At 45.3% G+C, this 72,089-nt stretch overlaps 1 long non-coding RNA gene across 1 annotated transcript; it reads left to right on the top strand.

Annotated features, from left to right (window-relative positions):
- The first annotated feature begins 12,896 nt into the window (after positions 1 to 12,896).
- LOC118090286 (uncharacterized) lies at positions 12,897 to 22,583 on the top strand. Its single transcript, XR_015951695.1, has 3 exons — positions 12,897 to 13,155; positions 16,049 to 16,192; positions 16,912 to 22,583. It is a non-coding gene; the product is annotated as an uncharacterized LOC118090286 (long non-coding RNA).
- The last annotated feature ends 49,506 nt before the right edge of the window (positions 22,584 to 72,089 follow it).

Below are 72,089 nucleotides of genomic sequence, written 5' to 3' on the forward strand. Positions count from 1 at the left end.
AGCTCCCTAAGCCGTTCCTCATAAGGCATCGTTTCCAGGCCTTTGACCATTTTGGTTGCCCTCTTCTGGACACGTTCCAGCTTGTCAGTATCCTTCTTGAACTGTGGTACTATTACTTCCCTTGAAGTGTGAACTCATCCACACTTCCCAAAATAATAATAATAATAATAATAATAATAATAATAATAATAACAACAACAACAATAATAATAATAAATTATTATTTATACCCCACCCATCTGGCTGGGTTTCCCCAGCCACTCTGGGCAGCTTCCAACAGAAAATGAAATAAAATGATCTATTAAACATTAAAGGCCTCCCTAAACAGGGCTGCCTTCAGATGTCTTCTAAACATCTGGTAGCTGTTTTTCTCTTTGACATCTAATGGGAGGGCGTTCCACAGGGCGGGCGCCACCACCGAGAAGGCCCTCTGCCTGGACCCCTGCAACTTGGCTTCTCGCAACGAGGGAACCGCCAGAAGGCCCTCGGTACTGTACCACAAAAGTGTGAATACGTGAAGCGAAGCACAGCAGTCCTTCAAAATTTGCACTTCTCCTAATTTTGTTGTGCCAGGGGAAATGTGTGCATATATTGAGAGGAAATAGCATACCCCAAATGCATTGTGTTAGTTGGAATTGCTTTGTGAAATGTGTATGTTAGGCAAGATTGCATAGATTCATATGTATATTAGGAAAAATCCATAGATTTTGGTAGGGAGCATGGGGGGACAAGAAGAAGATTCATATAGCTACTTTGCATGCAACACACAGCCTGTGGCAAATCGTGTTGTGACTTGAGAGCACATGCTTCTAGCATCGGGGCACCAGTTTCCCGGTATTCTTTTCTCTTGGAAGGGAAGCAAGTCCCAACACTGTTTATGTTTTCCACCTTCCTGGAACACTCCCCCCCCTTTTCTCAAGCCATTCCAACTGTAATTTGTCTCTCCAGTTTTAAATCCTTGCTGGGGGTTTTAAAAATCTGTATTATGTTGCTTTATTTTATTTAAATGCACCACTCATATAAGATTTAAGACAGTTTATAAATCTGAAATGAAAATAATAAATATTTAAGGCTGGACCAAACTTATTCCTATTATTATATTAATTTGCCTCTTGCCTATTTATTTATATCTTGCCCTTCCCCCTGATTCGAGGTGGCTTACGTTACAGCTCTCACTTGCACATTCCTGTGCTCCTTGTGAGCAAAGCTGTTGGGAGTCTCGTACTCCCAGTAGGGTCTCCCAAGTAGGCCTTACTCCCAAGGCAGTAAGGTCAAAGGGGAGGAGCTAGACCAGGCACCCCCAAACTGCGGCCCTCCAGATGTTTTGGCCTACAACTCCCATGATCCCTAGCTAACAGGACCAGTGGTCGGGGAAGATGGGAATTGTAGTCCAAAACATCTGGAGGGCCGAAGTTTGGGGCTGCCTGAGCTAGACAAAGAATGATCCAAGAAGTCCTCAACAGCAGAACAGGCGGAAGATAGCAAGTATGTTACAACAGCTGTGAAGCTGGAAGAAGGCTGCAGCAGACAAGAATCTACCTGTCGTGCCATCAGAATAATCCAAGGTCCCCAAACTACGGCCCGCGGGCCAGATGTGGCCCAATTGGCCTCCCAATCCGCCCCGCGACGACCCCCGCCGCCCGCTGCCACCGCCTGCTCTTACGGCGCGCAGCGCGGCGGCGCACTCCCAGATAGGAAAAAAGCGCCGAAAATCGTTTGTGCGCATGCGTATGGGCCTCTCCCGACCCAGAAGAGGTCATTTCCGGTGCACTTCTGGGTCGGGGGGAGGCCCATACGCCTGCGCACAAACGATTTTTGGCGATTTTTCCGACCTGGAAACGCGCCACCGCTCCAGTAAGTGTTTGTGTGCATGCGTGCAGGCGCGCACTCCCCACCCTCCGCCCCGCTGTGCGCGCACTCCCCTGCCCTCCGGCTTGCCGCGCAATCGGCGCGGCGGGCACCGGCCCAAAGCAGGGTAAGTCTGGGGACCCCTGGAATAATCTATTGCAAAGACTGTGCATTGGTCAGCGTGCACTGATCTCAACACATAAACAAATTCACGCACAGGTGTCTTCCAAAAACCCATCCTGTGATCAACTCCCACCTGGAAACCTATGTCCCCACTGTGGAAGGATGTGTGGATCCAGAATTGGCCCCCACAGTCACTTATGGACTCACTGTTAAGACTGTGTTTATAGTCCCTGCCAAAGAAGAATGGAAAACTAAGGTGATGGACTACGCTGAAATGGAAAAGCTTGCCGGAAAGCTCAGGAACCAAGAAGACAAAAACTTCAAGAAAGAATGGGAAAAATTTATAATTTATATAGGAGACCACTGTAAGCAGATGAAAACATTAGCAGGATTATTATAACACTTGCAGTGCAACAAATACGAGGGATAATACGGATATGAAACATAGATTACGATACAATATGCAGTTGAAAATGTTGACATTAGGACCCACTGAGGGAATGGGGGGGGGGTCATGAGATTCAGAGAAATCTCTGTATATGGAAATGTATTTGGTTTTGTTATAAGTCTATATTTGAAAAATCATAGAATCATAGAGTTGGAAGAGACCACGAGGGCCATCCAGTCCAACCCCCTTCCAAGCAGAAAACACCATCAAAGCATTCTTGACAGATGGCTGTCAAGCCTCTGCTTAAAGACCTCCAAAGAAGGAGACTCCACCACACTCCTTGGCAGCAAATTCCACTGTCGAACAGCTCTTACTGTCAGGAAGTTCTTCTTAATGTTTAGGTGGAATCTTCTTTCTTGTAGTTTGAATCCATTGCTCCATGTCCGCTTCTCTGGAGCAGCAGAAAACAACCTTTCTCCCTCCTCTACATGGCATCCTTTAATACATTTGAACATGGCTATCATATCACAACTTAACCTTCTCTTCTCCAGGCTAAACATACCCAGCTCCCTAAGTCATTCCTCATAAGGCATCGTTTCCAGGCCTTTGACCATTTTGGTTGCCCTCCTCTGCACACGTTCCAGCTTGTCAGTATCCTTCTTGAAATAAGAATGATTACAAAAAGAAGACTGTGTTCATGGAAGACAATCTTACTCGGCTACAAGTGATCGCCGTAGAAGAAGAATAACATTGCAGCTAAAATAGAAACAGTCAGAAACCTAGGGAGAAAGCAATAATTGAAAAACAATTCAAACATTTTTTTGTCAAGAAATGCTACTGCTGTTGTGCATTCATCACCATCACCATGATGTTGTTGTTTAGTCGTTTAGTCGTGTCTGACTCTTCGTGACCCCATGGACCATAGCACACCAGGCACTCCTGTCTTGCACTGCCTCCCGCAGTTTGGTCAAACTCATGTTCGTAGCTTCGAAAACACTGTCCAACCATCTCATCCTTTGTCGTCCCCTTCTCCCAGTGCCCTCAATCTTTCCCAACATCAGGGTCTTTCCCAATGATCCTTCTCTCCTCATGAGGTGGCCAAAGTATTGGAGCCTCAGCTTCACGATCTATCCTTCCAGTGAGCACTCAGGGCTGATTTCCTTCAGTAGGGATAGGTTTGATCTTCTTGCAGTCCATGGGACTCTCAAGAGTCTTCTCCAGCACCATAATTCAAAAGCATCAATTCTTCGGTGATCAGCCTTCTTTATGGTCCAGCTCTCACTTCCATACATCACTACTGGGAAAACCATAGCTTTAACTATACGGACCTTTGTAGGCAAAGTGATCACCATGATACACAATCTCAAAACCAGAAGTAGTCGATGTGAAGCCCTCCAGATGTTGTTGGACTACAGTTTCCATCATCTCTAACTATTGGTCATGCTGGCAGGGGATAATGGGAGCTACAGCCTATCAACATCTGGAGAGAACCACATTATGATGCTTCCCCCACCCCAGCTTCTCTTCCACTCAAGCCATGATCGCCGAAAGGCAGGACTGCCTGACAGAACTGGAGGCCAAAGTTCAAAAATTCATGCATACAGAGGAATTCTCCATTTTTAACTTGCACCCATTGGACACTCAGCTCGAATTTGCATTTCCGCGCCATTCTCCTGGATACTGCGCTCTGTAGATATGTAGATTCCTGCTTCTAGACATCGATGGATATCTAGAAGCATTTCCCCTGTCTGTCAATTTGTGCATCTTCCTTAGCCTTTCCCACAAGGCTGACAACCTCTTTTCAACTCAAGTGAGGTAAGATGCACTTCAGCTCACCTGATAGTTCGGGAGCAATTTCCCCCCTCCTGTGCTTTTTCCATCAGGCTGGATTCATTCGCCCCTAAGCTATTAATGCCTGCAATGAACTTTCACCCAGTTATGGCTTTCTCCCTCTGCTGGGCTGTTCTGCCTAAAAGCCAGACGATGGCAGTGTTACCATTCCCAAGATGCCATCTCCAGCCCACTTTGTCTGAGAAGCTCCTCACAGCATCTCCCCACCCCCCACCATCCCTGCCAAACTCCAATCCTACCAAAGACCGATTCGCTCCTCAAAGCCATCTCTGAGGTTACCCTTCTGCAGATGCCCAAAGGGAAGATGCCAGCTAATAGTTGCAAATTCTGAATAGTTTTGAAGACTTGGCAAGCAGAAAGAATGCCGTGTTGCCACCTATTTTCTGGCAGGGCAACTGTGCCCAATCCTACCCCAGATGGACTTCCCGTTCTCAAATTTATGCAGAAGTAGGGGTAAGGACGAAGGGACCCAGGTGGCGCTGTGGTTAAACCACTGAGCCTAGGGCTTGCTGATCAGAAGGTCAGCGGTTTGAATCCCTGTGACGGGGTGAGCTCCCGTTGCTTGGTCCCAGCTCCTGTCAACCTAGCAGTTCGAAAGCACGTCAAAATGCAAGTAGATAAATAGGAACCGCTACAGCGGGAAGGTAAACGGCGTTTCCATGTGCTGCTCTGGTTCGCCAGAAGCAGCTTTGCCATGCTGGCCACATGACCTGGAAGCTATACGCCGGCTCCCTCGGCCAATAATGCGAGATGACCGCGCAACCCCAGAGTTGGTCACGACTGGACCTAATGGTCAGGGGTCCCTTTAACCTTTACCTTAGGGGTAAGGAACTACACATTGTGTAAAGGACTTCCTGCAGATATCATCTTATCAGAAGGTGCATCCCATGCAATCTAGAAATTGGGCCTTTAGTGAGGCAGCAGCTGCCTGTGGAACTCCCCGCCACCCCGCTGGTTATAAATCAGATAGATCCCATCTCTGTTGTCTTTTCTGTGTCTGTTGAAGTCCTTCTGGTGTTTTTTTTTTTATAAAAAAACACCAAATCTTCTAAGTGGAGTTTCACCAGGTGGTATCCGTATTGGATTTGAAAGTATTTTGTATATATGCAGTTATTCTTAATTATTTATATATGTGTGGTTGTTTTTATATATGTTTTATTGTACTGTGAAATTGCTTCATGATGCTTTATGGGAAGAAATTCATAAATGATGACGGTGACGATACAGTGGTACCTCTAGTTGCGTTCACCTCCGGTTACGTATCCTTCGGGATACGTTTGTGGCAAACCCGGAAGTATTTTTCCGGGTTTCGCCCCATGCGCACATGCGCAGAAGCGCTAAACCACGCTGCACCCATGCGCAGAAGCGGCATCTCCGGTTGCAAATTCCTTGGGATGCGACCGGAGCTCCGGAACGGATCTCGTTTGCAACCAGAGGTACCACTGTATTCAAATCCCACCCAGATCTTCATAAACCAGTCCCCTTCCATTAAATGTACTCCCCTGCTTTGGCGCGTCAGAACTTCCCTCCTGTACTCACCCCACGACCGAAAGAAAACCTCACTTTTTTTCCTGAATAACAATTGCATCCCAACTGGACAGCCTAGGCCAGCTCTGCCTCTCTTTCAGCCACATAATCTGACATGTGCGACGTTCTGTTATGTTGTTGTTATTTATTGTTTGTAAGCTGCTTTGAGATTCATTTGAAAGAAAAGCGGCAAAGAAATAGAAGAAATCAAATCAACCTCAATCGCTCAGTTGGTTAGAGCATGGTGCTGATGATGCCAAGGTTGCAGGTTTGATCCCTGTATGGGGCAATGGCATATTCCTGCATTGCAGGGGGTTGGACTAGATGACCCTCGGGGTCCCTTCCAACTCTACAATTCTATGATTCTACAGTGCTAAATCAAATCAAGCCTTTTTCAGACCAAAGGACTGCATTTCCCTCCAGGCAACTTTCCACATGCCATGGAGGTGGGTGTGGCCAGGAGCAGAAACGGGCGGAGCAACACATGCTAATTTACTCTCACACCCCTCTCTGTTCTCCATCTAGGCAAGCAAGGAGCATCATCTGAGTTAAAAAACAACAACCCACATTCTAACCAAGTAAGAAAAAATTAAGGAAGGTGCAAAGCAAGGTCTGCAAGGAGGTGTGGCCTGGGGAGAAGGGGTGTGGCTGGGGAGGGTGTGTGGCCAAGGAACGGATAGGGAGCCTGGAAAGAGAGCCGTATTCAACCCCTTGGGGTTGGGTTCCCCACCTGAAATCTTGAACATTCTTACCAGCAAGCTATGTATTTACAATTTCCTTCTGTGCACAGAAAGCAGCTGCGACACAAAATATATCTGTAGAAAAATCACAACTGCTTCTTGTGTCTGGGGTACACTCCGCCTTCCCAGTCAACGGAGTAAAAAATTATGTCCTACCAAATCTGATTCAGGGAAGCAGATTTAAGTGCCCATATAGTGTTTTCTTACTGAAAATCATGGGGAAAATATATTCTAATAAATATAAATATAAATCTGTCCTCTTTTCCCTTTTCCTTTCTCTCCTCATCCGTTCCTTTTTAGGTTTGATTTTTAGGAAAAAAAATTGTTTTATTTTGGTGCATTATAAAAAAGATGCTTTGTATCGAGTATGAACGTTTGTATATCTTTGAACAATTTTCAGTTACTACTACCAATACTACTACTAATAATAATAATAATAATTATTATTATTATTATTGCTATTTGTCACTGGGCTTCATTTTCATCCAGGCCAGTGGAAAGTACTGGATTATTCTTCTTTTTAAGTCCCATGGGGTTTTCAAACAAAAAATGATTTGAAAATGGACTTGTGTGTCTTTTTCCTGAATTCCTTTGGGACATTTGACTACCTCACAAAACATTGGGATTTGGGTTGAGGCATTCAGATGCCCCAAATACAATTTGTGTAAACTGTTTAAGGTTAAGGCAAGCATAATTTCAACAAGTTTCCCATATCACTGTCTCTTTAAAGGTGGGAGGAACTATGCCTGCCTGAGAAAGCTACACCTGTTGAATCTATGCCTGTCATGCAACTGTTAAAAGCAGAGAAGCCTTCCTAGGAGAAAAGGGGATATCACTCCAAGAGCATGTCACAGAAGCATTGGCCAAAACCTGCTTCCCAGCAAGGCCCCCTCTCTCACTAGAAGCTGGATACTGAATTTGGCTGTTTCAGTGGAACAAACAGCTGCTTGTAACTCTCTGGACCCGTCAAATCTGCTGGTGTGTACTGAGGTTTGGAATTCTGACTGAGGCTGCAAACCTTTAGAAACGTACCTTGGAAGGTTCCCCGCCGAATTAAACAGTATGCACTTCGCAATAGACCTACACAGGATTGCCCTGTAGTAAGAATAAGAGTGTTTAGAAGAGGTATGCGGTCAGGCAATCTGCTTATTTCTGGGGTGTGCATTGCAAAGCTCCTTTCCAGCCTGAAAAGAACTGTATGCTTGAAAATCAGCATGTCAACAGCTCCTCTATACGGAAAGCCCCCTGGCAGAATTGGCTCACTGCATTTCACCCTTCTCAATATGCTTCGGGCAGCAGGCACTGAGAGGCAGCAGTGCTACTATTCTCCATACCTGCCAGAAAAATAAGGGATTGGCAGACCGGAAGTCGCGCTGTGGCCATTTTGGAACTGGGCAGAGCAGCACCGGAGGTCACTTCTGAACATGCTCCGCCCAGTTCCAAAATGGCCACCAAGCCAGAAATCGCTTCTGCGCATGTCCAGAGACTCCAGACATGCTCAGAAGGAGCCTCCCCGGCCTGTAAGTAAACCGGGGGGGGGATCCATTTTTCCAGCTGGGAACGGCTGGAAAAACGGGGGTTTCCCGGGGAATACTTGAGACTTGGCAGCTATGCTATTCTCACGAGCTTCCCACCCAACTCTTCCCCTATGTTGGAGAAGGCAGTTGTATGCACCACGCACGCCCCCTAAACTTGCCAGCTGCCCTCAGGTGTGTTGGAGGACAGTGTCCTATTGCCCAGGGCTGACACATCCCGTTTTGCCGCCTGAAGCGAAATGGGAAGGTGCCCTCTCCCCCCACCCTTGTCTCCTTTAGCTGGGTCATGTAAACTGGTGGCAGTGGGTTCCAACAAGATCTCTTGCAATCTCATAGAGCTCCTGCAAGATCTCGCAGAGTGCATGAGATCTCAATGGAAGCGGCCACCTCTCCATCAGATGGAAGTGGTGTGGGCAGGCAGGGCACCTGCAGAGGTGCCTCCTCTTGCAGTTCTGCCGCCTGAGGCAGCTGCCTAAGCCCACCATAGGGTCAGGCCGGCCCTGCTATCACCTCTATTGAACTCAAATGCCCAGTCCAGTTGGATTTCAGGCCATCCCTGCCACTGAGAGGTTACCTCTTGGCTATCAGCTAGGCTCACTTCACCAGAGTTATAGCTCAGTGCCTTACATGAAGAAGGTCCCAGGCTGGGTGGCGCCCGCCTGCCCACCGCGCTGGGAAATGGGGCAGGGGGGGCGCCAGAGGGATCCGTCACACCACGGCGCCTGGGCGCCAGATATACTTAAGACGGCCCTGGTCCCAGGTTCAGTCCCCGGCATTTCCAGTTAGGAATGTCCCCTGCCTGAAACGCTGGACAGAACTTGCCAATCAGGGCAGGGAACATTGAGCTAGAGGGACCCAGTGGTCTGACTCTGTATAAGGTGGGTTCCTGTGCTCCTGTCCTCATTTCCCAAAGAGACATTCTGCTGGAGCAGAGTGGAAAAATCAGACCCCTCCCAGGGTTGCTAGGCAACTGCAGAAAGAGCACCCGAGATCCTCTGCCAAGTCAACTCAGCATTGCTTGCGAGGCTTCTTAGAAGCATTGCTTTCTCACCTTGTCGTGGCCACCTGAGAACAAGCCGTGTGTCCAGCAGTCAGATGGATTTGACAGGAGATTATCTTTGACCGAAAGAGAGAATAGAAATAGAAATGCTTTATTGTCACTGTGTGTTTACAGTGAGATTAAACGAGTCCTCCCCCCCCCCCACAATCTCTCAGTCCTTGTTACGCTCTGTGTGCTGTCGTACGACCACCAACCCCGAACGTCAGCTGCAATGTTGCTGTCTTCCATTCATGGGCCATGGGTAGGAACTGTTCTTTAACCTGTTGGTGCAGCTTATCATGCTTCTATATCTCCTGCCCGAGGGCAGGAGATTAAAAAGGTGCTGGCCAGGGTGTGAGTCATCCCTGAGAATGTCCCTCACTCTTCTGAGGCAACGGTCTCCCGCGATAACATCTAGCGGACTCAGGGTCCAGCCCACGATATCGTGTGCCTCCGTAGGGACTCTCTGTCCATGGCTGTCAAATCAGCGTACCCACCATAATGCAGTATGAGAGACCACTTTCTATCATGGACCGATAGAAGGAAATCATCAGTTGCTGTCCAACCTTGTTCTTCCACAATACCCTAAGGCAGTGGTTCCCAACAGGTGGTCCGCGGACTCCCAGGGGTCCGCGAGCTATGCCAGAGGGGTCCGCAAGATGCTATTAGAATAAAAAATATATTAAATATATTTCGTATGATAACAGATTTTTTGTTTTGGCCGCTTCCTGCATGAGCAGAGTCTAGCGCAAAACTAGAATTAGATAGAGGCAGTAGTTCTGCTGTATGCCGTTAGGTGGCGCTTTACAAACACTACTGTTTTGCAAAGAGGCAGCGCGCACATTCTACTAACGCTCACCTCCCCAAGATGCTTTGCACGCGTCGGCTTCATTTGTGCGCTACTGCGCAGGTACCCTGTCTTCTCCATTCCCCTCCCTCCTCCCTGGTGCGCACTGCCTCTTTGCGAAACAGTCGTGTTTCTAAACAAAGCGTTGTTTTTCGCGGAAGCTACAGTTCACGTAGTTGAAAATGGACCGTTGGTTAAAAAGTGGTTCATTAAAACGACAAAGGCCTACAGATGAAGAGGAAGATAATGCATTTGATGTTCAAGCAAGTAAGTCAGTGACTCTCGAACCGATCTTGTCAGTGTCCATTGAACCTAAATCGCCGGCGTCCCTTGAACCTAACCCTTCCAAGATCAGTGTTAAGCTTACTGGAAAAATTAGATTAGGAATTAGGAATTAGATTTAGGATTAGGAATTAATGGGGGTCCTTGTCACAATAGCGGCTCGATGAGGGGTCCTCGAGAAAATTTTGTTGGGAACCCCTGCCCTAAGGAAACTAGTCTCTGTTGGGCCTTCCTAACCACCTGGGCTGTATTGACCTTCCACATTAGGTCTTCACTAAGATGAACTCCCAGGTATTTAAAGGAAGAGACACTCTCCACACACACACACACACACACACCCTCTGATGTACAACGTGGCTGGCTCCCCTCTCTTCCTCCGAAAGTCCAACACCATCTCCTTTGTCTTGCCAATGTTTGGGTGCAGATTGTTCTCTGAGCACCACGTGGATACCTTTCGAACCTCCTCCCTGTACACAGATTCATCTTCGCCTGTAATTAAACCCATTATGGTGGTGTCATCAGCAAACTTAATAATTGCAGTAGATGCAGGAGTAGAATAAGGATTGAAATGATGAGAGATGCAGGTAGAAGTAAGAGGGCAAGGAGAGTTGCAGGGCAATGGCTCAAGGCTGGTGGGGTGCAGCTTAAGGTCCATGCGGAGCCCCCCCCCCTTAAAAAAAAACAAAGAGTGGTGCTGCAACTTTCTTCTTCTTATATCAAAGAATCTGGGGAGGAAATGACCCAGAGATCACATTGCCTCCCAATGGGGAAGGGGGAGAAGTTCAGTTCACTTCACATTTTAATGTGAAGCTACGCAGTTCCCACATCCTGAAACAATCTCAGAATGGAAACACACCTATCCTTTGAAATGCTCACTTCTCCAAATTTTTAGCATGCAGTTTTCCAACCCCACCATTAAAAAAATGTACGCAAAATTGCATAGGTGAAGAGAAATTGTGCATAAAAATGCACAGGATCGTTGAAAACGACATAGAATAAAATGCATTATATACAGGGTAGTGGTTTGCAAAAAAAAAAGTCATGTTGGGGAGGGGAGACTGCATGCAAAAATATGTTTTCAGCTTTTTGAGTAAAATATGTTTTCGGCTTTTTTTGTATTTTATCTGTGCTGTTTTTTATATATAAATAAAACAAAAAAAGCTGACAAGTGGGAACCAGTTTGCGTGTGTAGACCTTTTAAAGGTAAAGGGGCCCCTGACCATCAGGTGCAGTCATGTCCGACTCTGGGGTTGCGTCGCTCATCTCACTCTATAGGCTGAGGGAGCCGGCGTCTGTCCACAGACAACTTCCGGGTCATGTGGCCAGCATGACAAAGCTGCTTCTGGCGAACCAGAGCAGCGCACGGAAACGCCGTTTACCTTCCCGCCGGAGCGGTCCCTATTTATCTACTTGCACTTTGATGTGCTTTTGAACTGCTAGGTGTGCAGGAGCTGGGACCAAGCAACGGGAGCTCACCCGATTGCAGGGATTTGAACCGCCGACCTTCTGATCAGCAAAGCTGCGCGGAAACCATGCTGCGCCCTGTGAGGGCGGGGGCGCCGGAGCGATCTCCGCCCCTCAGCGCCAGGGCGGCCAACCTGCTCGAGACTGCCCTGATTGGAAGCTGCAGTACTACTACTGGCCATCCATCCTGGTGGCACTGTAGAACAAAAGAGATCAAGCCTGCCTCTCCCTCAGCATATCGGCTGCTTTTGTGGCAGAGAGAGCAAGGCGTCCCCTCCCAATACCTAAGTTTGAGACCCATAAGAGCAGTGGGGAATCTCAGCCTGTGGGCTAGTTTGGTCAGCCAAGCCTGTCCATCTGGCTCAAGAGGCCATTTCGGCCAGGTCACTGCCACATGCTCTCATATGACACCAGGTGTGTGGGGGAGGGGTGGGTGAAGATGTAGCTGGGCCAAAAGGATTGTCAGCCAATTGTCCATGCAAGCAAAACAACAACAAAACAGATCCCTTGACATCATTGGTGACACCAGGTGATTGACTGATGGCCCACCAGTCAAACGTGGCCTCTGATGGGTGGGTGAAATAGTGATCCAGTCTGTCAGATGATCTACTTCCCCACCCCTGCCTTATAATCTGGTATGCCTGGGGGTTTCAATCTGGTGTTGATTGGGGAATAGGGGTTCCTTGGCAGTGAATTACGAGAAGTTCATTCATGAAAGAGGTACTGTTTCAATCTTCCCCTGCAACACATAACCAGAGGGTCTACCCTCACTTCACAGGGGGTGGTGGTGGTGGAGCTGAGACACAGAAAACCTGGACAAGCAATTGTGTGAAGGGAGGGTGTGTTTTTGACCCTCCTCCACCCCCAGAATCTAGTCCAGTGTACAATAGTTCTCCAGCAGGTGAACCCAGACATTTCAATGTGGAGCTGGCCCTTTGAACTGAAAAGGTCTGCAAACCACGGTGCCGCTCTGAGAGGAGTCAGCTGGTGAAAATATGTGAACATTCACTAGCCCTGTACAGACATGCCTGGAGGAGGAGGGAAATGCGATTTGTCACACAACAGCCTGAACATAATAATAGTAATGAAATGAAAAGATAATTGCCCTCTCTCCCTCATCATGAATGTTAAATGTTACAAAACAAAAACGACACACGTATCAGATTTTAGATGTACGATAGCCATGGCAACACCGAGACCCACCCAGCCGTTCCGGGAACATTTCTCCTGCTGTTCCTCTTCCTGCCTTGATCTCCTCCTTCCTCTTATTGCCTACGAGGTGCTTTAAATCCCATTGCTCTTAAAGGCAGCATTGCCTTTGTTTCATGCTTCCTGTCCCACAGGCCCTGTCTCCTCTTCCAGGGCAGTGTCCTTTACGATGCACACAAAAAGGAGACAGGCGTTTATGTCTTGCTGATGCCGCTAAGAACAGGGCTAAAATGAGGCACCGCACACCTTTGAAATGCAATGCCCCTGCCGTTGAAATAGTTCGGCTCAAGAAACAGACATAGGTGCGTGACTTATTTCTTGTTTTAGTTACCACTTTCCTATCCTAGGGTGCAATGGAAGCACATGGCACTGTTTGGGAGGAGAGCTACCATGAGAGAGAAGCTGCATTCAGAAAGGCCATATTCACAAGTATATACATTTAAAGCACTATGATGCCACTTCGAACACTCATGGCTTTCCTCCAAATAATTCTGGGAGATGTAGTTTGTGAAAGGTGCTGTGAGTTGCGAGGAGACCTCTAGTCGCCTCACAGAGCTACAATTCCCAGAGCAGTTTAACAATCAGTTCTTCGTCCCAGGGAATTCTGGGAATTTCCTTACCTGACAATTTCCACATTTTATGTAGTGTTTCGCACAACGTAGAAGCTGCTTCTGGAAACCTAGCAAAACAGGGAACTTAAGAAAATGGCAAAAACCACATTTAAAAAGAAACCAGAAGTGTTCCTTCTGAACATAATTCCAGAGGATATCAAGAGTGCCAATAGAACGTTGATGATGTATGGAATAGTAGCGGCAAGAGTTTTAGTAGTGAGAAACTGGAAAAGTTGTAACACACCCAGCATATCCAAGTGGCAATTGTTAATGAAAGAATATGCACAGCTAGCAAAATTTACGGGAACAATCAGAGGGCAGACAAAACAAAAAATAAAAAAGGAATGGAAGATTTTTGATGATTATTTAGCAAATAATTAGACATCTAAAAGTCAACTGGCAGAATACATCTGAACCCAATATGAATTAAAGAAGAGATAATGATGCAAATAGATTAAGAATTGTGTGGTATAAAAAGGTTAAAAGTTTATGAATTACAGAGAGGTAAATTGGAAGTCAGCATTTAAAGATTTTCTTTGTTTTTGTTTAATACCTTATGTGTTGCTTTTTATGTGGCATTTGGTATTTGTTTTTTGTTTATTTTTCGTTGTCGTGTGTGTTTTTGTGTTCCCCCCTTTTTTTGTTTCATTTTGTAAAAATATGTAGATGAAGAATGTTTTGTGTTTGTGTTTGTAATTCTGTTGTTTACTAATGCTTTTAATGAGAAAACTAATAAAAAAATTATTTTAAAAAAAGGAAACCTAGCGAAACATGTGGACGTTAAGCACTATTAAAAGTGCTAGTTGTGGCGACCATGGCAGTAGAAGTGGGAGACAACTCACCAAACTCATGTGAACCTGGCCTGTAATCCTCAAATATTTCCTTTTGTGTTTTGTTTTGTTTTGAAGTGTAGGAAGTGATCCCTAAGGGATAATAAAAAATCGAAATTAAGAACCCACAGCAACTTTCTTTCAAAACGAAACAAAGCATAAACCAACAACTGCGGTTTCCAAAGGGAGCTTGAAATGGTTCCCACCTAAGCCCTGTGGTAGGAGGCATGTTGCGTGCAAGTTATGGGAAAAGGGATGTCAAGTCAACAACATCATGTGCGGGTTCCTCATCCAAGACTACATGCTTGGACACGTTTCTTGCAGAGGAATACAAAGAAAATGAGGAGTGTAGCATTGCTCATCCTCCTTGTGTTCAGCAGTAAATGAAAACAGAATGCATGTTTATATACATCCAGGCTATAGAACCCACGGGGCCCAGCAAGCCAAACACAGTCCACTGTCTATATTGGGTGACATGACAGATCCTTAACACAACACTCTGTTTTTACAGTCCTTGGTTGATAGCAAAACGAGGAAGTTTCCTAGAACTCTGGGCGGGCTGCCAAACAGGGCAGATGGGTCACCAGTTTTTGTTCCTTAATTTATTTTTAGATCCCACCTTACCTCCAAGGAGCTCTAGGTGGCCTTCATGGTTCTCTCCCTCTCCATTTTGTCTTCACAACAACCCTCCGAGGCAGGTCACACCTAGAGTCAGTGACTGGCCCAAGGCCACCCAGTCAGCTGCACCGTTGAGGGGGGACCTGAATGTGGATCTTCCCAATCCTGCTCTGACACTCTAACCACTACACCATACTGACTCAAGAGAAATGAAGTTCACAAAAGCACCAAGTAGTAGATAATGTTTGACGTAGGGATTTTAGGAGGAGATGAATAAAGCAAGAACACTGAGTTCAGCAGGTTGGTTGGCATCCATCTGTCTCGGGAGACCGTAATGCATAACATTATCCTCTTAACATTCATCAGTAAGAACTATGATCTGGATATGTTCTTAAAGGTGACCCTCAAAGGGGAATTTTGTTCAATTTACTTTACTTTCCTTTGATTCTACTACATCAAGGATAGCCAGATGTTGTTGGACTCCACATCTCATCAGCCCAGCCAGTATGACTTGTCTTGCTTTCTGACAATAAGAGCCGTTCGACAGTAGAACAGTCTCCCTCGGGAGGTTGTGGACTCTCCTTCCTTGGAGGTTTTTAAGCAGAGGTTGGGTGGACATCTGTCATGGATGCTTTAGCTGACATTCCTGCATTGCAGGGGGTTGGACTAGAGCAGGCATTCCCAAACTGCGGCCCTCCAGATGTTTTGGCCTACAACTCCCATGAGGACCAGTGATCAGGGGTGATGGGAATTGTAGTCCAAAACATCTGGAGGGCCGAAGTTTGGGGATGCCTGGACTAAAGCACCCTTAAGGTCTCTCCCAACTGCGATTCTGTGATTCTATGCCCAATGGCAAGGGATTATGGGAGCTGCAATCTAGCACCCTTTGGCGATCACCACGTGGGCTCCTCCCATACTACATAGTTTTGTCCGAAAACCGCACATGCTTTTTGTGTGGACCCATCAATTCCTTCAGCATTTCCTGCTACCTTTAGTTTATCCTGCTGAAGAGCCAATAACAAGAATCGCTTGGAAAAGCCAGCTCCATAAGCGATCAAATTCTCCAACGGGCGTGGAATGCGGTGCATGTATATTTCGATTTGGCCGCGTTTTGATTATTGCACATTTCATTTCAGATCTATTGAAGGAGGATTTGGGTGGAACGGAAAGTTCAAGCTGTTTGTCTAAGCAATCAAGCCACTGGAAGGCAAGACCAAGGCAGAGAAAATGAGGACACTCTTTTGACTAGCTCCACCACACTCTATTTAACCACTGACCCAGTTAAGTAATTGCAATACTGACAAGTCCCCTTTGGGTTTGACAATGGTTGTCATCTGCCGGAGAAGCGAGTAGCCCCAGCTGTTGTGTTTCGCGTTATTTATTCAACACAAACTCATGCGGATTCAGTTACTTCTAATCTACTGCGTGTTGAGTGAACCATGCAGAAGAGTTTGCAGAAATCCTGACTTCAGCTTTAGAGATTTGCCAGAGATCATTCTCGCCGGAAGCATTTCCACGGTGTTTTATTAGCAGTGGGCATTCGCAGTGCTTCTTGGAAGGAGTCTTCCCATGAAAGACGCATTACTGTTTCTTTGGGAGGGGGGGGTGAGGGTCCAAAAAATTAGAATGGCTTGTTTTGGAAGTTATGTGCATTGTAGTCTTCACCTCTTCCCTTGGCAAGGGATGACAAAGCTAAGCCATGCCCCACAGCATTTCTTTCAAAAAGACAAGAGTCCATTAAGGATTCCTCTTGTTGACTTTTAAGGCATCTTTGCAAGGTTCTGTCATTAGGGAAACACATGTTGATAACTGATGTAATAGCATCTGCATCAAAGTCTAACTGGCTGGAGACAGATGGCAGTTTTTTCCAGGAAGTTGAAGATGCTATATTTTTTTTTGTTGGGAGCCACCCAGAGTGGCTGGGGCAACCCAGTCAGATGGGCAGCATATAAATAAATTATTATTATTATTAAGCATTCACTCATATTTTATTTGCTAGGTATTTCATGGCATCCACGTCTTCAGCGAATAAGTGTGAACTCAACCCAGATTGGCGTTTGAGATGTCACGGTAAAATGTTCAGAATCTCTCCCATAAAAAAAAGGCTACTCTGGGACTTCTTGGTTCAGAGAGAACATCCATTTTCGTGCAGCGGGGGAGACTGTGACCAGGTGATCTATGTGCTTTTAAACTTCGGTTCAGGTGCCAAATGCTGCAACTTCAAGGTCCTTCCCTCATCTCCCATACCCTTCAAGTGTCCTGGAAAAACTGGAACATCCTGTTTTCCCCTGCAAGAGCCTGCTGGCCATTTTGTGCACCATGATCTCGTGCCATCTCGTGCTAATAGCTTGCTCCAAAAAAGGGGGGTTGCAATCTCGCACGGTGCCCCAGAACACATGTTTTGGGGGCACCCTGCTGTCATGTGAGAGCATGGCCCAGAAAAAAGGGGTTTTCTGGGCTCCATGATCTCGGATGGATCATGTGACTCATGCAGGAGCACAGCTGGGAAGACGCATGTCCCAGTTTTGGGACTCAACGTGGAGGTCTTCTTTCTTATCGGTATCTGTCTTTAAGGCAGACATTTACTGGACATCCCTTCTATTAGAAGGCTCTTCTCTGACAGCCCTTCAAATAGAGGACAGCCCTCTCTAAACTAGCACACATGGGCAGCCTAGCTGAAATATAATAATAATAATAATAATAATAATAATAATAATAATATGCCGCCCATTTGACTGGGTTGCCCCAGCCACTCTGCGCAGCTCGCAAAAAAATATTATATATTGATTGAAAATGTAACTGTATTGTAACTGTTGAATAAATGTTTTTAAATTTAAAAACATCCACCCACAACCCCCCCAATAAAACATCAAACATTTAAAACTTCCCTGAATAGGGCTGCCTTCTGATATCTTTAGAAGTCAAATAGTCCTTTTGATATCTGATGGGAGGGCTCTTTCCAACCTTCCCTTTGCGGGGAGCTGAGTACCAATTTTGCATGCTTTCCCTTTAGAATAAGGTAAAAGGTAAAGGTAAAGGACTCCTGGATGGTTACGTCCAGTCAAAGGCAACTATGGGGTTGCGGTACTCATCTTGCTTTCAGGCTGAGGGAACCGGTGCTTGTCCACAGACAGCTTTCTGGGTCATGTGGCCAGAATGACTAAACCACTTCTGGTGCAACGGAACACTGTGACGGAAACCAGAGCGCACAGAAATGCTGTTTACCTCCCCACCACAGCGGTACCTATTTATCTACTTGCACTGGTGTGCTTTCAAACTGCTAGGTTGGCAGGAGCTGGGACAGAGCAACAGGAGCTCACCCCATTGCAGGGATTCAAACTGCTGACCTTCTGATCGGCAAGCCCAAGTGGCTCAATGGTTTAGACCACAGCGCCACCCGCTGTGCCATGGGTTCCAATTTTGCAGGCTTTCCCTTTAGAATAGGCACTCATCATCCACCTGCTTGAGTGCTATAGTTGCAGAATAGGATGAGTCCAGGGAATTTCAACTCCCAAGAACCCTCTTTACCTGTTAGACTAACAAAACTGTGATGCCTTTGCACTCAGAGTTGAATGCAAACAGGCTTCCCCTTGGACATTGCGGCTGGTGTGATGCAATGGGTGGAGCCTGAAAATGGGGCTCCACTCCATCCTTCACACATTAGCTCTCTCTCCCCCCTTATTTATTACATTTACACCCCACCCTTCCTCCCAAAGGAGCCCAAGGTGGCAAACAACAAGGGATAAAACGAGGAAAACATCTAAAGAACAATTCCAATACAGATGCAGACTGGGAAAGGAGGTCTTCACTAAGTGCTGGGGAAATATATCCGGTGCCGTGGTTCAAAGATCCCTCCGGCAACCCCTCCACCCCGTTTCCCAGAGTTGCTCTCCTCCCGCGGAGGCTTGGGAAGGAAGCTGCACGCCCGCCAGCCATATAGTTGGCGGGGCGCAGCTTCCATCCTAAGCCACTGCAGGTATCGCTCTCCTCCCATGGAGGCTTGGGAGGCAAGCTGCATGCCCGCCAGTCATATGGTTGACAGGGCACAGCTGGCGGGTGTGCATGGAAAGGGGAGGCCACCGGCAAAGCCGCTCAGCTCCCCCGCTCACTGGGGCGCCCTTGAGAGGCCAGCGCCCTGGTGCAATGCGCCAGTGAGCCCAATAGGAAAGACGGCTCTGTTCGTTTCCAGCCTCAGTTTTGAGATGAACCAAACCTTCTTTTAACACATCATCACCTGAGAGCCCCTACAGTTCCATAAGCAGGAGTCCCAACCAGGGGAAACCAGAAGGAGATTATCCAAACTACAAAGGCACAAGAAAGCTTTCGAGGAAGTCAGTGGTTCTGAGCAGCAAATACTGGGAAAAAGGAAATGAATCAGAGCCCTCCATCTCAAGAGGTAAAGTGATGTAGACATCAGTTACAATTTATGGGTAAAAATCACACTCCAGATAAAATGAAGCAGTGCTCTGATCGTTTCTCAGATGACTGCTTATAAATTTAGCAAGTGGAAGCCATTCCCCCCCTTTTCTCTTTCTTTTTTGTGTGTGTGTGGTTATAAGCTTCCCCAGTCTGTTTTCATTAAGGTCATGGCATACAACTTTGTAGTAAATTTGGAATCTGCCGAGTGAGAAAATGAAGATTTATACAAACCTAAATTGAACAAATGGTGAATAATTGATTTAACTGACCTGACAGCTCACACTGTGCTTGTAAATAATACATCACTTTTTTTTCTGTGGCGATTATTCTTCACATCTTTATTCTTTCCAGTCAGATACTGCGGGGATTAAACAGTCCCTGACCAACCTCCCAAAAATCACAGAATTTGCTTGCCTGGCAAATATTAACACTCTCATCTTGCTACTATTGTTTCCTGTGTCTTCTCAATCATATGCTGCTGAAGTCCATCTCCGCCCTGTAAATTTACAGGGCTTATGTAGATTTGGCTTCTACATAATCTCTGAACTAATCACATCGGTACTGTGTCATAAGATACAAATGGGCAGCCATATATAGAAACTATACATATGTATGTGTGTGCATTTGTTTTTATTTGTTTGATTACTTTAATTTGTTATGGTATCTAACACGGGGCAATCTGTAGTAGGAATGGGCGATCTGTTCATTTTGTTACTCTTAATTTCCCATTTTTCCAACCTTAAATTCAGGTTCTCATATTTCAATGATGATTATCATTATCATTATTAGCCATGTTATTTCTATACTGTTTTATATTTTAGTTCATCTCGAATTATTGGCCGAGGGAGCCGGCGTATAGCTTCCTGGTCATGTGGCCAGCATGACAAAGCCACTTCTGGCAAACCAGAGCAGCACATGGAAACGCTGTTTACCTTCCCGCTGTAGCGGTTCCTATTTATCTACTTGCATTTTGACGTGCTTTCGAACTGCTAGGTTGGCAGGAGCTGGGACCAAGCAACGGGAGCTCACCCCGTCACAGGGATTCGAACCGCCGACCTTCTGATCAGCAAGCCCTCTGATCAGAAACCAAGCCAGAAACCAAGATCAGTGGTTTAACCACAGCGCCACCTGGGTCCCTATACTGTTTTATAGTTTTAAGAAAAAAATCTCAAAGTGATCTATAACCTAAAATTAAAATATCAAAATATCTTTGTGAAAATTCCAGCATTTTAGTGCAAATTTCTCCGAATATTCTTCTTCTTGTTGTTGTCTAATATATACATAGGTTGTGACTTATTAAGCCCTATATGGCTTTTGTCCAGACTATCTGAAAGACCGTATTCTCCCACGTGAACCTGCCCTGGGCTCTGAGATCTTCTCTCAGTCCCTCCTTCATCACGGACACACTCGGTGGGGACGTGGGAGAGGACCTTCTTGGTGGCTGCTTCCAGACTGTGGAAGTCCTTCGCAAGAGAAGCTAGACCGACTCCCTCCTTGTTGTTCTTCCAGTGGCAGGCTAGACATTTAATTCGCAAAGGAATATGGCCCTCAGGCTGAAAACGATTCTTTACCCTTGATCTGCAGCAGGGATATGGGGAACTGGATCTGGTCGAAAAGATCTACCCCCATGGGTCAAATTTATCAGATGGGCAGTGCCACCCGCCTATCAATCAACTGGTGTCACAACGAAGGATGCTTTGAAGCCCTAACAATCACCTTCTTGTTGGATCTTCTCTATGCCTTCCTCGAGCCCTTGTGGCTTAGCTGGAGTGAGTTATTGAACTGCAATGATGCCTCTTTCTTCTCTGAAAAGAAGATAGAGGGGCAGGGGGTGGCGGTAGAAAGCTCTGGGTTTTGCATGGCCAGCGTGTAGGGAAGAGTCACACTCCACCAACGTTTGCCTCTGGCAGAACCCAGAACTGACATGTGACTCCCCTCCACAGGAATTCCCCCATGAGAATGCAGAAAAAAAATTCTTCACCTCAATATAGACCCCTCTGGGAAGATCTATAGTTTATCAGTAGAACATACACATTGCATGCAGACTGTCCCAGTTTCAATCCACAGCATCTCTTGGTAGGGCCAGGAGAGACTTCTGTCTGAAACCCCTGAGATCTGCAGCCAATCAGTGTGAACTATACTGAGCTAGGTGGACCAATAGGCTGACTCACTAGAAGGCATCTTCCCATGTTCCTAACCATGGATGGTTCCTAACCTGTAGGTTAGGAACTACAACTCCCATCATCCCTGACCTGACGACTGATGACCGATGCTGATGGGAGATGCTCTCCAACAACGTCTTTCCTGATCCAAACCCTTTTTGGGGCATGTTGAAGTCAACAGAAACGCTCTTCTTGGTGCTGGCGACTGAAGCACGGACAGCCCTGCGAATCGACATGAAGCAAGTGGGAAAGGAATGCTTCTGAAGGACAAAAGTACTAGGGGGTTTGAAAATAAGTCAACACGATTTGAAAAAGAAATTTTGAATAGTAATGAAAAATTACTTTCCAAAATGTATAGACTCTTAGAAGAATCAGAAACAAATTATGAAGTGAAAAACAAAAATATGTGCAAATGGGAACAAGATATTGGATACGAAATAGGCATAGACGATTGGAGAAAGTTTTGGAAAAATAGTATAAAGTTCACATCTTGTTACTCTCTAAGAGAGAACTTTATGAAACTCCACCACAGATGGTACTTGGGACCGGACAGGCTTGCAAAAATGAACAAGAACACGAGCAACAAATGTTGGAGGTGCCAAAGTGCGGTCGGCTCCCTGTTTCATATGTGGTGGACATGCCCAGAAGTGCAAAAATATTGGGACATGATACATACCGAAATTCAAAAGTTAATAAAAATAGCATTTTCTAAAAAAGCAGAATCCTATCTTCTGGGCATCCTAAGTAGTGAAATACCATATGACAGAACCAATATATTTCTATATGCGACGACAGCCGCCAGAATGTTACTTGCTAAATATTGGAAAGGTACCCTTATACCAACAAAAGGGGAATGGGTAAACAAATTATGCGAATATCTGGAGTTGGCGAAACTCACAGATATAATACGACAAAAACCAAAAAATAGGATTAAAAAACAATGGGATTGTTTAAATGACTATTTAACGAAAACAGACAAGGGGACAAAACATGGTTATGTTTGGAATAACCTTGTAAGGATGAGTAGTGTTTATACAGTATATATTGTTAGACAGATCTAAAGGTAAAATGTTTATTGAAATATTTTTAACAGGAGGATGAAAATGTAACAAGAAATACTGTGCTGAAAGCGGTGGAAGCACCATACCCTCGAGACGATCTATTTCAAGTAGACCTTTATATAATTTTTTTTTCTCTTCTTCTTCCCCCTCTTCTTCCCCCCTCCCCCTCCTACCCTTATTCCGTTCTTTTCTTGTTTTCTCCCTCCTCCTTTTTTCTCTCTCTCTCTCGTGCACCTATTTTTATCTTGTTTTCTTTCTTTTTTTGATATTTGCTTGCTTCTTCCCTCCCTATGGTTCTATATCACTCTTTCTACTCACACTTCACCTTTTCCTCTCTCTCTTTCTACCTTTCTTCTCTTTCCCGATATTACATAATTTCGATATTCAAAAAAAATGTACAAGAATGCTTGTGGACCGATTCGAAGATGTAATGTACTGTTTTATCAACTTTTCAAATAAAAATCTTTTAAATAAAAAAAAAAGGAATGCTTCTGAAGGAAAGGGATAGCAATAGTAGGACGAAGTAAAATGAAAAAATTCCTTCAGTAGCACCTTAAAGACCAACTAAGTTTTTATTTTGGTATGAGCTTTCGTGTGCATGCACACTTCTTCAGATACAGTGAAATAGAAGTCCCCAGGCACTTATGTAGAGAAGGGGTGGGGAGGGGTGGGGATGGGGAGGGGAGGGGGGATCACTCAGAAGGGTGGTGGAAGTGGGTGATTGACTGACTGATAGCTGTTGATGACCGAAAAGGTGCTACTGAAGGAATTTTTTTATTTTACTTCGACCCAGACCAACACGGCTACCTACCTGTAAATAGTAGGACGGCGAGACGAGGTATATACACAACACAGCCCATTTATGAGTAGGAGCGGCAAAGCGGAGCTTAATGAAACGGTGCCTTGAGTCTATCAGACAGAAGCGATTAAAATCAAAGTGGGGGGGGGGGTTTCTGAAATGACAGCAGCAGACAGACCTGGTAATCAGAAGCAGTGCTGCAGTGAAAACCACGTTATTTGTAACGTAAGCAATGAATGCAGATAAGATACCTAATCCCATTCCCTGCCTTTCATCTAAAAGGCTCATCTAATGGCATGTGGAGCAGAGTCGGGCATAAGAGGAAAGGTTCGGGGCAGAGGATATCCTCTCCACCTCCCCTTTTTCCCAAAGCTACCTTGGGCAACCTCAAAAGATGCTTTAGAATACAATGGCCAGCTGGCACAGCTGGTGTACAGTTGCCATCTTTTCTTCTGGCAGGGCTCCTTTTTAGATCTAAAACAGCAAAACAGTAGCTTGAGAGGTATAACATTGCTAGATCAGGCCAATGGCTCATCCAAAAAGATCATAGCCAACTTCACGTATCTGAAGATGGCATGGAGCAAGCTTGTTTTCTCCTGCTCTGGAGGGTATGACCTGAAGCAGTGGCTTCAAGTTACAAGAAAGAAGATTCTGACTAAATATGGGGGAAGAACTTTCTGACGGTAAGAGCTGTTCAACAGTGGAACGGACTCCCTCGGGAGGTGGTAGACTCTCCTTCCTTGGAGGTTTTTAAGCAGAGGCTGGATGGCCATCTGCCATGGATGCTGTAGTTGAGATTCCTGCATTGCAGGGGGTCGGACTAGATGGCCCTTGGGCCCCTTCCAACTCTAAGATTCTATGCTTTATTACCTTCTCATTGAGGATCCCCTCATAATTTATGGAGGACCCCCCGCCCTCCAGGATTCCTTAGAATATAGTCTGAAAACCTCTCCCTGAAAACCAACATGAACATTCTAATTTTGCTACATTTTAAATTGAAAAGCTAAGGAAGCTATCAAGGGGATATATTAATTGCAAAAGGGGAGATGTGGGAATTAATTTCCAGCTCCTTCCAGAAGCAAAGCTTCTTACTTTTCTTTCCCCTGATCCATCACACCTTTTGTCCCCCCCCCCCACATTTTATTGTTGCTGTTGATGCTATTGCTGCTCCTCTTCTGAGGAATCCATTAAAATTAATTTAGTGGCATAATGTTTACCAGGCATGCATACTCTCAAGATCACACAAGGGCCTATACTTTGAAACCCGCAGAGAAGCTTGGAAGTTTTAAAATAACCGGATGCAGTTGCCAGTTTGCAAGAGTAAATTATTAGCTATATGCCCATCGGAGCGGTCAAGAGCCTTCTCGCGGGTTGTCTTTCCAAAGTATGGGGAAGCTCTTTAATACTCAGAATAGGAATGCATTGCCTGAATACCCTTGGCATCCTCTCTTGGTTTGGAAATCATTTATTTTTATGAATACACTTACATCCTATATTTCAAACAAAATGTTCCAGGGCCAGAGATGTGAAGGTCTGGAAAAGAAACTGGAAAAATGGGGGGTCCCCCCACCCCCAATTTTCCAAGATGTCACTTCTCTATCCCAGGCTGGCTTAGACAACCTGAACTAAAATACAAAACTACAATAAGGGGGGGGGGGGACAACAAGAGGAAAATAAATCAATAAAATGGCAGGTAATGCAAAATAATATGGCCTCATACCCTCCAACATTTCTCTGCTGAAAATAGAGATGTCCTCAGGAAAAGCGGGACATTCTGGGATCAAATCAGAAACCAGATAAGCTTCCGTAAATCCAGGACTGTCCCTGGAATATAAGGGCACTTGGAGGGTCTGGGGCTGTGCACCACTCCTGATGAATCCAGGATCATGAACTAGAATCATAGAATCATAGAATCATAGAGTTGGAAGAGACCACAAGGGCCACCCAGTCCAACCCCCTGCCAAGCAGGAAACACCATCAAAGCATTCCTGACAGATGGCTGTCAAGCCTCTGCTTAAAGACTTCCAAAGAAGGAGACTCCACCACACTCCTTGGTAGCAAATTCCACTGCCGAACATCTCTTACTGTCAGGAAGTTCTTCCTAATGTTTAGGTGGAATCTTCTTTCTTGTAGTTTGAATCCATTGCTCTGTGTCCGCTTCTCTGGAGCAGCAGAAAACAACCTTTCACCCTCCTCTATATGACATCCTTTTATATATTTGAACATGGCTATCATATCAACCTTCTCTTCTCCAGGCTAAATTGAACTGGTTCTGGTTGACCTGGAATTCTACTGGAGTGAGATGGGGTAGCCTTGGATTGGCCTGGATTGGGTCCACTTATGGAGTTCTGGCACTGTCAAGAGGGGGGAAAGTCTGGCAATGAGGATAAATCGCAGGAGATGGACACAAGCAGCTTGCATGAGAAAAGCTATTACTGTATTTCTTGCCGCATTGGCCCTGCCATACAATCAAGTGATAAACCAAAAAGATGACAGGAGATGGGATGAAAGCAAATATAGTACTCTTGATTTAAAAGTAGGGGAAATACAGAATAACATCAAATTGGAAGATTCATCTATGGATGAAAGGAAGTGATCCGGTCTAGCAAAAATCTAACACGGATTTTTCAAGTAATGCAATGCAATGCATGTTTATTTGGATGTAAGGCTGGTGGGTGGTTAATCATGTTCATTAATTCCAGTGGTTCTACTCTGAGTACAACGTAGAACAAATACCACCCTGTGTGGTGAGTTAGATTTACTCCCAGGACAATAATGTGCATAAAATCTGAACCTCAATTTTTTGTTCAGGGTTTTCGGAAAGAGGTAAACAGTCTGTGGGGGAGAGGATAAGAGGCTTTGCAGAAGGAAGGTGAGAGTCAGTTTCCTTTCTGAAATCCATTCTTTTTATTAATGGTTCCCTTTTCCCATTAACGAAAAAGCTATTTTCTAACTTCCCAGCATCCTGTCACCTGGCCCCCCCTTCCCCTTTCCTGATAGGCGACAAAATGCAGATATGCATGTGTCGCTTGGACAGTGGCAGGATTTATGACACGATAAAAGGGGGTGGATTTATGGCTCACAACTTTGTCTTTCACTTCTGTCCAAGTCATGGATTTCATTGTCTCTTATTTATTCCTCAGGAGGGGTGGGAGGTGGCTGGTGATTGTTTCCTTTAGATTCATGACATTTATGTACTACTGTCACTTCCCCTCTGCAGTGAGTTTTTTTCCTCCTTAAACAAAGAAACCTTTGCCTATTTTTAGCATAGAGATTTAGGGGACAGCTTTGGTCAAGAAAGCACTACCCAGCTCATCCTATGGTGGGTGAATATCATGCCAGGCTTACGCAGGATGTTTTGACTCTAGCAAACTTGGGTCATGTTTACAGAGGACGAACCTTGAAATATGTTTCAGTATAATCCAATATGTGCCTCTTCAAAGCAAGCCCTATTATGCTCACTGGGACCTACTTCCAGGTGAGGCTGGGGGAGCAATCCAATTTTGTTCGCACATTTGAATGAGAAATAACCTAACCTGCACTTCACAAACCAATACGGAAACTGAAACACAGCAATCATTCGAAATGCATGTGACCCTGAATTTTGTAATGCAGTTCTCCAACCAAACTGCATGTATTAGGTGGAATTGTGCATAAAAGTCCTTGCAAGGTTTTTATATTGTGAACTGCCTTGCAATCTTCAGGTGAAGGGTGGTATAGAAATTTAACAAATAATAATGTTATTATTCAAATTCAAAAAAGAATGATGACGAATTTTCACTAGGGGCTCAGGTGACCTCAGTGGCCAGGAGTGTCTTTTTTCAGCTATGAATGGTCTCACTCAGGAGGTTGTGGATTCTGCTTCCTTGGAGGCTTTCAAACAGAGGTTGGATGGCCATCTGTCATGGATGCTTTAGCGGACGGTTGAACTGGATGGTCTTGGGATCATTCAAGCTCTACAATTTTATGATTCTATGACTAGTTTGCCACTGTACTCCAGGCTTTGGTAACTTCCGGACTGGATTATTATAATGTACAAGGGACGCAGCTGGTGCTATAGTCTAAACCACTGAGCCTCTTGGGCTTGTTGATCGAAAGGTCGGTGGTTCGAATTTGCATGATGGGGTGAGCTCCTGTTGCTCTGTCCCAGCTTCTGCCAACTTAGCATATGGTAACCAGATGTCCCCGTTTCCCGGGGACAGTCCCCGGATTTACAAATCTGTCCCCAGACAAAATCCATCCCCGGAATGTCCCCAGATTTCATTTAATTTCCCCGGATTTATATTTTAAGTGTTGTAGATTTATTAGTAGGGAATGACCGTTGTGTGATTGGTTCAACGGGACATGGGGATTTTTGGCAAGGCAAAACGGTGGGCGCCACGACAGTGAGCAGCTCCTGAAGCCAGCCAGAGCCAACTGCGCTACCAGGCTGGCTCTGGGCTACTGAGACTGCCACTGCCATGCCACTGCCGAGGGGGAACCGGGGACGCTTGGCACGTCAACCCCGGAAAACCCCAGAGCCGATGCAGGGAGAAGGAGAACAGAGAAAGAGGAAGGAGGAAAAAGAGAGGAGTCCTGACCTTGTTGCGCCACTGCCGCTAAGGAGGAGAGGTAGGAGAGCACCGGGAAGGCAAGGACATGTGGCCAAGCCCAGGCCCAACCTGAGCCTACTCCATGGCGGCTAGCACTCCAAGAGAGCAGGCCAGGGCCCAGAGGAAGGCTGCACGCCAGAGGAGACCACAGAAGATAAGATATTACTTCTTTTTTTAATAACTTTTTTTCCTCTTTTCGGAAATAAAAAAGTGTCCCTGGATTCTTTGAAAAAAATCTGGTAACCTTAACTTAGCAGTTTTAAAGCATACCAGCATGAGAGCATGAGTAGATACGGTAAATAGATACCGCTGTGGCAGGAAGGTAAATGGCATTTCCATACGCTCTGATACCCATCGCAGTGTTCCATTGTGCCAGAAGCGGTTTAGTCATGCTGGCCACATGGCCCGGAAAGCTGTCTGTGGGCAAACGCTGGCTCCCTTGGCCTGAAAAGCAAGATGAGCGCCGCACCCTATAGTCACCTTTGACTGGACTTAATCATCCAGGGATCTTTTACCTTACCTTTTACTATTGTACTCTATGTGAGGCCGCCCTAGAAGATGATTCGGAAGCCGCAATTGGTCCAAAATGTAGCAGCCAGATCGTAATCTGGGGGGGGGGTCCCTTCAGAACTCATACAACCCCTGTTTCTAGGTCCAATTCAAGGTGCTCCCATTAGCGTTTGAACCCCTAACTGACTCAGGCCCCAAATACTTGTAAGACCACCTCATTCTCTACAGACCCTCTTGGGTGCAATGGAAGGTGCCTTCTTGGTCAGGACTGGCCCAAGACATTTTGGCACCTGAGGTGAACCACAAAATGGCACCCCCCCCAGCCTTCCCAGGGAAGAAGGAGCAAGTGAAGGTTTGCATCAGGAACATGAGGGGGCTACAGGTCTACATCAGGATCAGCTTCTTCTGTGGGTCCTGTTGCAGAGAAGTGGACCCACAGAGGAAGCTGACGCTGATGTAGACCTTTGTTGTTGTTTAGTCGTTTAGTCGTGTCCGACCCTTCGTGACCCCATGGACCATAGCACGCCAGGCACTCCTGTCTTGCACTGCCTCCCGCAGTTTGGTCAAACTCATGTTCGTAGCTTCGAGAACACTGTCCAACCATCTCATCCTCTGTCGTCCCCTTCTCCTTGTGCCCTCAATCTTTCCCAACATCAGGGTCTTTTCCAAGGATTCTTCTCTTCTCATGAGGTGGCCAAAGTATTGGAGCCTCAGCTTCACGATCTGTCCTTCCAATGAGCACTCAGGGCTGATTTCCTGAAGAATGGAGAGGTTTGATCTTCTTGCAGTCCATGGGACTCTCAAGAGTCTCCTCCAGCACCATATTTCAAAAGCATCAAGAAGAAGCCATCAGCCTTCTTTATGGTCCAGCTCTCCATACATCACTACTGGGAAAACCATAGCTTTAACTATACGGACCTTTGTAGGCAAGGTGACGTCTCTGCTTTTTAAGATGCTGTAGATGTAGACCTTTAGTAGACCTAAAAAGGCAGTCACCTCACCTTGCCCTCATGGGTGGGCCAGGTGTCCTCTTGGTTGTTCCACTGCCCTCAGCAGGTGGCAGCCCAGGAGAGGGAATTCTCCATGGCAGCATCTGAGTTGTGGAACTTCTTCCCACAAAGATGCATCTGAAACATTAATTATACAGCTCTGGGCCAATGCTGAAGAAGCGCCTCTTTACCGTGGCTTCTGACACTTGAGATGTATGTTTATAGGACCCACCTTATTTCTGCAATTTTAAGTCATTTTAAGCCGTTTTTCATATTGCGCAATATTGTGCTTATCCTTAATGTAGTGCTGTAATTGTTGGAACCCGTACGGTGTGAGGGTGAGACCGTACGGTGAAGGGTGGGTAATAATAACGATGATGATTGAAATAATGCTAATTCACAAATTGTTGCTGAAATCTGGAGAACTGAGCTGAAGATTGAAAAAAGGATAAGGAAGAAAGAAACCAAGAGAGCAAAAAGTGATAGATGTATCCGTCCCTGCATTCCAGGGACTGCAGCCTTAATTTTGAAGAGACATTTACATGGAGTTCCTTCAATGTAGCAGCTTATAGAATCATAGATTCATAGAATTGTAGAGTTGGAAGGGACTGTAAGGGTCACCAAGTCCAACCCTCTGTGATGCAGGAATCCGCACTTAAGGATCCATACCAGATGGCCATCCAACCTCTGCTTAAAAACCTCCAAGGAAGCAGAGTCCACCATCTTCTGAGAGAGTCCGTTCCACTGTCGAACAGCAGTTACTGTCAGAAAGTTCTTCCTGGTGTTTAGTCAGAAACTCCTTTCTTGTAACTTGAAGCCATTGGTTTGAGTCTTACCCTCCAGAGCAGGAGAAAAGAAGCTTGTTCCCTCTTCCATGTGGCAGCCCTTGAGATATTTGAAGATGGCTATCATATCTCCTCTCAATCGCCTCTTTTCCAGGCTAAACATACCCAGCTCCTTCAACCGTTCCTCCTAAGGCCTGGTTTCCAAGGCTTGATGCTTTCATTGGCAACCCAGGAAGAGGGGGGAGGGGAACCTGGACAGATGGTAATCACACCTTAAGACTCCCCCTCTAAAAGCTTTACTGTTCTGTTTCTGCCATTTTATACTATTTTTGGCCTGTCAGCTAAGATCAAGTGTGCTCTGGAATAGCATTCTGTTTGCCAAGGTTTGTGGTAAATTTGTTATATGAAGAATTGAGTGCGTGCGCACATGCACACGCAATATGAATATTTGAAATCTCATACCCTTCAACACAGCGTGACCCAAATCTGGGACACCATCTTCTGGGTCCAAAATCCCAGACGCAAGAGATTTTGGATCCGGAAAAAGTGTTTTTGGACAAGGTGCCCCAAAACACACGTGTGGGGGCACCGTGCAAAATTGCAGACCCCAAAAAGGGCTTTTCGGGGGTACAACACCAAAAAACATTCATTTTGAGGTGCTGTACAAGATAGCAGACCCGAAAAGGCACTTTTTGAGGGGTGAGACCTCAGCCCAAAATCGAGAGAGAGCAAGGTGCACAAAATGGTAACCATACTCTCACAGGAAAAAACGGGATATCCTTGTTTTTCTGGGACTGTTGACAGGTATGAAATCTATTCATGATCGTGCTACATGTGAATGACAATGCAAGTACTTCATTTCTTGTGTTTCCCAGTGAATGGATTTCTGTAAATTCCTAGCACAGCAACTGGTAGTCCAATGAAATGCTATGTTTCAATTTTGAGGTTGCATATAACCACCCTAACTAGCCATCGATAGAACCTATCTTCCATGAATTTGGATTTTTAAGCCAACTAAACTCAGGGCCATTTCCATATCTAGTGGCAGCAAATTCCATAAATTACGGTAAATACAATTTGTGTGAAGAATTATTTCTTTCTCGTCAGTCTGAGTTCTCTAGCAAATGCAGTGGGACTTCGACTTACGAGCTATTCGACATCCGACGTTTTCGAGTTACGAGCGGAAAAAGTGGCCGCGCGCTTACGATTTTTCCGACATCCGAACGGAAAACCCGTTCGCGGCTAGATGCGGTTTCCTCGAGTTACAAATTTTTTCGTTTCCAATACATTCCTATGGGAAACCACATTTCCTATGGGAAACTCGACTTACGAAGTTTTCGACCTATGAGTGTGCATTCGGAACGGATTAAATTCGTAAGTCGAGATCCCACTGTAAGTTTCAGTTGATAAGAAGATGCAAGAAGAGTCTGCTGGATCAGACCAATGGCCCACCTAGGCCAGCAACCTGTTCACACAGTGACTAGCCAGATTCTGATGGGAAAACATAGCAGGCCTTCTCTCACAGGAACAAATGTCTAATACGTGCAAGCTATAGAATGCTAAATTACATTTGCCTTCAGTCTTGCTCACTCTGATAAGACTAACTTCCAGTCCAATCTCATAAAATTCTTTTGGAGGCTGAGAGCTTTCCCTCTAATAAACAAGTGAATCTGAGCTCAGTCACAGACACAGAGCTTGTATTCTTCCAGACAGCAGGGCAATGGAATAACCTTAAAGTGTGTGAAGAAAGAGAACTGCCAGTTTAGCTAACAGCTCTTTCCAGAAATTGCAGTGCCAGTCTGGCGGAGATTGTCTCCAGCATAATATTCATGAAGACAGTCTACCCAAAATGTTTATGAGGCTGGAAAGAGACAATCGTCTCAATTTTTGACTCACAGAGTCAGGAAGCATTGCTCTAGTTACAGGTAGGTAGCCGTGTTGGTCTGAGTCGAAGCAAAATAAAAAAATTCCTTCAGTAGCACCTTAAAGACCAATTAAGTTTTTATTTTGGTATGAGCTTTCGTGTGCATGCAGGAAGCATTGCTGTATCTTATGATACACCTACTGCATCTTGTGGTTTGAATCCTGCACATCATATTCATTGGATAAAGGGGGCAGTGGGATGAGATGGTGTGACGGGGGATTGTGCCAAGTTATTCCTCTTTCAGACCCCCATAGGAGACAACTCCTAGGGGCCAAGGTCACCTGAGACCCTTCTTCATGTGCCCCCTCCATAGGAAGTCCAGAGGGTGGCAACACGAGAACAGACCTTTTCTGCAGCGGCTCTCTGCTTGTAGAATGCTCTCTCCAGAAAGGCACACCAGGCACCTTCATTATATTTATTTAGGCACAAGGTTAATACATTTCTTTTTCATTAGGCTTCGAATCATTCGTGGCCTTTTTGCAACCCTCAAGCCAAGGGGATAAGTAACTACAGTGGAACCTCAGTTTATGAACACCTCGGTTTACGAATTTTCGGTTTACGAACACCGCGGACCCATCTGGAACAGATTAATTCACTTTCCATTACTTTCAATGGGAAAGTTCACTTCAGTTTATGAACGCTTCAGTTTATGAACAGACTTCCGGAACCAATTACACCCATGCTTCGGGTTAAGTACGCTTCAGGTTGGGTACTCCGCGGACTGTCTGGAACAGATTAATCCACTTTCCATTACTTTCAATGGGAAAGTTGGGTTCAGTTTATGAACGCTTCAGTTTATGAACAGACTTCCGGAACCAATTGTGTTCATAAACCGAGGTACCACTGTATACAACTTGTCAGAGATATCTGAAGGCAGCCTGGTATAGTGAAGTTTTTTAATGTTTAATGCTTTATTATGTTTTATATATGTTGGAAGCTGCCCAGAGTAGCTGGGGCAGCCCAGTAAGATGTTTGGGGTAGAAATAATAAAATCATTACTACTACTACGACTATGCAATAGGATGTCCCTGTTTTCATTGGCGAAATATTGGAGGGTATGTGAAAACTGATTTCTCTCTCCTCCTTCAGCTGGGCTGCCTCTAGCTCAGTGCTGACACACAGAGTGTGTGTGTGTGTGTGTGTGTGTGTGTGTGTGTGTGTGTGTGTTGGTGCCTAGCCCATTGCCAGGAATGCCATTGTGTGTGCAGTGGGGCCTCTGACATGAGTATGAATGAATTGCAAGGATTCAGTGACCGTGATGGAACTCAGCAGCTGCCCATTCCTTCTCAATGAGGCCAGCGGAATCAGAATAAAAGCTGCTGCTTTGAAATCTTAAACGGAGCTCTGAAGGATCATACTGGATGTGCAATTTTCATTTTTTTTAATGGATCGTGATTTTATGAATCTCCAGTCAGTCGGCAGCTAGCCGTGACTGTTTCCTCTTAACAGCTCGTAGTAGGCAGCCGTATTTGGCTGTTTTCTCATGGAAAGGGCGCTTTTTAGGGGTCATTGAGATCAGGGGCTGGTGGGTTACTTGAAAATGAAATAAATTCCAGAAGTTGCTTTGCCCATCAGTCTTGTAGGACGTTAGCTAAGACCTCTCAGTTGAAATCTTTTGTTTTCTTAAACTCCCCCCCCCCAAGAAAATATTAATTCAGTTGAATTCATTTACTTTCAGATTTTACTAGACCCAGTAGAAACATTTGTCCCTGCTAGCAGATTATCGAAGAAGTGGGGTATTTCAAAAATTTAGTTAGGGTTCCTCCAGATTACCTTTGCTATACTGAAGAATCTACCTGACCTGCTTCCACAAAGCTTAAGGAAGGTCTGGCTTTTATTGAGTATTCATTCTGATTTGCTTGCAGGGGTTTTAAACATCCCCCTCCCTAATCATTCATTCATCCCACACTTTTTAATGCATTTTCCCAACAGCAAAAAGTCTGCTTATTTCATAAGTGAGTTTGTTGCAATAGGGCAACAGAGCACTTTAACTCACCTTAATTGGCCAAACCTAAATTATCGTCCTGCACTTGAATCCCTTCTTGTAAATTATAATGACAGTCTGGAAGCACCTTTAAATTCACCAATTTTCTAATGGAAGAAGGCAGCAAATTTGGAGGGAGACAAGAAACGTACCTTCTTTCACTTGGGGTTACTATTGTCTCATTCAAGCTTCAATGAGACTTTAGAGTTATGCTAATGACTCAATTGCACTGCTGCCTTTAAAAGCTGGACCATATCATATTGCCACATGAGCTGTTTAGAATAGCATAGACACAAAATTGAACTTCATGATTAAGCTAATCCTATGAGCGATCAGGGACAATGGAAGTTGCAGTCCAGTAGAGGTTTCCCATCCGCTTCTGTTGTCTTGTGAAAACCTATTTGCCTGGACAGACCTTTGCAACATGGATCATTTTCCTTTTAACCAATCAATATTTATTAATGCTTTAATTGATATTTTGTTGTTTTTATCCTTATAGGTTGTACTCTACCTGCTACACCTTTCTGAAAGTGTGGATTAGAATCATAGGTAGGATCGTAGAATTAGACTTGGAAGGGACCACAAGAGTCATCGAGTTTAACCCCTTGCAATGCAGGAATCTTTTGCCCAACTTGGGACTCGAACCCACAGTCCTGAGATTAAGAGTCTCATGCTCTACCAACTGAGCCAAAGTGGATGATAAATTTGTAGAAAACATCTGGAGGGCTCATCCCTGGTCTATGTTAGCTCTCCAGGGTTTCAAGTCCCATCGTTCCCAGGGGAAATTGCTCTATTCTATTGAAAGTGTGAATGGGACGCGGGTGGCGCTGTGGGTTAAACCACAGAGCCTGCTGATCAGAAGGTTGGTGGTTTGAATCCCCATGACGGGGTGAGCTCCCGTTGCTTGGTCCCAGCTCCTGCCAACCTAGCAGTTCGAAAGTATGTCAAAGTGCAAGTAGATAAACAGGAACCGCTACAGCGGGAAGGTAAACGGTGTTTCCGTGTGCTGCTCTGGTTCTCCAGAAACAGCTTTGTCATGCTGGCCACATGACCCGGAAGCTGTACACAGGCTCCCTCGGCCAATAACGCAAGATGGGCGCCGTAACCCTAGAGTCGGTCATGACTGGACCTAATAGTCAGGGGTCCCTTTACCTATTGAAAGTGCATGGTGGAAAGATGTTCCACTGTGGACGCCTCCTGTGCCTCTCAGCTGCTGGAAGACTTCTTCTGGGGGCATTTTAAAATGGAGAGAAGTTTTAAACAGAGAGAGCTGGGCAGCACTACCAACCCTCGGACTACCTCCTGTAAGTGCTTTCATTTTCATTTCATTTGTTTTATTATTATTTATTAAATTTGTATACAGCCCTTCAGCCGCAGGTTCGTAGGATGGCCATCTGTCTGGATCCTTTTTTTAAAAAAAAAAATGCATTGCAGTGGGTTGGACTAGATGATCCTTAGGATCCCTTCCAGCTCTATGATTCTATGATCTCAGGGCTGTTCATCACTGTAAGGGCAGTTCACAACCTCTCAGGGCAGTTCTCAACCACGTCGGGCAATTTCTGTCTTGTTATATTTTTTACGTTTACATTTCCATGCAGATTTTAAAGGATTTCCCCTTTAAAATCCACACAGAAGTGAGGCAGGATGAACTTAGTCCCACCCCACCCCATATAGAACTGGAACAGAACTGGGTCATAATGGGTCCGCCAGTTCCTAATCAGCGCATCCCAAATGTGTTTAAGTTCCGTCTTGAAGCAGAATTCGATGCAGCCTGATCCGAAGCACGTTTACGTTGAAATAAGTCCTACTGTGTACATTGGGAGTTATTTGCCGGTATACATGCTTACAATGCTGTGTTTAAAATAAGGTGAGTGAAAAAGAGAGAGAGTTGTATTGGTTTATTAGAAGCCAGAACAGCTGTTCTGAGTGTATGATAAGTCTAGGGAAGAAAGTGCTGTGTCATTCTGACTCAGCCACCAGCCTCAGGAAGAACAGGTGGCCCTTAGTCACCGATGACATCAGCATCCCCAAGCGATGTGCATTAATTTGCTCTCTTGACATAAGAGGCCTGAGGTAAATATGATGAAAGAAGTTGAAACCAGCTGGAGCATATCGTTCAGCAAATGCGAATGAGCTCCCTCTCTCATTTTTTAAAAAAACTTAACTCACACACAAAAGAAAGGGTGACTAACTCTGGCTTCTCATATTTAATGTGGACCACACACACAAATACACAGCAGTAAAAAAATAAAATAAATGGATGTGAATAATGAGGGACAAACAAAAAATGTTTAGAAAAAGTGCCAGCTTGTCAGTAGTTCTCCTAAACAATGAAGCAAGACAGGACTAGCCCAAGTTGTCATCTAAGTCACCCAGGACACGAAAACAAGAGAGCAGCTGGTTTGAAATGGAGGCATAACTCTGATCCTCTCTCAGGTGATATTAGGTACACTTGGTGTTTATGTTGGTGCCCAGAATCCTCAGGCAGTTGCTGGGGTCCCATCACCCAACACATTCACAGGCCCTGGACACTCTGCACCAGGAAGCAGAGATGGTGAGCCACCCGCCATTGACATTTCTGCTGCTGCCGAGTGACACCTGACGTTCTCCTCCCTGTCCAGGGGCACAATCTACAGGGGGCTCTGGGTGCCTGAACACCCACAAAATTTTTGCTGTGGATGTTCAGCACCCATACCGCAGGGCCCTCGATGCAACTTCCAGGGTCTCACATGACCATGCTAGACCTCGGAACTTGACTTACGGTGGCAACAGAAGTCAGGTTCTGAGGCCGGGGTAGGGCGGCACATGTGACGTCATGACATGACAGTGCTGGGATTCCCAGTAATTGATATTCAGAGGTCATTGTTATACCTCTGAATATCAGTTACTGGGAATCCCAGCACTGTTGTTTTCATATTCTGCTTGTAGGATTCCTGTGGCCATCTGGTTGGCCGCTGTGACAACAGGACGCTGGCTGAGATAGGCCATTGGCCTGATCCAGCAGGCTCGTCATATGTCCTTATATTATGTACACCCTCAAAAATGGCCACAATTCTAATTTCAGTTATTTTCGTCTCAGCCCTGGTACTTACACACAACACACACAACCTAAGGTCAACATTCCAAATGATGGTGCCTAGTTTATTTCTGAAAAGGTTCGTGTTAAATTGTAACTTACGCTCATGTTTGCATTCCACTTCTTTTGAGAAACAGTTTTTTTACGGGAACGATAACCTGCCTGGCTGGCTATTAGCAACTATACAATTAAATGCAGTCCCAACACAAGAGTGGAGCAGGAGGTTCTTATCCAAAGGTTATCTCCTGACCAAGCCAAATACCTTCTCCTGCTCCATTGACCTGGAGGAATTAGGAACAGGTGAACGAAGGACTAAGTGCTTACTGATAATATCAAAACACACCTAAAAATGCAAAGCGACTAGGCTCCGCTTTGTGAACAGCAGCTCTGCTTTCACCTGTTTTGGCTGAAATCAAGATGCAGACCACACCAAGAGCAGGAAATGAAGTCCGGTTGGGAGAAAAAATCCAGTAACTTATAATGGTTGTGTTTGGAATTTCAAACTGGAACACAGAGAAACAACTGCACATGGTAGAATTATCACAGCATTGTTTCACTCTGTCCTCCACTATGGCATTTTAATCACATACAGTATTTTTTAAAAAAATATCATTGCATTTTAGACCCATTCAGAAAATTTCCATTAAATACAGCCTATCAGCATCTGTATCTGCATGAACAGGAGAGCTGGACAATACTGCATTATGACTTTTCTACTATAACATGGGAAGGTCCATAGATCATCAGCAAAGTCTCTGCTTTGCAAACAGGTTTAATCCCTGACATCTTCAAGTAGAGATGGGAAATATCTGCTGTCTGAAACTGTAGAGGGCTGCTGTTAGTCAGTGTAGACAATACTGAATTAGATTTACCAATCATCTGACTCAATATCAGACAGCTCCCTAGGTTTGCAGCCTCACGAGACTAATTTCAGTGCATGCTTTTTACAAGTGTGTAGCACCTCTTGCTAACTTTTATTCAGTGCAATCTTTTATGGAATCTGCCATTCATAGGGGAGTTGTATGCTTCTCTTAAGCACGAGGTTTTATTTGGAAGCTACCAAAAGGAAGAAAAACAACACAATGAGATTAAAAGGGGAAAGAAATTGCACGGATTATGGTGTGGATTATTATCATGGAGTTCTGGAACATGGTTACTGATGGCCTCCAGGACTTTCTTTGCATTACATAGCACATAACACCTAAAGCTATGCTTCTTCATGGTCTTGGACTCAACAACCCTAGATTCCTGATAAAGAGCTTCTCAAGAAATTGTCTACACTACAGCAATGAAGTCATGAATATAGTATGTAATTGGAAGTCTCCCAAACAATCTTATAAACAGGAGTGGATTGATAAAACTTGAAAGATCATGTTTTACGTACAAAGCTTACTTAGGAATCCTTGTTTGTTTTGCTTTGTTTTTTAAAAAACCATTAGAGTGTCATGGTTTCCATTCAAGTGGGCCTCCAGATGTAGATGTCCATCAGCCTCAGTAAGTATATGGCCAATAATCATGGATTATCGGAATTGGGGTCCAACATCTGGAGGTCTTTAGACTCTCCATCTCTGTGCTATGTAAACTTACATGGGAAGATCCCTGTTGGAGCAGAACATAGACCCATCTAGTTCAGCATCCTGTTCTCCCAGTGGTCAAAGAGAAGTAAATGGGAAGCCTGGAGCAATGATCTGAGTTGAACAGCTTGTGCACCCTAGCAGCTGGAATTCAGAGGCATGCATCATTCTATACTGGAGATAGTACACCGCCTTCATGACCAGCCAAGAATTTGTCTAAGTTATTGGATAAAGAGCAATCTCTTTCTCCATGGGCAGATCACTTGACTTCTGTGCTGCACAGTAAGAAGAAGATATGCCTCTCATATGGACAAGGGCTCTCCAGGGTTATTGGCAGGGACCTTTACCAGCTCTTCTATGAGATGCTGGAAATTAAACTTGGGACCAATGGAATGCACGGCCGCTGCTCTATCGTTGAGTACAGTCCTTCCTCAAAAATTTCAGAGCCATCAAAGCCAGTGGCTTCCCATCAGTGGTCAAAATCAGAACCCCACACATAGAATTCTTTGACTTGAACCAATGGGTTCAAGTTACAAGAAAGGAGATTCTGACTAAACATCAGAAAGAACTTTCTGACAGTAAGAGTTGATTGACAGTGGAACAGTCTCCTTTGGAAGGTGGTGGACTCTCCTTCCTTGGAGGTTTTTAAGCAGAGGTTGGATGGCCATCTGTTCAGGATGCTGTAGTTGAGATTCCTGCATTGAGGGGATTAGACTAGATGATCTTAGGGGTCTCTTCCAGCTCTGCAATTCTATGATTCTATGACCACCAAGCAGAGCATAGGGGGAAATGGGTAGATTGGTCCTTGGCCTTTATTTTTCTCAAATGGTCTGTCCCTTCCCTTCTGAATTGTTATGTATTCAAGGCAACACGGGAGACTGGATGATTTAACACTACTGTAGATAAGATGTCAACCATTCTTTCAGTACAAAGGTTGATTTTTAATATATGCTTCAGACAGCTGACATGGTGTAGCCAGCATCTCTCATACTGTAGCTGTCACATTGATTGAGAAGACTGGAGAAATGTTATACATCACTGGGTTATTAAGAATGTGCATCAAATGGGTGTAAAAATTAAGCACCACCAATCCTAGATGTCGAAAATGTGCATTGTTATCATTCTTCTGTCCACCGTTGCAGACAAAGGAAGGGCAAATTAGTGAGACTCCAGCGAGGCAATCCTGTTTTGCTTTTCCTCCTGGAAGAGTGGATTTGCATAGGGCTGATAGCACTTAGGTAAGCTTTCCTCCCCGAGACATGCAACCAAAGTATGCACTTCTGTTTATTGACAAAATAGATTTGCCGTGCACCTTAATATATATTTCATCTCCAGGCCTCAAAACAAAGTCATGGGGTAAGACAGCATTTCACGACATTGTCTCGGACTTCATGTGTTGTAAAGCGCAGGCTGAAAGTCCTCTGAACCAGTCAGGGAAATGAAACATTTAAAACCCAGCTTAGAAACCTGACAAGCAAAACATGATCTGTTTGGCGTGTAAACAGTTGGCAGGTCTGGGAACAACAAACACAGAATGTTAACGACTGTATAAAAGCCAAATATTGATTGGGATATCTCTCCGGTGTGCTCTTAAGCACCAAAAAGAAAAGGGTTCCCAGCTTTACTTGATTCAGAGAAAGAGAAGGGGGGGTGGAGAGAGTAAACAAGCTTTGGAAATAAGAGTCAATCGAGTTTTTATGGGTTGAGTGACAGAAGCAAAGAGACGAAAGAAGTAAAATATCCAGACTTTCAGGAACTCTGCAATACCCTTCTGAGCATGAATAGTCGTTGTGGTTCATGAAAAGGGGGGTAAATAAATCCATTGGCATTAAGTACCTGCTTCCCAGTTTAAAATCGGAGCAAACCTTTGTGCAAGGATGTAAGCCTCCAAAGTGTCCCTATATTCCAGGGACAGTTCCAGATTTACAAAAAGCTGTCCTGGTTTCTGATTTGATCCTGGGATGTACCGCATAACTCCATACCCTCCAGGGGCTTGAGTGGGGGGGGGCATGGGGCTATGGGCCCAGGTGCAGAAACATGAGGGGCAGAAACCAGGCATGTGTAGGGCCCCTGTCAGCTGATGGGTGCTGGGAAAGTGCAGAGGCTGTTCTTCATCCTCTGCGCCCTGCTCCACTTCCGCCAGCTAGCTGATGCTGGGCAGGGGCAGGGCGTAGAGGGAAAAGAGCACAGCTGGCAGGGGGCGCTCACGTGCCTGGCAAGGACAGAGCACAGAGGCTGTTCTTCACCCTCCATGCTCCCACCTGCACAAGGACCCGCCAACTGACAAAGCGGGCACTCACGCACTGCATGGGAGCAGGGCACAGGGGATGGAGAGCCTTGCCTGTGCCCCCTCTGCCCTCGCCCAGCATGTGAGCACCCGCCAATCAGCAGCGGGGCCTGGGTGAGTATGGAGGGAGCCTGGGCATTTGTGGGCAGCGCTATGCCCCTGATACCCTCCAACATTTCTCTGGTGCAAATAGGGACATCCTAAGGAAAAGCCTGTTGTCTTTGTCTATGGAGTTTTCTTGGCAGGGATACTGGAGTGGCTTGCCAGTTCCTTCTCCAGGTGGATCACGTTTAGTCAAAACTCTCCACTATGACCTGTCCATCTTGGGTGGCCCTGCATGGCATAGCTCATAGCTTCTCTGAGTTATTCAAGCCCCTTCGCCACGACAAGGCATTGGTCCATGAAGGGGACGACAGAGGACGAGATGGTTGGACAGTGTTCTCGAAGCTACGAACATGAGTTTGACCAAACTGCGGGAGGCAGTGCAAGACAGGAGTGCCTGGCGTGCTATGGTCCATGGGGTCACGAAGAGTCGGACACGACTAAACGACTAAACAACAACAAGGAAAAGCAGGACATTCCAGGATCAAATGGAAAACCAGGATGGCTTCTGTAAATCCGGGGCTGTCCCTGGAAAATAGGGACACTTGGAGGGTCAGAAATTTAATGTTCACGTCATTAGTTTCCAAAAAAGAAAGAAAGAAAGACTTTGTATGGGAACGAGTGCAAAACTTGCACTTTATTCCGCTATGTTTTTGGGAGTGGCTTTTACATTGTGCAAAAGTTCAAACATAATGTGAAAATTAACAATGAGGGGGACATCTGTAGAGCAGAATAAATTGCTGCGTGGATGCAGCCTTATTAAATAAGGGAGGGGACCCTCTTGCACAACGCGAGATGGTAAATCACCCCAGATTGAGCTTGAACCCTAAGACAACTCAATTTCTCTCTTCTCGCACCTCCCAGCCTTCTCAGATGCAGTGCACCTTAACTCAAGAGAGGGCCCTGACCTTCCAGGTAACGCCCCCCCCTTTGCAGGGATTGTAGGTGACCAAAGGGGAAGAGGAGATGGCAAACTTTCATTTGGAGAACTTCCTTAAATTAACTATTCTGAGGACCTTCGAGCAGTCATTTGTAAGACAGCTTCTCTTTTTTAAATTAATTAATTATTATCTGCAGGCCTTTCTTGCAGACAGAGTGCACCTTGTGACATGTTTAAAACCAAAACAAGAAAAACAGTTCCAAAAATAAATAAAAGATAAGGAAATCTAAGTGCACACACACCAAAAGATAAAAACCCAAGATTAGGATCACAACCCAAATAACTAGAAATATGTTTAAGTTTGTTTGGCAGTTTAAGTCAAATGGGCATATACCATCTTTCCCCCATTGCTTGTTTTCTTTTAATTAATAAATTATAATGAAAGAATTAATAAAAAAATAAAAAAATATGACAGAACTTTCCTGATCCATCTGCTAGACTCTGTGTGTGTCCACCACAGAAAGATGACTCGACATCACAGCTTTACTGTTCCATGAATGAGCTAAGGAAATATCAAGCCAGTCGCCCATTTCTTATCAGAAAATCTATGTTATTCGGTAGATTATTATTATTATTTATTAAATTTCCACACTGCCCTTCATCAGAGGATCACAGGGTTTTTTACAATATAAAAGCATGGAAATACACACTATAGTAACAAACGAAAACAATAACACCTCCCAGTTTAAGAGGCCATAGACTGTTTAATTTGCCAAAGACCTGGGAAAAAGAGAACTTTTTTGCCTGGCGCCTAAAGATATACAATGATGGTGCCAGTTGAGCCTTCCTGGGAAGAGCATTCCACAAATGGGGGGCCACCGCAGAAAAGGCCCACCCTCATGTTGCCACCCTCCGAACCTCCCGCGCTTGTGACAACATTCTTACTCCTTTCTCTTCTTCTCATTTTTGATGAGGACGAACTGTTTATGAACTAAATAGTTCATTCAGATGAACTTGAACTAGCTTGTTTTTTAGAAGGACGAACTTGAACAAGAACCAGTTCCTTTTTTGGACAGAGCAAACTAGTCGCTTTTAAAAATGAGCATAGAGTTTTATCAGAAACACTGCTTTACAGCCTAGGTTCTCATTGAGACAGAACTCCAGCCCATCTCTGTTAATGGACCAGAACATCACTGTTATCCTTTTCTTATTTCGTGCCTGCAAAGCTGCCCATGTTTACTTGGAATTGTCACATTGATTGCAGCCGGATTTAGCCGCAAGAGTACATGATTTGGATCACGCTGTACATCTGACGATTTCTCAAACGGAAGAGACACCCAGTGCGTAGCTTGCAATCCATACTAAAATTGATTTCCCCCCGCTTTCATTGTCTTTCCTGCCCTGTGTTCTCATTATATCCCTTGCAAATCCAGCTCTTTACAACCCTTGTTGTTGAACTCTTGGCTAAAGCTGGCTTAATGGCACTGCAATAGCTGGAAAGCCATCATGAAGCCCCATAAGATTCTGGGCAGGCAAAGAAAACAGATGACCCCACTCCAGACACTTCCCTCAACATGCAACAAGGTTATTTGATTCCGAAGCACAGCAAAGCACCCTCTAGCTAATTGCCCCTCTCCGATGAATCATATTCTCCAATGGAAAGGAAGGAGCTCTCTGTTTACATCCGTACTGCAAAGGAGACAGAAAATGAACTCTGTGGCAATGAACTTATCCTTGCTATTTAGCAGGGACAGGAGAACCGCTTGGGCCTAAGGGCCACATTCTCTTCTGGGTCACATGCTAGCGGGTGGGTGGGGTCATAGAATAAAGCACCCACACACCCTCTAAGTGTCCCTATTTCCCAGGGACGGTCCCAGATTTACAGAAGCCATCTTGGTTTCTAATTTGATCCAAGAATGTCCCACTTTTTCCTTAGGGTGTCCCTATTTTCATCTGAGAAATTTTGGGTGGTGTGGTAGGTAGGACCCCCCTATTTTCATCGGAGGGTATAGAGTTATGAGGACCCCCCCCCCAAGCCAAGGAGATAAGTAACCTTACAACCTTTAGAAGACACCTGAAGGCAGCCCTGTATAGGGAAGGTTTTTTAAAAATGTTTAATGTTTTATTATGTTTTTATAAATGCTGGAAGCTGCTCAGTGGCTAGGGCAACCCATTGGAGCTCACTCATCTGACTAGCTGCAATTATGCAAAAAAAAGGCATTTCAGCAAGTTTACAAGTTCCAACTGCTGAAATTCCCCCTCCTCCACTATTATTTCACCACCCTAGTCCATCTCTTTCACCACCCTAGTCCATCTCCCTGTCTGTCTATATCTCATAGAATCATTGAATTGTAGAGTTGGGAGGGATCCCAAGGGTCATCTGGTCCAAGCCCCTGCAGTGCAGGAATCTCAACTAAAGCATTCATGGCCATGCAACTTCTGCTTAAAAACCATTCCACTGTCAAACAGCTCTTACCATCAGAAAGTTCTCCCTGATGTTGAGTCGGAATCTCCTTTGTTGTCACTTGAAGCCATTGGTTCAAGTCCTACCTTCCAGAGCAGGAAAAAACAACCTTGTTCCATCTTCCATGTCACAGCCTTTGAGATATTTGAAGATGGCTATCATATTTCCTCATCTATATCATCTATCAATCTATTATCTATCTATCTTCTAACTACCCTGTTTCCCCAAAAATAAGACATACAGTGGTACCTCGCAAGACGAATGCCTCGCGCAACGAAAAACTTGCATGACAAAAGCGTTTTGCGATCTTTTTGTTGACTCGCAAGACGAAGTTTTCTATGGCCGTTCTTCGCAAGACGATTTTTTTTGCATTTTTTTTTTGCTTTGCTTTGCTTACATTGAAAAACCGCAAGACGAAATTTTCGCAGTACAAAACTACTCGTGGAACAAATTAATTTCGTCTTGCGAGGCACCATTGTACCCATAAAATGAGCTGTAGCAGGATTTTTAAGCATTTGTGCAATATAAGCCAAACCCCGAAAATAAGACATAGTGATAGGCGCAGTTCTGGAGGGTGCCAGAGCCATAGGCTTAGTACCAATGTTTATCTCACACAGTTGTATGATCTCCAGCAGATCTTGTACCCTACAAGTCAACAATCAAAATGACAACGTATTTCTTCCTTGAGGCAACTTCTTTTTTTTCTTCCATAAGGGAACTGGCATTGGCAAACACTACCTTGGCTTTAAGCCCAGGGCCTGTTTTTAACATGTCCCCTTGGGGGATGTTTCCGATGCCACGGCACCAAATCCTTCCCCAGCAGGCAGATAATTCTGACTTAACACCGAAAAGACACAGGTATTCTGAATAGACCTTTCCTACGCAGAAATCAAGACTCTTCCGTTCCTCCATCCTTCCTTTTTTAAAAAATAAATGATAATAATATTTAGATTCATTTTGGCTTTTTGTGTTCTTTGTATTGGATATTGGGAGGAGTCCTTTTCTTAAAGGGATTAAATCCCCAAGCAAATTGTGCATAGCAGCTATCAGAAGTTTTTTGCATATGTCAACCCCGGGGTGATTCACTTTCTCCTCTGCTGCCAAATCTTGTGAGTCAGCACAAAGCATGCTGTAGCAATACTCTTGCCCTCAAACCTTCTGTTATGCCCTCCATGGTACATGGCAACACCTTTTTTTCAAAAGCTTACAGCAGCAGAAGCCAGCCTCTCCGACGTCAAACCAGGTGTTAAAAGATTAAAACGTCTGTGGGCGTCTGAATGCTCTGAGCCTTCCAGCTACCAAAGCCTGGGAAACAGCGTTCTTTGGGGTAGTGATTTCAAGTCTGCACAGCTTCTAGTCGTTACATAATGTAGACTTATGGGAACAAAATGTAAATTGGAAAATGGAGAGAGAGAGAGAGAGAGCAAAGATTCGGATGTTCCCACAATTAGTTGTAGTGGAAATCTACCTTTTGTGCTAAATGAATGGAGATACAGGTATCACCCTTTCTATTTTAGAAGTCATCTGATTCTCATAATGCTTTTTTTGGAGAGCGGAGAAGAGTTCAACTTCTCTCCTGACTTTTTGCAGGTGTAGATGAGGTATTTATTTGGGGCATAGCTGCCAAGTCTCCCGTTTTTCCCGGGAAAACCCCTTTTTACTTACCTTTTCCCGGTGGTCCCCCATATCACTTCGTCTCCCGTTTTTCTCCGTTATTTTCTCCTGCCAGCGGTCTTTTTTTTTCTTTCCGATTTGCCCTTCTATGGGCACCAAAAATGGCCGCCGCCAGCTTCAAAAGTCGCGTCTACGCATGTCCGGAAGTGCATAGACGTAACTTCCGGTGTTGGCGGCGGCCATTTTTGGTGCCCATAGATGGGCGGAGTGACACCGGAAGTTGCGTCGACACACTTTCTGACACGCGTACAAGCGACTTTTGAAGCCGGCGGCAGCCATTTTTGGTGCCCATAGAAGGGCAAAGCGACACCGGAAGTTACATCGACGCAACTTCCGGTGTCAAATGGCTGCCGGTCCCGGATTCTGCAGTCCGGAACTTGGAAGGTAAGATTTGGGGAATTCAATATATCCATGCCTGCAGGCCCCACTCGTGAGATATACCTGAAGGAGTATACCTGAAGGAGCGTCTCCACCTCCATCGCTCTGCCCGGACACTGAGGTCCAGTGCTGAGGGCCTTCTGGCGGTTCCCTCGCTGCGAGAAGCCAAGTTACAGGGCACCAGGCAGAGGGCCTTCTCGGTAGTGGCACCCGCCCTGTGGAACGCCCTCCCACCAGATGTCAAAAAGAAAAATAACTACAGTACCAGACTTTTAGAGGACATCTGAAGGCAGCCCTGTTTAGGGAAGCTTTTAATCTTTAAGAAATTAGTGTATTATTAGTCTAATATTTCTGTTGGAAGCCGCCCAGAGTGGCTGGGGAAACCCAGCCAGATGGGCAGGGTATAAATAATAAATTATTATTACTATTACCTCGGCTTATGTTGAGCCACTGGCTTCTACAGTTATCAGAACACCGTAAAACCAACACAGAACGTACACATGGTGGTGTCCCAAGAACGAAAGGGACTTGTTCTTCCTAGGACACTTCTGAGCTCTTGGTTGTAACCTACAGGGTGCAACTAGAAGTACCGGCAATAGCCAACACTGGCAACAGGAGACAGCATATTTGGGTACCTCCTGAAGCCCACATCCCCAACCCTTGGGGGTACTGCTGTTCTTTGTTGACATTCCCTTGTCACTTGACCTCCCTCTCTCCATCCCAGTGAGTAGCAGTGACCCACCTGCTGGGAAGCTACCGTGTTTCTATATTTATGTATGTCTTATATTTATTTTTCCTCCAAAAAAACACACCACGGCTTATTTTCAGGGGATGTCTTATTTTTTTGTTAAGCTTTTGAATTTTTTACCGGTATTAAGCTTTCAGAGAGTTTTGCTGGGTCGGGCTCAGTGCGGCGCGCGCTGCTGCCCTTGCTGGCTCCCGCTGGGTCGGGGCTCTCCCTCTCTGAGATAACTACGAGCTCTTCTCCTCCTCACCCCCCAGTCGTGACACGGCCGCCGCGCGGGCTTCCTTACCCGGGTTGCAGTGCAGCGGCGAGGGCGGCGTGGTGACGGGCGATGAGGGGGCCGGGGAAGGCTGAAGCAAAGGCAGCGGCGGAGGTAGCGACGGGTCTTTGGGGCCGCCGGCGCCCGGCGAAGGTGCGGCGGGAGGCGGCAGCATGAGGTAGCGATGCGGAGGGGGTAGGCAGCGCACGCAGAACGAGTGGAGGCACGGCAGCAGCTTGGGCCGCCGGCTCTGGATGTTCTGGCCGCACACCCCGCAAGTGTCCAACAGGTTGAGCCGCGACTCTCCGTCGGCCCGGTTCGCGGGGCCTTGCCGGCTTTCAGCCTCGTTTTCCCCATCCATGGCGACAGTACCGGCCGCGGTGGGCCCTGCTCCCGCCATAGGCTCGTCCATTGTTCCGTGGCAGCGACCATTTCAGGAGCGAAACGCCTCTCTCCCAATGGCCGCTTCTGCTCTCACCGTCCCCCCGGCCTGCTTACGAGCGGAGCCCCGCCCCTCCACGGCCGCTGGGCTTGGTCGAATTCGGGGTGGGGGATTCATTCAAGACGCCTAGAGGAGGAGGACTGGGACAGCTTGTGGTAGGTGGTTGTGGGTCAATTTGGTTTGCTGCTACCATAGGAACTAGCGATGGGGCTGAGTAAAGTACTAGTGAAGTGAGACTGTTTCCACGACCCCCTCCACCCTAGTGCTTTGCAAGCCCCTCAGAAAGAGCTGGCAAAGACAGCTGCGCGCGCTGCGCCGAGCCCCGACTCAGTGGGAGCCGGCAAGGACAGCACCGCGCACCGCGCAGAGTCCCGACTGAGCGGGACCCGGGAGAGACAGCAGCGCTCGGCAAGGCGCACGCTGCAAAAGCGCCATGCAGACCTGCTCCCACCACTGCTCCCACCCAGCATGTCTTATTTTGGGGGGATGCCTTATATTTTATTGCCTCCAGAAAATCGTGCCATGTCTTATTTTATAGGGACGTCTTAAAATGTGAGAAACACGGTACCATTGCAGGATTGTACCACCTGACGAGCTGCTTCTTAGGGCATCCCGGCAGATTGTCATACCCAGATAAGGAGATTTATGGAGAAAACGGGTTTCTAAGTCATTGTCCAGATGTGGCCCTCCAGACCTCTCTATCTGGCCCTTGTAACTCTCCCCATCCAAACCTCCATGCCCTGCTCCACAGCTTCCACCAGCTCTTGTTCCTCAAATGTTTTGCTCTGGCTGGAATGCTCCCTTGAACTCTTGTTTGCCTAGATGGAGGAGAGAGAGAGAGAGAGAGAGAGCAGATTCTCCAAGTGCCCCTATTTTCCAGGGACAGTCCCAGATTTACAGAAGCAATCGCGGTTTCTAATTTGATCCCAGAATGCCCCACGTTTCGTTAGGACATCCCTAATGTTGAAGGGTATGGAGTTATGCAACCCCTGAGCCAAGGAGATGAGTAACTATGCAACCTTTAGAAGACATCTGAAGGCAGATCTGTTTTGGAAAGTTTTTTAAATGTTTAATGTTTCAATATGTTTTAATACTATGTTGGAAGCACACTAGGTGGCTGGGGCTACCTAGTCAGATGGGTGGGGTAATAATAATAATAATAATAATAATAATAATAATAATAATAATAAATATGATGTCTGTATTTTCATCCGAGAAATGTTGAAGGTTATGTGAGAGTGCTGGAATCTAGACACATTTAGAAAACACTGTAAAAATGCTTTTTATAAAAAATGTTTTTAAAATAAATTGAATTTGCCATAAGCTCACCATCGCCTTCCAGTGTATAATGCGCCTAAAATGCACTTAAAATGTTATATCTGTAGCTGTATAGCTGAGTCCAGTGTGTGTAAAAAGTAACCTGCTGTACAGATCTAGTGTTTGCCATTCATTGCCCCATTTACTTTTTCCTCCAGGCCCCTGGCTGGTTGCCCAAAATGAAATGCGGCCCCTGGACTGCAGAAGACCACTCTGCCATTGACTTCCTAAATTGGCATTGGGGCCTTGAGGAGGGCTGGAAAAATTTCCCTGCCCCGAGTTGAAAGTTACAGCTCCGGTAACACTGGGGTTCTGTTCTCTTCCTCGGCACAATCCGGGTAGCTCATCTGTTCCTCCTGGCTTTGTTCCCACAGAAGCCATATGTGCTTCAGATTAATGAATTTGCCACACCTTTGGAACGGGACCACTAACAGAGCCTGCTTGAGGCAACAGAGAAGCTAAGTTTCCTCCCTCCCCACCCCCTCCACCTTCCCTCTTTCAAAGGAAGCATTTCCTGTAATGTTAATGTTGCCAATTGACATTGGGCCGAAGCCAAGACGCTTACCTGCATCAACTCATTTGCTCGTGGAGGGTTAGGACAGTGTAAAAATACCAAAACGGTGTGCATTTTGCTGAGGCACTTTCTGTCCAGCTGTATCTCAGCTGGCCGGTCCTTAGGATAACGTTCAACCAGCACCACGGTTGCTTTTGTTGAAACATATGTGTATGAATACTTTAAAAAAATAGCCCATAAGTTAAACTTATTGCTTCCCTTTGAAGTAGGTTAACTCCCTGGGAAGAAGGTATTTTGGCCATGACTCAATGCCGTGAAACATACAGTACATTGGAAACATGAGCAAAGGAGGCAATTACTGTCTCATTCTGAAGATAATTAAATGTGCTGCAACAGGAGACTTGAGAACAGATCCAGAACTTTGCTCAGTTTCACAACCATGTGAATGGTTTGTGATAACTACCGTACCAGCTTCTCACTAGTACCCCTTTTGTGGGGAAGGTGGTGGCAACTAGAGGGTGGTGGAGCAACTACGAGTATCCCTGGATGACTGAAGAAGTGTGCATGCACACGAAAGCTCATACCAAAATATAAACTTAGTTGGTCTTTAAGGTGCTACTGAAGGAATTTTTTTATTTTGCTTCGACTCAGACCAACACGGCTACCTACCTGTACCTGGATGACCATGGTTATCTAGATCCACTCCAATCTGGATTTAGACCTGGGTTTTGGAACTGAAATGGCCATGGTCCCTCTGATAGAGTATTGTGAGCTCGCCCAATATCATGGAGCCCCAAAACACATGTTTTGGGCTCCATGATCTTGCACGGGTCACATGATTTGCATGGGAGTGAGGCGGGGTCCCAAATCTTAAGGTAAAAAAGTTGGAGGGTATGTAACCTATATTTAGTCATTCAGAGATAGTCTTCCTCATCTGAGGAGCATTCAAGTTAAAATTGATGTCGGACATATTAGTTTGCTAGAGGTGGGGCAAGGAATTTAAAGAGAGGCTGCGGATATCCCATAATATCCACCACCACTTAACTACAGACTTGATTTCTGCAAGGGGAACTCACAGGAACTCAGTTCCAGCACTTCTCAGGTAGGAGCCATTGCCATTCTGAGGGAATGAAGGTTTTCATGACTTCCAGCACCTCTATTTCTAGAAAAAAATGGCATGAATTTTATTTCAAACCTGAGCTTGGCAAAGTTAACAGTTACTCACACATTGTGTACAGGTTTTGAAAGCACTGTTCATATCAATTCCAGCCTCTTCAAATCTTGAATTTCCACGTGTTTAAATATCTTCTAGTCAAATTAGCAGCGGTTTTGATGCCTGCCAATGGGAATCACCAAATAAGACAATTGACAGTAATGAATTCTTCGTGTAGTCTAAAATGCCAGTGGCTAATACTGGCTGATAAATAATGCAGCATCTTAATGTAAACTACCTTCAGTTGTGTTCATCATCTTATCTGTCACCCCTCCCCTCCGCACTCCTTCGTTATCCATTAGAGAAGCGACACCCTTCGCCAGCGTCAGTAACTGAGGAGTCAAAGCGAGTTTGGGAACAGGGTCAGCCTTACACTGAAGTGACCCAGAGCAGTCATTTTAGGCTTACGATCCAGGTCACCTCAAGTGGACATTCAATGAAGCTGAAGGTTGGAAGGGCCAGGACAGCTAAAAGATACCCAAAAGGAGATGGTATGGGCACTGCAGAACTACCACTGGCAGATCAGGGGTGCCCAGATTCCCAGCCATAGGATGAGCACATCCCGTTGAGTAAATTCTCCAAGAAGAACCTCTTGTCTTTCATCCTTAACTTGGTTGAAAAATATATATGACAATTTCACATAAATGAAGCATAGTGCATCCGACAAGGGGGATGTGATGAGATGCTACACTTTTTTTTGCATATGCCCTCTGATTAAATAACCAACATTTCCCTTTTCAAATGGTGACCATCGTGTAAAAGAGAATTAACATTTTAGAAAGCGTCTCTTTTATTTCCATTGGCAGGCATCCTTTGTTGAAGCGCTCGTGCCAAACTGAGCTCAAGGGAAGGTTAAACCAATTCCTGGACGATACAGACTCAGGACAAAGACATTTGTTGTGCTTTATTATGGAAATGTGTGCCGTGTGTGTGTAATGATTCCTATCTGACATAAAATGATACAACTCCAAAGAACTCTGGAAATTTGGTTGAAGATCTGGCAATTGCTTTTAAAGATGCTGACCTGTAGGGAAAGAAAATGGAGAAAATGTGAACTTTTAATTATTGCATTATCATTGTCGACCATCAAATGCTTTTTCTTAAATTAATATCATTTCTCCACCCCCCAGCCCCGGTCTTTAGTATAACCTCTTTATTGATATTCATGCTGCGAATCCCCTCTTGAAATGTCTAGACTTCGTGTCAATACGGTTTCTAGATGGAGACATGGTTTATAGATGGAGGATATTAATAATTGACTTCGAAAATTATTTAATTTTACTTTAATAAAAGATTAGGCAGGACAAGGCCAATATGCCCTTTTAATAAATTGGCACATACGTAAACCGAGGCTGGTGAAATCCTTTGAACCGTCAATGATTTTAAAAGTTATTGACTTGACAGGCCAATTGGCACAATTATGGCCACTTTGTTAATGGAAGCCTTGCAATGCAGAATTGCTTGGCATTTCATCATCAGAACATAAGAAAAGGCCCATCTAGTCCAATATCCTCTCCTCACAGATGCATATGGGATGCTCACCAGCAGGATCTGAGAGCTACAGCACTCTTCCCTCCTGACATTTTTGGCAACGGTATTCAGAAGCATATTGCATTTGACAGTGGAGGGAGAACATAGCTACCAAGACTAGTAGCCATTGATAGCCTTAACCTCAATGAATTTCTTTAATCCCCTTTTAAATCCATCCAAGTTGGTGGCTCTCACTGCTTCTTGTGGGAGCGAGTTCCATAGTTTAACTATGTGCAGTGTGAAGAAGTACTTCGTTGTGTCTCTCTTGAGTCTTCCAACACTCAACACTCAACTTCATTGGATGATCCCGAGTTCTAATACCGGTAGTAGGAGAGAATGAAGCGAGGCTTCTCCTAATTCACTTTTCCCCACACCATGCGTAGTTGTATACACCTCTGTTGTGTCTCCACAACCACCTGACTCACCCCTTTCAATACTAAAAAGCCGAGAAACATCTCCAGCCAGAAGCTGTAGGAGAGACCTGCACAATTTGGGAGCCACCAAGCCAAATGCAAACCATTGGCCATGTAATGTAACTTGCAAGTTGCTTGAGAGCACGATTCCACCCTGCCCTGCCCTACCATTTCCAATGCCAACCAAGAATCAAAGACAGGTGTATATCATGGCTGCCATAGATGTCCATCAGACTGTATTTGTTTGGTCACAGAACACTCATGCCTGTTCTTCTGCATCCCTCCACTGGTATATCCCAATATCGCCCTGCCTGTCTGCTTCTTCACCACTGTCATACATCTGAAAGTCTCCTGCTTCTTCAAATGACTCCAACCTTTTCCCATCTCTGCCTCAAATGCATAAAACAGCCTCCCAGAACATCCCAGAATTTCTGCCTGATGTTTTGGTGAAGCTAGTGTTGTGTGGCATACCTTTCCTGCATTTCCCCTTGGCCGTTCTCCATCAATTTATGAGAAAAGAAATTGCATCCAAAAAATGACAGGAGAGAGAATATTTCAGTGCTATTCTCATGGTGTACATGGGTGTGCTTACCTTACATTCAAGATGGTTGAGGAATGTTTGTGAGTATCCTTTATTTCATTCTTCAAATCATCTATCCAGTGGTCTACACTCTGCAGCCTCCCAGGGTGACAATGTTTCTGAAAACCCCATTACATCTTCAGCTGGACTTTCCTATAAGCATGGGAAGCAAGGCATGGGGAGGCAGTTTACTGTGTATCTGATACCTGTTTATTTTCACTTTATTTCTAAAGTGAGGTCTTTTTTCTGTCAAAGAAATATGTGAGGATTGTTGTTGTTGTTGTTGTTTAATGTAAAACTTTCATTGAAAAAGAATGAGCACATTGATCTCAGGCTCTAGTAGCCAGCCTCTTTGGCTACCGGCACTTCAATTAAATTTCAGGGGAAGCTGTCAGAAGGTGACTTCTCCCATGGGGCCTTTTCAGATCAGGAAGCAGGGGCAGCTGGGGAGGCTGCAGAGTGCCAGAGAAATGTTTAATTCAGTTTTCCAGTTTTCCAGTTTTCCTTTTATATATGCATGAGAAGAAGAAGAAGAAGAAGAAGAAGAAGAAGAAGAAGAAGAAGAAGAAGAAGAAGAAGAAGAAGAAGAAGAAGAAATTTTAAAAGATAAATGCATTCCTGAAATGTTCAAATAAAAAATATGTACATGTGATTTAACAGGGGTCCTCACCAACACCTAGTAATATAGAATCATAGAATTGTAGAATTGTAGATCAGTATTGATCTAGTCCAGGCATCCCCAAACTGCGGCCCTCCAGATGTTTTGGCCTACAACTCCCATGATCCTTAGCTAACAGGACCAGTGGTCAGGGATGATGGGAATTGTAGTCCAAAACATCTGGAGGGCCGAAGTTTGGGGATGCCTGATCTAGCCTATATACTGGCACAGGCTAAATGCCTTCGAGGATCATACTCTTACTAAGCTCTGCTGGGCACAAAAGTGCCAAATTAAGTTTAGGGCTTATAATCTTCAAATGGAGAATTACTTATTCCTTAGCCCATGTGACCTTAGAAACTGGTTTTTTGATAAGGATGCCAACCAAGACAGAGCATCCACCATTGCAACTCGTGACTCTACTTGGTATCCCCAAATTAAGACTAATCACTCAAGGCCCAGTTACCTTGAGACTCTGACCTTCCCACAACTATGCAGGGCCTTTGCAGAACTAAGATTCCAACAGATGCCCTCAGCATATTTAGAGGGGAGATATCGAGGAATTCCCCATATGGATCGCAAATGTATATATGGATGCAATCAAGGATGCATCACACACTATCTGCTGATTTACCCCCTTTATACAACGCCCAGAGGAAAAATTATATTGCCAATTCTTAATTGGCTTACAGGTCGATCCGCACAGGAAGTGACAGTTGAACTCCTAGCAGATAAAAATCCAAACATTACACACCAGGTAGCCAAATTTGTGCTGTCAGCCAAGAGACGCTCTGTCCCAGCTGTGTGAATGCAGTAAATTTCTTTCATGTTGCAAACTGCTACAGGTTACATTGTATGAGTTTAAAGGGAAGTTTTCTTTTATTCTCTGTTGTCCATTGTAAAGGTCTTTGGCTATATAAAATAAATTTGATTGAGATTGAGTTGAAAATGACCACGAGGGTCATCTAGTCCAACCCCTTGCAATGCAGGAATATTAGGCCCACCGTCAGGCTTGAACCCACAACCCTGAGATTAAGAGTCTCCCAACTGAGCTATCTACTATACTGCTGTGTTATATTTTAGGTCTCTGGGCCAAAGAGCAGTACAGTGGAACCTCGGTTTATGAACACCTCGGTTTATGAATTTTCGGTTTATGAACACCGTGGACCCATCTGGAACGGATTAATTCATTTTCCATTACTTTCAATGGGAAAGTTCGCTTCGGTTTATGAACGCTTCAGTTTATGAACAGACTTCCGGAACCAATTACACCCATGCTTCAGTTTATGAACGCTTCAGTTTAAGTACTCCGCGGACCCGTCTGAAACGGATTAATCCACTTTCCATTACTTTCAATGGGAAAGTTCGCTTCAGTTTATGAACGCTTCAGTTTAAGTACTCTGGAACGGATTAATCCACTTTCCATTACTTTTAATGGAAAAGTTCGCTTCAGTTTATGAACGCTTCAGTTTATGAACAGACTTCCGGAACCAATTGTGTTCATAAACCGAGGTACCACTGTATATAAACAAACCATAATGTAGCATAACATGCAATAACTTAACGTTAAGACAACATACATAACACAGTGTAACAAAAACATTAACATAACAGGAGGAGATAACATCTTGCAAAGTCTTTGATTAATTCTATGCATTTTGTCCTCTCTTAAAAGTGAGTAATTGAACCGCAGAGTATTTGTCCATAGATACTGTTAACTTTATTATGAGAACAAAGGGCAGGCGAGGTGGGGAGAGAGACAGTATCAAGACATGTTTAACGAGTCGTAGACATCTGGTCTGCTCTCAGAGGAATACGGTATAAAATTAGCATATGATTACCATAATATGTGAGCACCTTCGAAAGCAGATTTAGATGACTCGGCGGAAAGTAAACTTGACCAGCAAGCATTTAATTACAGTATATTGTAGTGGCCCAGAAGCCTTTTGATTCAGAACATAAGCAGAAGATACTGTAATAGGTAGAAGACTACGGAAGTAGAATACAAAACAAAGGATCGCTCGAAAGGGATCTTTTGCTGCCAATGTCTAACCAGATTTTTAACTCCGTGGGCAATGTGTACTTAGTTGTTCTTTTACAGAGCGGAGTTGTAATGTCCAGCAGAATCACGTGGTAGAGCCAATCAGAGCAGGGTTGGATAACTGTACCCGAGTCAAGAATGGAGTATGCAGATGTGGCATGGGGAATCTTTTTTCAAACTGAGAACTACGTTTGCTTCTGCACAACCTTATGGGGGCCACAGGCCAGTGGTGGGTAAACCCCAAGGCAAAAGTGCAAGGAGCAGTGGCATAGCATGGGGGGGCACAGAGGCGGTTGCCCAGGGCGCAAAATTGTTAGGAGTGCAAATTTCACCATCCGGCGCTGCCTCAATTCAGCTGTGTGCTTCCATCGCTGGGCTCCGTTGAAAAGGGCTTCTCTATGTGAACCAGGAAGTGACCTCTCCAGACAACAGAAAGACTCTTCTTTTTTGTGTCTGTGGTTGCAATCTCCTGGGTGACACTGACGCCATTAGGGAGTTGAATGCACATGCATGCTCCACCTGCTTCCATCCCCACCACCCCTCCATGAGACCCCGGGCACTGGCAACCCCTGCTACGCTGCTGGTTTCTACTGTATCTGCTTTCTGTCCTTATCCAGGCAAGCACAAAACCTTATCAGAGTTCAAAGGTGTGGAGCAGGACTGCTGAGGGGTGTGGCCTGGGGAAAGAGGGTGTGGCCTGTGGAGAGCCTTTAAACACCACTCCTGATGTTTCAAATTGGATGCCTGAACTGCCTCAGCCAGAAAGAATTGCTCTGTATTTGATCATGAAAATTCAAGAGGTGAGGTTCCTACCCAGGCCCAGCAAGTTCAGACACTTTGTACTACTTGGCAATGGGAGGTGATTTTCATTCCTCTTCCTCCTACTAGAAATAGCTCAAAAACTCAAGTCCACAGAGTCCTATCATGTAAGCTCATTAAACTAGATTGCAGGTAGAGATGTGCATTCATTTGCAAAATGAGCAAAAAATGAAAAAAGTGCACCCCCATCTCTTTCTAATTTGTTTCTATGAGAAATGAATGAAAATATAGAGAGGGGAGAAACAATTGAAAGTCCTTTTGTTTCTCCCATTCATTTCTCATAGGTGGGATTTTTGGAACTGAGGTGAATTGCGGTCCATTGCTTTGAAAAATGACCTAAGTTGACAAATTTAGGGAACATTATTGTTATGAGGGGTTTTTTTTTGTGAGGAGTAAGCTGTATGCTGAGACCCTTCCAACCCCTGGATTAAAGTCAAAGGTCTGGAAACCAAGCCTTATGAGGAACAGTTGAAGGAGCTGGGTATGTTTAGCCAGAACAGAGGAGACTGAGAGGAGATATGACAGCCATCTTCAAATACTTGAAGGGCTGTCACATGGAAGAGGGAACGAGCTTGTTTTCTCCTGCTCTGGAGTGTAGGACACAAACCAATGGCTTCAAGTTACGAGAAAGGAGATTCTGACTAAACACCAGGAAGAACTTTGCTCTCTCTTGGGAGGTTGTGGGCTCGCCTTCCTTGGAGGTTGTTAAGCAGAGGTTGGATGGCCGTCTGTCATGGATGCTTTATCCGAGATTCCTATATTGATGGGGTTGGAGTAGAAGGCCTCTGGGGTCCCTTCCAACCCTACAATTCTATGGTTCTCTGATTCTAAGACAATGTACTATATCGATTCAGCTGCACTTTCTCTGCAGACACCTGCATTTACATTTGTAAAAATACCCAACAGGAGGTCAAGGTACAAGATAGAAACCTCATTGCATTCCCCAAGGCTTTTGTTTTCAGCCTTGCATCACACCTGGTGCTTCAGATTGAAGCAGTTTTATCTTTTGACATTGTAAAAAAAATGCAAGTTTATGTATCGGAAGCCCAGTATATCGAAGCTCATATCCCTGAGAACAAACGGAATTAACCAGCAGTCTTTGGCCCCCAATCTTTAAAATGTCCTTACAGGGCTTTGTCCTTGTTCTATAAAGAAACAGATATAACATCTTTAAAAAGAATGCCTGAGGGGTGTGGGCAGAAACATTGCCTTTTTGAATACAAAGGACAGTGGCTTCAGCTCAGATCCTCATGGCAAACAGTACACCAGGGTTATGGGTTAGGAAAATATTTCTAAGATTGCTGTATTGCGTACAGAACTGTCAGTATCGGCAGCCCATTGCAAAGCAAGAGAGGCAAATATTTTTGCGTGGGTGAGAAGCTTGCCTCAAGGAGCTAGCAATTAAAATTATAGCCTGTAACCTCTCTGCGAACAGCTGTTCTGCCGCAGCTCCCATGTTGCTGAAGTATTCTGTGAATTGGTTTTCATAGAAAGTATTCTATGAATGAGAAGGGGAGGAAATCAAGATTGCCCACCACACGAAGGGAAAACAAATAATTTCGAGCATCAAGTCTATTGCTTTACTGCTCGGTTGGTGGAGCACGAGACTCTTAATCTCAGGATTTGGGGTTTGAGCCCCATGTTGGGTGCAAAAGTTTCCTGCATCGCGGATGATCCTCGTGGACCCTTCCAATGATTCTATGTTTCAGGGGTAGGATTCTCACCCCAAGGGGTCACGTTACCTTGTGGGTAGCCCTTCTGTGGACTGCATGCCAGTGACTGGGTACAGGTAGGGGCAAAAGTTGGTGGGGCAATGGATGCATGTTGCACAATGAACTTTTTACAGTAGATTATGTTCCAGGAGGGGTGCGGGTGGCGCTGTGGTCTAAACCACAGAGCCTAGGGCTTGCCGATCAGAAGGTCGGCGGTTCGAATCCCCGTGACGTGGTGAGCTCTCATTGTTCGGTCCCTGCTCCTGCCCACCTAGCAGTTCGAAAGCACGTCAAAGTGCAAGTAGATAAATAGGTACCGCTCCGGTGGGAAGGTAAATGGTGTTTCAGTGCGCTGCTCTGGTTCGCCAGAAGTGGCCTAGTCATGCTGGCCACATGACCCGGAAGCTGTCTGTGGACAAACACCAGCTCCATCAGCCTATAGAGTGAGATGAGTGCCACAACCCCAGAGTGGTCCGTAACTGGACCTAATGGTCAGTGGTAACTTTACCTTGATGTTGGGAAAGATGGAGGGCACTAGGAGAAGGGGACGACAGAGGACAAGATGGTTGGATAGTGTTCTCGAAGCCACCAACTTGAGTCTGACCAAACTGCGGGAGGCAGTGGAAGACAGGAGTGCCTTGCGTGCTTTGGTCCATGGGGTCACGAAGAGACGGACACAACTGAATCACTAAACAACAACAACCACCTTTACTTTTACCTATGTTCCAGGAGGGCTGGGATTTCAAAGGCAGCGGCGGGGGAGATTTTCAGAAGGCAAGTAAACCGATAAATCACATTTTTTTATTTTTTTTATTGTGGGGTCAGCAACTTTCAGGTGTCCTGTTTTTTACTTTTAAAAATATGGCAACCCATGCATAAACCTGAAGTTTCTGTGCACACAGAACTCTCCATCTTCACAAGAAAAAAAGGCATAATCACAGATCCGGGATGGAAAAATTTCAGGAGAACACAGAACAGAGCTAGGCCAGGGAGGAGGAGGCATGGCCTGATGACAGGGAAGGACTGTGGCTTCCCCCAAAGCATGCTGGGATCTATAATTTGATAAGGGTGCTGGGAACCAGTGCAATGTGAGAGGTTTCCTAACAACTCTTTGGGGGAAGCCAAGACTGTTAAAGTGGTATGAAAGTGCCCAAAATGTATGGGATGGGTATGAGCAGAGTGCCGTGACGACGTACCACATCCTTGCTGAAGCTATGCATTGATGCCAGGGAGGGGTGACAATAGAAATGTAGATTTGGGAGGGACCCTGAAGATCATCTAGCCCATGGCCCTGCAATGCAGGAATATGCAACTGTCCCTTATGTGGATCGAACCTGCAACCTTGCTGTCACCATGCTTATGAAGACATATAGTTTGGGTGCTATTAGCAGTCTGGGGAATATGGCTCTAAGGCAGGCATAGGCAAAACTCAGCCCTCCAGATGTTTTGGGACTACAACTCCCATCATCCCTAGCTAACAGGACCCAGTGGTCAGGGATGATGGGAGTTGTAGTCCCAAGACATCTGGAGGGCCGGGTTTGCCTATGCCTGCTCTAAGGTGAAGATTGCTCAGGTTTTCCATCAGCCTATTGACTTGCTCTGCCTGCTCCCACAAGGGTGGGGAGTCCTTTGTCAGCCCAGGGACTGGGATAACCTAGGAGTCACATGACAGGAATGGCAGGGCCACTCTCACACACCCATCTCTATGCTCCGTCCAGACAAGCAAGAGTTCAAGGGTAACTTCAAGGGTAACTTCCAGCCAGGGGAAAACATTCAAGGAGGGTGTGAAGCAGGGCTGGTGTGGGTCATGGCCTTGGGAGAGTCCCAAGGTTCAGATGGAGAAGCTTGGAGGGCCATATTTGGCCCCTGGGTCTGAAATTCCTCACCACTGCTGTAAAATATACTGCTGTTTTAAACTCAGCGGTAGAAGACTTGCTTTGTATGTGAAAGGTTGCACATTCAATACTCAGCATTCCCAGTTAGTGCTAGGGTCAGGGAAGACTCTTGCTGGAAATTGTGGTCTATCACTGCCAGTCTGAGCTGACCTCTCTTGCCGTAAGGCAGCTTCCAAATTAATAGCTCTCAATTTAATAGCAACCCTGTGTTTTGGGGAGGAGGCGCAATCCTTGCAAGCTCAGTGATAATCCTCCCTTTCAGATAGAGGTTCCTCCTTCTCCAAATAAAAATGTGCATTTATGTAAAAGGAATTAGATAAACACAATTGTTTCCCCCTGCACAAAGGAGAAGACAAGAGAGATGATGGGTACAAATCCAGCCTGAGGAAAGATATCTGTTGTAACATGTCTTGCATTTTTAAGAAATTTGCATGAATTTAGCAGAGGAAGAAATGAATTGCTTTCCAATGCAGATATTTTCCAGGAAATCACTGGCATATTACCAGATTATATATCTCTTTATGGTACATTTTGTAATGAAGGGTGAGATGCCAGTGGGGAAGACAAAGGAGTTCATATTTTGCAATTTAATGCATGACTTTTACCCTACTGGCTTCAGCAACACGGAAACAAAGTTTTAAGTACGTTAGAAGCTGCTGGATCAGGCCAATGGCCCATCTAGTCCAGCATCCTGTTCTCACAGAGGCCAACAAGGTGCCTGTGAAAAAGCAGCAGGCAGGATTCAACCACAAGAGCCCTCTCCCCTCCCTGTGGTTTCCAATTCAGAAGCATTGTAGCCTCCAACTGTGAAGTAGCCATTGATAGCCTGATTGTGACAAATGAGGGTCGGAAAGGAAATACGGTACATCTCTATTGCCAAGCCAGTCCAGTCTGGGGATCCAGGCAAGTCGCGGGATTTCTGCAGTGGAGACATCTCTGGTAATGATCAGGAACCCTGGTGAGATGTAAGAATCAAGGGGGGGGGGTTCTATCTAATCTATTATTTTGGACATAGAGCGATTTGCCTCTTTCTCACCTTCTGGCCTCTTTCCTCTCTGGCTCTGTCACTCTTCTCTTCAAGTGGCTGCTTGTGAAGCTGCCATGCTGTGACTTTTGATGCCATCTCAGATCCCGAAAGCCATATTTACATCTCATTCGGATGGCCATACTAAAGGAACAACAGGTTCCAGGAAGGAATTTGTATTGTTGTATTAAGGCAGTTAATTTTGGTGCTGGAGGAGACTCTTGAGCGTCCCATGGACTGCAAGAAGATCAAACCTATCCATTCTGAAGGAAATTAGCCCCGAGTGCTCACTGGAAGGACAGATCGTGAAGCTGAGGCTACAATACTTTGGCCACCTCCCTGGAAAAGACCCTGATGTTGGGAAAGATGGAGGGCACAACGAGAAGGGGACGACAGAGGACGAGATGGTTGGACAGTGTTCTTGAAGCTACAAACATGAGTTTGACCAAACTGCAGGAGGCAGTGCAAGACAGGAGTGCCTGGCGTGCTATGGTCCATGGGGTCACGAAGAGTCGGACACGACTAAATGACTAAACAACAACAACAACATTAAGGCAGTGAGAATTAACAGTTGACTGCCCCCGTAAGGACATCCCCATCTGCAGATGTCCTCTGCCTCTTTCCCTGTGAACTAGGAGATACCTGACTGCAGGTCTTTGTTAAGAACCCTGCCAAGGATCTGTAGAAAACCCTGCCTAATAATCTGTTTCTTTTACATACCTGACTCAATGGCTGAGGTCCAATAGGCTTCACTGGTGACCAGGCCAGCATCTTGGCTGTCCAGGAAGCTGCTGTTGCCACTTTCAAAATCCAATTCCCAGCCCACACTGGAGCCAGTGACAGGAACAATAATCCAATGTCTATGGAAGACAATGAGTTATTGGTTCATTAATCAAGGGAACATCTGCATCGGTGGAATGCTTTCATTCATACACATCTCAGTAAAGAAGATCTCATTATCTTTAAGCCACTTTATCCCAAAATGAAACTAAAATATATTTTTGCTTGCAACCCTCTCCCCAGTTTAGCATTTTAATTTCAAGAGTCTTGGGGGTGGGTTAATACCCCTCCCTGCCCCCAGCCTTCCAAGAAATCTATTGTGACAGCTTCCTTGAATACTTAACTGGCAGTGACAGCCAAGCTGCAGGATCAATAACTAACCCTTTGGTGCAAGAGGCAATCTTAGGCAATTATTTGCATGTCATGTTGAGCCACTTGGAGGCTGAAATATTGTTCCAAGCCCTCATCCAAAGGGACATCTGTAAATATGTATTTTCAATTGACTCCCAGTGCCTTGGGATGTACTTGAATTATACTCAAGTGAATATTCATGAAGTCTGACAGCAGCGTTTACCACTCACTTATGGCAAAATTTAAGAGCATTGCAGCAGTTCTTGAAATGCATGGAAGGAAAACAAATCTACGCTAACCTTTATTCTATTGATTGATTTGGAAACCATACAGAAAGGGGTTTTTTTAGGCCTGATTTTATTTATTTATTAACATCGTCATCATAATAGCATACATAATTAGATCACAAAATGAATAAGGCTGTTCATCATAATGGAATAAACAACAAAACCACGGTCCCTTAAGAGCCATTTCACAATGATGCTACTAAATAAAATCTTAACCAAAGGATGTACTTTCAATATTTCCTACCTGCTAAAATCCTGGGTTAAAATAATTATGAAGCACCATGTCCACAATTAGTGCTCCTTCACAGATATTAACACATTGGCAATCCATAAGAGCCTTTTTTGGTTTGAAGCCATATCTCTTACTACAATCAACAAATTTCTGCCATTTTACCAAGACATTGTCTTCCTTTGTCTCAAAAGCTCAACATCTTTGGCTAACTCCCTCTAAAAGCTCAGCAACTCAGGACGTTCTCTCTCCCCCCCCCCAAAAAAATAAAAGCTCAACAACTCAACAAATACTGATTTCTTAATTTTGGGTTGAAAAAAACAGGGGTTGTCTTCTACATGGGGCATGGAAAAATATGGTAGTCTTAAGCATAGCCAGGGTTTTTATGGGGGGGGCAAGCTTTTGTTGTGGAGGGGGCAGAACCTCAGTTAGTTAAGCATTTTTATTGATTTTTATTTAGGGCCCCCCTGCCCCCCCTGGCTACAACCATGGTTTTAATTCTATTAATGTTCAATTGTTTTTAATTATCCCCACCACCATGTTTGTAGCCGTTCGTTAATAATAATAATAATAATAATAATAATAATAATAATAATAATACCTGGAGATGATGGGGAATGAAACCAGGAAGCAGACGTTCTACCACCATGTTATAGCCAGAAGTGGTTTACTGGGTGGGGAGAAGCTGCAATGACAGGTAAAATGTTGTTGCTTACTGGAAGAGGTAGAGGTAGAGGTAGGGAGGTTGATTTACTGCCAACATACCCCTGGAGCCAATTCAGTATGTTCATTCCCAACCACCACATCTTCCCTCTCCTCTCCCTCCTAGTAAGCATCAGCAACCCACCTGCCAGGAAGTTAGCCTAGAAGCTCCACCCCACGCCACAAACCACTACAGCCTTTCCCTAGAATATGCCTGATCTTCTCTTAATACAATCTAAGCTAGTGGCCATCACCGCACCTTACAGCGGCAAATCGCATAAATTTGCAAAATCACGCAATCAAGGTTTTTAGGCCTTGTGACGTCAGAGTGCCAGAAGACAGTATGTGCAGACCTGAGGAGGAGCAGCAGAAGGAATTAACTTCTGAATATTTGCAAGCACTGAGCCAAAGAGAGAGAGAGAGAGGGAGAGGGAGGAAATAGGAAGACTGGGAGTAACTCATCTTTTGACAGTCAATATGTCATCGAATCCATATGCATGCGGACAGGAAGGTCAAGGAAATGTTTCCCAATGGAGGAGGCTTGTGGGGCCTCATCCATCAAAAACCTATTAATAATAGAACAGATTATTCGCAGATAATGCAAATATAATTACAGTCACCCGGTAGCCCTGGTACGGAAAGAGCATATATTTGACGTACAGAATAAACTCCGTACTCCATTTTGACATACAGCCTGGGTCATTTTGGTTAAGAGTTTCAATATGGCCACAGTAAACAGGCATTCGGCTGAAAGGCAGAAACTCTGCTGTATATTCATAGGGTAAGATTATTTGATTGGTAAACTACAAAAAAATAGTACTGTATTCAGTGGTTAAATGCATGCCGCGAATACCAGATACATGTTGTCTACTGCAGCCCTATTGCAAGACAACTTAGCTACAGTTCTCCGTGCTCTTGGAGCTTCCAGGAGGGATTGCTGCTATGTGCTCCACTTGGGGCTGCCTCTTAAGGATGCCTCGGAAACTTTAACTGGTCCAAGATGCAGCCGTTTACTGGCTTGGTTTCCATCTAGAGCACCTATAAACCCTTTGTGGCGTTCACACCGAGCCCCCGGTCGTTCCATGGACTATTGACCCTGTGCCACCACGTCTGTTCTCTTCCACTGCCACCAACCAGGTTTCCCCGGTAATATATTCAGACTCAGTCAGGTAACGTATTAACAAAGATTCCAGTTTATTGTGAACGCAAACAAGTTTTAAATACTTTGAAACACTGTGATCTCTCTGTCTCCCCTCTGTCTCTAACCCACTCTGACTCCTATGCCTCCCACCCACAAGAAACCAAGCAGGTAGGCTCCGCCTCTGGGCTTTTCTATTGGTTCTATTCTACATAACTGTCAACTCTCCCGTTTGTCGCGGGAAACCCCCATATTTAAATCCGTTTCCTGCTGTTATCCCGAATTGCAAAATATCCCGTAAATCCCCCGGATTTATAAGAAAGCAGCTCCTGCCGGCTAGGGAGGCTCCTCAGCTGTGTAAATGTCCCTGCTCCCAGCTGGCTGCTCGCTCACTTGGCTTGCCGAGTGCTGCCAGAAATGCGCGTGCCTGGGCATGTGCAGAAGCGATTCCTGTTGCCCACACATGCAGACACAGGTAGTCCAGCACCGGAAGTCACTTCTGCGCATGTCTGGACATGCGCAGAACCAATTTCCGGTGCCGCTCTGCCGCTCTGCGCAGAAGCGACTTCCGGTGCCGCACCGCTGCTGATCCCTTATTTTCCAATCTGGAAGTTGACAGCTATGTCTACCTATTAACCCTTTCTCTCCCCCTGTACAGACATTTCTGAAAAGAACGGGCAAACGTCACACCCTATTTTAAAACATCCACACTTGTTGCCAGCTCGTTTCTAGCACCAATTCAAATCCTCAATGACTTAGGCCGCAAATGTCTGAAAGACCCCACAGAACATCTTGGGTGTTGAAATAGGTAGAGGGGGCCCTCTTGGCAATCCAATCACCCTCTTAAGCTTTTCGGTGGGGGCAAGAGAAGGCAGGCATTCTCTGTGGCAGTAATGATAAGTTCATTTATACCCCAAGGCGGCTTACAGACAATAATAGTAATAATAATTCCCTTAGAAATGACAACAAGAATCTGCCTTACAGGCCTTCTGTAAGGACTTCAAAAAATACATGTAAAGTGCTTTGGACATTCAAATGCTAGTTGTAGTTAGGGATGGGCATATCTATCAATTTCAGTTCCTCTCCATTTCTCATTTTTCCAATCTTAAATTCATTTCTCCACATTTCCACAACAGTTTGAAATATTTTTTTAACGGGAAAAAAGTCCTCGTGAAAATTCAGCAGCATTCCCCCCCCCCCCAACTGTGGATTATTCCTGATGAATGCCATTTTTACTAATGTGCATATTTGGACAAAGTAGTTTTCCTTAACATTGAAATGTTTCTGTATGTCTTCTCCACGAATGCAGATGTACATTCATGTGAACACTTCAGAATATGTATTTCTGTTCACTTGACATGGCTGAAGGAACCGCATTGTGAAATTCAGAGAAGTGCAAATGTCAAAGGAGGGCTGTGTTTCAGATTGTGTATTGCTGTGTGAGTTTGTGAGTGTATTGCTGTGTGAGTATTGCTGTGTGAGTTTGAATGTGGACTGGATCAAATGTCTCCACCATCCTTAGGAATATTTGAAAGGTCTACCACAAAAGAAAAACACACACACACACACACACACCTCCCGAGGGAGACCTTTTCTGTGCAAATTGTCATGGCTTAAAAGAGGAATCAGCACTTGTTTTAAAAGCAGGGTCTATAATTAAGATTACAAGTATTTCCTCTTTTGCCGGATGTTTGTGTTTTGCAATAAATTCTGTTGCTTGATTTGGCTCACTACCAGCACAATATAAATATTCAGGAAGAAAATTTGTCTTTAATGAATTAGTCTGATTGCTTTAATTACTTTTACAATCTGTTGTTTCTCATAGGGTTGTTGTTGTTTTTAAAAGTAATTGCTTGCTTGATGTATGATCGTTTTCTCCAATGCTGAATGTAGGGGACAAGTATTACAGATAGCTCACCAAAATTGACGGAATGAAATTGAAAAATATATATATAAAGAATGCAACCCAGCAACATTTAAAAGAAGTGAGAGGCATGCCACTGATTTCATTGGAGTATAAATTACACCCTCTCACCCCATTCCATTGCTAGGCGCACAACATGACTGATAGACTCAGGTAAGACTGCATACCGGTATCGCCGACAAAAGATGCATCCGGTTCACTGTGGACCTAGATGAGCATTACAGTCAGGACACTTTGTTCTTTCTGTCTGAAATTTGACAGGTCTGATCCTTTGGAAGAGGAGGTAAGGGGACTGGCATGCTAATAGAATGGAAAACACAAAGGTTACATGAAGCAAAAGACTGGCTGGGTCCCATTGAGTCCCCATTGATTCCAATCGATCTTAATTGAAAAACTATAGGATGCATGCCTCGAAACGGGGGATCCATTGCTCCAGTCTGTTTGAAATTTGTGCCTTTTATTTTTGTTTTGTGTGTGTGTGTGTGTGTGTGTGTGTGTGTGTGTGTGTGTTAATGCTTAGAGCACTTGATTGTAACAAAACCTCTAAGCAGTTTACAGGAAATATTAAAATTATTAGTTAAAACAGTTCCAAACGAATGCATTTAAAAGCATTTGTATCTTTCTATAATATTTCTTTTTCTTTTATCTTTCTTTTTATTGTCCTTTTGATTTTCTTCTTGTCTTCTTCTTTGGCGATCACTCGTAGCCAGTAAGATTGTCTTCCATGAACACGGTTTTAACAGTGGGTCCGTAAGTGACTGTGAAGGCCAATTCTGGATCAACAAGTCCCATGTCTGGGGCCTTGACTAAGCTCCAGAGATTGTAAACTCATGGGGGTGGTAGATGGAGACCGTGAAAAGGCCATGGGATGCTTCCTTGCAGCCGTCACTGCTGCCACTGCCCGGGACAAGCGCCAGCTCTTCTTCCTCCCTGAGCTTTGTGGCAGCAGCAATGGGCAAATAGGGGCATTCCAGGATCAAATCAGGCTTTTGAAATTCCGGGACCATCCCTGGAAAATCGGGACACTTGGAGGGTATGCTGTTCTAGGTGCTTTAAATGGTCAAAGGGTAGGAGGAACATAGCTGCCAAGTCTCCCGTATTCCCCGGGAAACCCCCATTTTTCCAGCTGTTCCCAGCCGAAAGAACGGATTTTTTTGTTTTTTCCCGGTTTTGATGCTGCTTTGCCCAGTTCCAAAATGGCTGCAGCGGCCATTTTGGAACAGGGTAGAGCAGCATCGAAAGTAGCTTCTGAGCATGCTTCGCCCAGTTCCAAAATGGCGGCAGCGCTACTTCCGGTCTGCTACTTCCGGTCCAGTCCCTTATTTCTCAGGCCGGAACTTGGCAGCTACGAGGAGGAAAGGTATGCCTCTATTCTACCAAGTGTGCCACTGCTGGAGAAATTTAAAAGTGTTTCCTAGGCTGGAGGTATCCCTCCCTGGGACCCAAATGTAAAAGGATGCAGGCTCCAAGTGGAAAGACAGGCCTTTATTGAAACACAAATGTGCATAGGGAGAGCCTCAAAAATAAGGAGGAGGCTGCAAAGAACTACATCCAAAGCAATGTTTTTCATACACTTCCTGTGATTCACCACTTTCTCTCCCACCCCCTAAAAGATTCCGTAGCATCAGGTTGCAAGAAACAATTACATTGATTTGCGGAGAACAATCACTCCTAAGAAAGAGTGCCTTCCTTTTAAACTGTCTGGGTTGGCCCAGCAATGCCCCCTTTCCTAACATGCTATGCAAACAGTGTATGCAAATCACTGGCTATGTTTTCTTAGCCCTCTGTTTCTAAAGGATTTTCTTTCCTCTTTGACTTATTTGCTTTTGCTTTCATATCTCCCATATCATGGTGTGATCTGTGCCAGAGCAGGGATGGGAGGAAATTCCACAGCGTCAAAGTCAAGACAAACAAGAGAACCTGTGTGGAAGTATGCAAAAGCTCCCAGGGCAGCGGCTGTGACTTACCTGTGCTATACAACCTGGTGTCCTTGGTAGGTTTTTAGACTACAAATCCCATCAGCCCCCAGCCATCACAGCCATGCACAGACTTGTACGCCTGAAACATCTGGAGGGCACTAGGTTGGGGAGGGCTGAATTACACACACACACACACACACACACAGAGAGAGAGAGAGAGAGAGAGAGAGAGAGAGAGAGAGAGAGATGGCTGCAGAGCAAATCAGACAGAGAGCATCTGCTTTGAATTTATCAGCTGAGCAAACACAGAAAGCAAGAGTGTTTAGTCTCTAGGCTGCCAGCACATGCTCCAAATTCTCTGCTGCTCGCTGACTTTTGAACCGTTTGGCAGACCTTCAATAAGAAATTACATCACCGATGCTCTGGAAATCCAGCCTAGCCCCGGAATTGTGAAGAAAATAAGCAATTCTTCAGCAAAAGCCTTCATCTATGCTGAATTTCAAAGGCAAGAATAACAGCTGAGGAGCTCCACTCACTAGGAAGCTGTTCTGTGCAAGCCGTGTTGAAAAGGGATGAAATGAGGGTCCCACCCTGGCTTACTCTGAACCATCCATTTGGATGCAAGAATCTTTGGGACCAGAATTACATTACAAGAATTGGAGTCCAGCTCATATGGGATCGGATTTGTGATGGCCTATGGCCAAAATCATTCCAGTCGTGGCTGGAGTTCCCTGTACTACAGTCCCATGCATCAGGGAAGGCCTGGAGCTCAGTGGTAACACATCTGCATTGCATCTAGAAGGTCCCTGAATCCATACCTGCCAAGTGTCCCATTGGGTAGGCAGGTGGCCGAGGTTGAGTGGAGGTAGGGCAGGCAGGGTGGTACAGGATGTGCGCCCTGCTTTGCCCTCCCGAAATGTTGGAGGGCTTCAAGCTCCAGCATCTCTAAGTAGAACTGGGAATCAATGGTGTAGCGTGGGTTGCCAGTGTCCAGCACCATGCAGAGAGTTGGGGTGGGAGGGAGGGAAATGGATGGAGTCATAGCTGCCAAGTTTCCCGTATTCCCCGGAAAATCCCCGTTTTTTCCAGCTGTTCCTAGCTGAAAAAACAGATTTTTTTTTTGTTTTTCCCTGGTTTATTCTGGCGTGACGGCCATTTTGGAACTGGGCAGAGCATGCTCAGAAGCGACTTTTGATGCTGTTCTGCCCAGTTCCAAAATGGCTGCAGCGCTACTTCCGGTCTGCTACTTCCGGTCTGGTCCCTTATTTCTCCGACAGCAACTTGGCAGGTATGGATGGAGTATGTATGCACATTCAACTGTCTAGGGTGTCCCCGTCACCCAGGAGTTTGCATCCACAGAGATAGGAAAACTCTTACCTGGCGTGCCGGGTGGCAGGAGCCTCACGGCGGCCCCCGCACCTGACAGCAGGGCCGCGCTGTGCCGGAGGCCGCCTGCCTGTCCGATGCCACCGGATTGAGTGGGGGAGGGGGCGCCGCTGCTCCGCGCAGCCTTCCTCCCTTCTCCCAGCGGAGCGGGGTGCCTGGACAGGCCGGGCCACGCCGGGTTCCTTCCCGCCAACAGGGCGCTGCGTTTCATTGGTAGAGGTGCTGCCATGTGGCGTCACCTCTACCAATGAAACGCAGCGCCGGGGTGAGGGAAGACCCTGGCACTGCAGAGCGGAACAGGGTCCTAGTGCCCCTGTTCCGCTCGCTTCCCTCCCTGCTCTTGTGGCGCGGCTGGTGGAGGGAAAAGGGAGGCCGCCGCGAAGCTCCCCCACTTGCTGGGGCGCCCCTCAGCGCCCCCTGATCGCCCAGGCACCGTGGTGCATTGCGCCACTAGAGTCAATGGGCGAGCCGGGCCTGGTCCAAGGTGGGGTTACAGGAGCTATAGTTCAACAACACATGGAGCGCCACAGATTCCTCATCCCTGCCTTCAAAAAGGCTTGTTTCATCATTTTTTGCCCAGGACCCAACAAAACCCCGATGAATTAAAAAATCCTGACATCTTCCCCTTTAAAAGATCCCTTCCTGCAGAAAGTGAAATGTTTGTGGCCAAAGCCATGTCAGCTTCTTGCGTTCCTATTTTATTTGTGAGGATCCTGCCCCTTCAGATAAAATTCAGTGGTAGATCTGGTATTGCTTAAAAGCAACGCCCATGCTACGAAAGCTATTTGCTCATGGACCACCCCTCTGATGGAGGGTGGGCATGTGCCCTACTTTACAGGGGGCATTATTCTATTGGAAGGGTATGAGATAGCTCAGTTGGTAGAGCATGAGATTCTTAATGTCAAGGTCATGGGTTCGAGCCCCATGTTGGGCAAAAGATTCCTGCATTGCACTAGATGACCCTTGTGGTCACTTCCAACTCTTCGATTCTATGATTCAATGAGATAGAAACACAACCCTGGCAGGCAATAATGCTTCAAAATCTGGTTGATGAAAAGCCAAATCTGGAATTGTTGCTGGGTGGGCCTGCCACCTCCACACAAAGGTGCAGCACAGTACTAGTGAACAATGGTTCAGCGCAGTGCCAGTCTTCACCCTGGGACTGTATTCTTCTTAATCCTATGTATGGGCATAGAATTTCATATCAGTGCAGACAGTGAGAACTTGTGGGATGGTGTCAATGTTCTTTTGTCAAATCCAACCCATCTAAAGTGTCAATTAAGATTGAGTATCCTGCAGGTACTCAAGAAGAAGGGACCCACGTGGCGCTGTTGGTTAAACCACTGAGCCTAGGGCTTGCTGATCAGAAGGTCAGCGGTTCGAATCCCTATGACGGGGTGAGCTCCCGTTGCTTGGTCCCAGCTCCTGCCAACCTAGCAGTTCGAAAGCACATCAAAATGCAAGTAGATAAATAGGAACCACTACAGCGGGAAGGTAAACAGTGTTTCCATGTGCTGCTCTGGTTCGCCAGAAGTGGCTTTGTCATGCTGGCCACATGACCTGGAAGCTGTACGCTGGCTCCCTCGGCCAATAATGCGAAATGAGCACGCAACCCCAGAGTCGGTCACGACTGGACCTAATG

The sequence above is a fragment of the Zootoca vivipara genome, chromosome 8, assembly GCF_965207765.1.
Source record: "Zootoca vivipara chromosome 8, rZooViv2.hap1.1, whole genome shotgun sequence".
Taxonomy (NCBI): domain Eukaryota; kingdom Metazoa; phylum Chordata; class Lepidosauria; order Squamata; family Lacertidae; genus Zootoca; species Zootoca vivipara.